General features: G+C 39.3%; 1 protein-coding gene across 1 annotated transcript; it reads right to left on the minus strand.

Annotated features, from left to right (window-relative positions):
• Window positions 1–1,918: 1,918 nt before the first annotated feature.
• Window positions 1,919–19,721, minus strand: LOC308406361 (diacylglycerol O-acyltransferase 1-like). The gene is made up of 17 exons (XM_080897330.1): window positions 19,186–19,721; window positions 17,995–18,085; window positions 16,132–16,172; window positions 15,701–15,786; window positions 10,713–10,765; window positions 10,107–10,212; window positions 7,338–7,466; window positions 7,015–7,083; window positions 6,778–6,881; window positions 6,414–6,452; window positions 6,277–6,318; window positions 5,732–5,776; window positions 5,274–5,386; window positions 4,817–4,882; window positions 4,331–4,418; window positions 3,457–3,519; window positions 1,919–2,990 (listed from the first exon to the last, which is right to left on the minus strand). The coding sequence occupies exons 1-17, from the start codon at window positions 19,425–19,427 to the stop codon at window positions 2,841–2,843; spliced, it is 1,527 nt and encodes a 508-aa protein (XP_080753456.1). The 5' UTR covers window positions 19,428–19,721; the 3' UTR covers window positions 1,919–2,840.
• Window positions 19,722–72,089: the final 52,368 nt, after the last annotated feature.

The following is a 72,089-nucleotide window of genomic DNA, read 5'->3' on the forward strand; positions in this document are numbered from 1 at the left end:
TTATGTTACAAAGTATTGAGTTGTATTTTTGTTATTGACCAAATACTTATTTTCCACCCTGATTTACGAATAAATTCTTTACAAATCCTACCATGTGAATTCATGGATTTTTTTTTTTTCACATTCTGTCTCTCACAGTTGAAGTGTACCTCTGGTGCAAATTACTGACCTCTGTCATCATTTTAGGTGGGGGAACTTGCACAATCGGTGGCTGACTGAATACTTTTTTGCCCCACTGTATGCCTTCTAATTTGGTAAATGTTAAATTACTGTCTCCTAATCTAATTATTACAAACCTTCAAATTGTACACTAACAGGTGAAAGAGAAATTAGTCACCAACTCGGAGATTGTCTTTTCTCATAGACTTAAATATCTGCCTAGTCTACAGAAATCTAAGGAGATAAGGCAATACAGTTCCACAGTAAATTAGTACAGCTCTGAAACATCGTCTTCCAAAAGCTGCTTCAAGTTCAGATATTTGCAAAAATTTCCACCATTGTGGAAAGTTTAACAGCGAGAAGCTGAGTGAAAGTTATAATTGATCTTAAATGATCTACTTTAAGTTGGGCCTCTAAAATATACACTCACTTTGTTACATACAACCATTCAACTGAAGATGAATGCAAGTATGTATGAGTCAACACACAGCAGCACATTTAGGCTTGACATAGTTAAAACAACCTTAACAAAACTGAAAGCAGATGGGCTACAGCAGCAGCAGATCACAGGCAAGGCAAGGCAAGGCAAGTTTATTTGTATAGCACAATTCAACAACAAGGTGATTCAAAGTGCTTTACAGAGACATTAGAAACAAGAACAAATAAAAAGCATGATTTAAAATTGATTAAAACAAGCAAATAAACTAACTAACTAATTAACAAACAAACAAACAAACAAACAAACAACAGTATATAAAATCAAAACAGATAAAATCAGAACAGTAGATAAAATCAGTAGTTTAATGTAAGTTTTGAAATTTAAGCTTAAAGTGTGGATTTGGTGCTTTATTCAAATGCAGCTGAGAACAGGTGAGTCTTCAACCTGGATTTAAATAAACTGAGTGTTTCAGCTGATCTGACACTAGGTATCACTCCAGTCACCTAAAAATAGGAAACTGAGGCTGTAATTCAAGTCTGGATTTCCGATTTCCATGTGGATGACAGTCAGAATTTGGGCTTTAACAATATGAAAGCATGGATCCCTCATATTTTGTATTAAAGGTTCAGGCTGCTGGTGGTGTAATGACATGGGATAAATTTTCTCTGCACACTTTGGACGCCTTAGTACAAGGCAAGCACCATTTAAATACCACAGCCTACCTAAGCATTGTTGACTATACAACCAAATTATGAGAACAGTGCACACAGATACCGAAGGCTGCTTTTAGCAGGTAACGCACCCTTGACACAAAGCTCCTGTCACCTCAGACTGTTTTTTAAAAATTACAATCAGTTCACTCATTTGGCCTCCAGTTAGCAACAGAGCACCTCTGGATTGTGGAGGAACAGGAGATTCACATCATTGATGTGCAGCTGACAAATCTGTGTCAAAAATCTCTGAGCACCTTGTTGAGTATTTGCCACAAAGAATGAAAGCAGCTCTGAGTGCAAAAAGGAGTCCAAACCAATGCTATCAAGGCTTTTCGAGTGTAAACAGGATGTGCAAAAGAAATTTTTTACAAAGTTAAAATCTCAACTTCCCTTTCTAGCAATATATTTACATATGGCCGCACGGAGGAAAGAAAATACATGAAGGCTATGAGAACGCTGCACTTGTCTTCTTGTTTTCTGTATATTTCACTTTCAATACCAAATATTGTCTATTTACTTTTAATCTTTTTTTTTTACTTTTAAACTAAAATGAGAAAGACCATGTTCATGCCAAAATGGGAAAAAAATCTAAATAACACACACTTCATAAGACTTAAATTAAAACTTTATTTTCAGACACAAAATGTAGTTTGAATTATCATTAGACGTTACTTGGCACTAGTCTGGTGTTTAATACAGCACATTCTGTAATTGTTTTTACCACATTAGTCGTTTTTGTTGTCATACAAAATTTTAAAAAAGTCAGCACAAAAAAAAGTGGTGCCGCAATTGATACATGGCAGCTTCTCAGTTAAAAAACACCCCAAACATACACACACAGACTTTATAACCAATAACCACAATTTGAAAGAGAAAGTTACATTAATAAAATCCTAGAAGTATACATTCTTCTTATGATCCTCCCCTCACAGTAAAACCAAACAGTTTAAGGCCCCTTCGGTCACAAAGTGAAAAATGATTGGATCATAGATCTCTTTCCTAACCAACAACAACCCTTTGAATCATGGTGTCATATTAGCATTTCATAATGTTCAAGCACAGTGTCTCCACTGTGATTCACATGCTAAAGATAAGTAAACCCTTTATGGAAATAGAGTAAAGAAGACCCTGTGTCTGCTGTTCTCACAGTACCAATAACGACAAACTCACCATAAACATGAATCCCCAAACTAACCATCAGGTTTTTACAAGGCACTGAAATAAAAAAATCCCCTGAGTATGATGCTGTATGCTACATCACCTTTCTCCTTATGTTACAGTAGTGTTTCAAGATGGACATTTAACTATTTCTGCTTTTCCCCCCACTGTATTCTCAGCTTTTCCAACAGGAAGACACAAAAGTCAGTGTGTCTAATGTAAACACACTACAACCACAACACAGTCGATGTGACCCGCTCATCCTGACATGTAGGAGTAGCGGACAATATGTGTTACCAGTGCTTTAGTTTAGTGGTATTTACACTTGAGTAAGAAAGATGTGTTGCAAGTTGTGTGAATATACATGTGTATTAGTCTCCCTCCTGTCTGTAGTGAATGACATAGTAGTCGTGGACGTACATGAGGACAGCAAACGGCTGACCGATAATGATGGAAATCCAAACTGCAGCGTTGCCGTAGTTACCACGCAGGAAACAGCCAACGAACCAGGCTAACGGAAGCTGGTGAGCGAATAAAACATCATTAAAAAAAGCCCACAAGGAGTAATCATGACATATCACTAATGACAGCCCTAATTAATCTAACTTTAATTTATTTAACTTCTTATTTCTTTTTGTTTGTAAATATTAAACCCAGAGAGACAGCCCATGATAGCCGATTATCATTGGTACATCAAACATCCCCCGCTACATTAATAAGGCTATTTATTAAGTTAATTATTTCGGGGTCAAACACTGACAACACCGCAAGATGTCCATCAACAGTTCAAAGAAATATCATAAAAACGTCTGTATTTTGACCCTCTGTATGACTTAGTTATATACAATGATGACATCTGGTCTCCATATAGCTTTGTTTTTCTTTTAGCATTTTTAAACACTGAGCAGGAATTCGCACCCATGTTACATTAAAAATTTCAGTACACGGCAGTTTGTGTCAACTGTAGCTGTATATTTATTGTCTTACCTGTGCCATCATGCCCATAAAAGCCCATAACCTGAACATCCTGAGGGGAACACTCACTAAGTACTGGCAGATAGGGAAACACACAGGGAAAGAAATCAGATCAGAATCATCAATATTCAGCTATAATTTCTAGAAATATGCTTGACAACTTGCACCACACTGATAAAGAGGTACAACACTGTGTACATTGTATTTTTTCCAGGTCAACGTGCGGCCATGTAAGAAAGAATGTTTTTCACAGCACTGTATGCAATCCTGTGAAAAACAAAACACACCCAATGATTCATAACTTGAAGCAGATAATTTCTGTATGACTTTATCAGTCATGGAGGCATTTTGAGCCACACTTATTTACAACATTGTTTCAGTTCATTGAGGTCTGGACTTTGACACCTTCATTCATTTCTTTTTCAGCCATTCTGTTGTAGATTTGCTGCTGTGCTTGGGACCATTGTCCTGTTGCATGACCCAGACACTGGTCACGGTCAGGTCACTGAATGCAAGCGCTCATGTCCTGTGGCTGCAAAACAAGCCCAAATCATCACCCCTCCACCACTGTGCTTTATATTTAGTATGAAGAGTTTGTGCTGATATGCTGTGTTCTTGTTCTGGTCACTTTGGTCTCATCTGTCTAAACAAAATTGTTCCAAAAGTTTTGTGGTCTGAACCACAAAACTTCTGTAATGTCCTGAACATCAGTAAATGCTCCGGATGAGCGAAGAGGAAAAATTTCTGCTCTCATAGAGGTGCTAACACTTCTTTACTAGTTAACCAATCAGTGCATTTGATTAGCAGCACCTGGTTGCTACTTTTTTCCCTTTTTGAATGACAGTGAAAGCTCAGCAGAAAAAGCAGTTCTGGTCTCTATTCTTACCTCATGGAAAAAGGCTGACAAGAAGAAGACAGCTGATTGGCTGAACATTTTGCTGAATCCTCTCCTCAGAAGCGGCTTGTAAAAGTGGCTGCAAGACACAGAAGAACAGATATAAAAATGTGTGAATACCTACATTCAAATCAGAGAGATTATTCTGAGAACAAATTATATTTTTTCAGTAAACTAGAATTTGTTTACCGTGTGTACTACAGTAGACCTGCTGTAATTCTGTCTCTCTAAGAGAAAATACACTTTAGAAAGCACCGCGTTCACTTCATCTTGTTTAATAGAAATGTATTTGCTCCTGTTGCTGTATTTACCACCGCTGCTTATTCAATTATAGCCAGATGAATCCACTTCCTAAATACATCAGTGTGCCTTGTTAAGCGCATCCCGCTGCATCAAATTCACCGCCGTCTCCTGTGCCGAGTCCTATAATTTAATTCCTCCCTTCTAATGTCCTACTGTGTGAATAATTCACTTTACCGTAGACACCACTTGTGCACTGGGATGTTCCAGTTCTGCCAGAAATATGTCACCGACTCCGAATTCCTATAAAAAAAATAAAATAATAATAAAAAGCCATCAAACAGTGTGCTGGATTACAGCCTCTAAATAATGAATTTAAAGCAGCTTGATTAATATTGATAGACATAAGGAAATCTGTTTTCATGAGAAAGGAGGAAATAAAAGCAATTATTCCACAGTCCACTGACTGACACCTATTTACAAATATTAGAAATACACAAACTGATTCATAAGTTTACTGCTTTAATTATACAAATGGCATTGATATAAACCAAATACATTCATGAGAATGCACATAAATCCGCTCTCTTATGCACACATGCAGTTATTAGCGCATGGAGCTACTCTGAAAAAGTGTTTGAGCACAGTCCACCACACCTCATAAAAATCACAAACAACACAGACAAAAACTTACCACCAGTCTTTGTAAAACTGTCTGTCACCAAAGCGCAGCAGCTCAGCTGTGAAGTTCAAAGATGAGTGGAAGAACCAATAGAAAAACATCAGCCAAAGCAAGTGATTAGGAACCTGGAAAGACAAGTTCAAGTCTCGTGAACAAGAACAACACATGACCCTCACCCAACATGCTGCTGCATGCTCAGTATACGCAGTAACTGTTTACAGCTTAAATATAAATTGGCATATGCGCGCACACTACATGCATGTATTTGCTTTAATGATGACTGAGAAGTTGCACTACAGTTGTAGCATGATCTCTGGTCATAAATAAACTGTAGCTTTGTACTGCAAGTCCAAAACACTGACAAGTACAAGAACTGGAAATTAACAGTTCTGATCTCTTGCTTCACATTTTTATCAAAACTGGAGCTCTGTTTTGATGTCACGGTGCTTAATGTTATAGTGTTTACGCACAGCCAGTCGCAGGAGTCTCTCAGTCATCCTGGACAGATCCATGTCCTACAGGAGAGAAAACACGAGGCGTGAATTGACAAACACACAGTAAAGGTCGTTACACACCAAGCACATTCCTAAAAAGTGAGAAGAAATTCATGCATTTTTAAATCCGAACTTGTTGCATAACTTCAATTTCATGCAATTATCACGAGAATGCAGCAGCAAGGAGGATTTCCTCCACTGAGCCGACTGATCTGGAACGTTGTCTGAGGTAAAAATAATAATATATTATAGTTTACTATTTACATGTTTTTGTAAATTCAACACTTGTGGGAGCTTTGAGCCTAGAGCGCACTTGTTGCCAAATGCTGTGGTCTGATTGGTCAGATCTGAGCGGAAAATTGAGCTTGGTTGCAAATAAGGTTGAAAATTTGCAAAATTATGCAGCTGGTGTGAACGTTACAGAATTTATTTTTAAGGCACAAAATACTTGAACAGATTTTACACATCTGGTTTAAAACCACTTCACCCTTGTAGCGTCTGTCTCATTTTGCCTGACTTACCTCTAGTGGTTTCATTGAGCTCTGAATGATGGGAATCATCCACTGACAGAAAGAGAAAAAAATACTCAAGCTACTTTAAGACATGAGCTGCAATGTACACATTTTAAACGGTGATGTTTAGGTTTATCCGACTGTACCTGCTGAGTGAGTCCAACTAACAGCTGGGTGAAAAAAAGCTGAGGAGAAAGGCACAAATTGATAGAGTGACATTATTTCAGTGATATAAATGGCCTTTTTTCAGTTCCACTCTTAAAGGATGCACCTGTTTGTGTGACATGTTGGGATTGTGCCCTGTGTTGTTGATCAAACTTGTACATACACTGCATCGTATCCATAACCCAATATTTCTGCAGAAATATGCCACCTTTATACTGTGATCTAGCACTTAAGCACTTTTAGGTGATACTTCTAATCGTCTGAGTGTGTGTCTGTGCTTACTTTGAACACACAGCTACACTAAAGGTGTTTAATGGGTGATGCTGACATGAGATATTTCCTCACCATCTCAAAGAGTCTCCTTAGCAGGAAGCTCATGCGAATGTTTGGAGAGCGGGGGAAGTTGAGCTCATAGCACAGAGTTGGCGCAAAGATGAAGTAGTACATGTCTACAGAGGTGGAGAGAAAGTCAGTGTGTTAACCAGAACATGTGACACAGTAAAACAGAAACAGTGGTGCATCACAGAAACACGATCAACTCACATCCCAGCAAACAGTAATGATAATAAAAGCTCTGAGTACCTCGGAGGGTGAGGTTGCCAGGATAGCACACTTTGCGTTCACCTTCATAGAAACGCTGTTCTGACGGGCCTGTACCAGACATAAATAAAATTTACACCATTTATGTAAGTTTCATCAGAAAGCTGTGATGTCAACTATCTGCCAGTAGATGTCACCATAACAGCACGAGCGATATACTGAAACCTCTTTCTGGGTAGAAACTAAATCACATTAAAAGCCATTTCGAGTATAAAAACAAAATGATAATGTATATTGCTTACTTTCTTATGATGTCAGTGAGTGTAAAATATAAATCTAAATAAGCATGCGTATGTGTGACTTACAAGACAGTGACCTGGACAGTTTCTTTGCCTTCATAGTGCTCAGCTCTCTGCACCACAAGTTGACATCCTTATAGGAGTACAGTTTAAGTAAGATAATGGTGTAAGTACCAAGTACGAATAAACCACCAACTGTCATGGGGAGAGGGAGAAAAAGAGGTAAGGATTAGCACTGTGGATAAACTAATGCAGAAACATGTAATTAGCTCATATGTGATCTAAGAAGAAGATGAGGAGGAAGATATGAGGGGATGCTAACAGTAAGGAAAAATTAGCGAAGAAGAATGGATGAGGACATAAAAACTAAAAGAACAATGCGAGGAAAAAAAAATTATGGGATGTACGTTAGAAGCAGAGCCAGGGACAGGATGGAAAACAGAGCAGAGAGGTAGGAGAGTGAAAAAGGAAAGGAGACAGACAATGAGAGGCTGTCATTTGATCTGGAACAAACAGCTGAATAAATCATCTCAACACAAAGTATAAAAGCAGTCTAACTATGCCAAGGACATTATTACATAGTCACCATGTTGTTGTTGTTTTTTTGAGAGAATGTGCACTCAGAAACCCGTGCCAAAGTTTGTGCTAATTGGCCAATGAGGAAAAGCTGATTTGAAAGGAGATCAATAAACATATTTAGTAAATTGCAAGCGCACGCTTACACCAGCTTGCCTACCAGGGCTTTATCAATAGTCACCATATGCTTGATAGAAAGGGATCAAGCCGGACAGAGAACAAACACGCACACGTATACGTGCACAAACACTCAGAAACGCACAAACAAAAACTGCCTGTTGTGCCAGCAGGGTGAGGAGGAGGTCAGCACACCTGGCAGCAAACCATACCAGATCTTATCCATTAACCATCTGTCTCTCTGGCTCAGTGTGGCTCCTAAACTGCTAGATTTTCTTCAAGACAGTGACTCAAGAGATAGGAATCGTTAAAAAAAAAAAAAAATAATAAGCACACAGAGGCGAGCCTGAGTGGGGAAAAACATGCCAAAACCAGCCCCCTCTCAGATGTGGTGTCGCCTAACGCTGTACTACACTATGCAAAGAAAGTTTTGACAGCTTTATGCATGCAGTTTCTGAGTCGTCGTTTGATAAGCTGAGTAAGAGCGTGCTTTAGAATATTAGAGGGTGGTTTACACCTGCTTATAAAAATACACAATGTATGTGGCACTGCACTTTACACCATCTATGTGGACGTCTGAATATCTGTGTGATTTTTATTTTTCAGTTTTTCAAATTCGCACTGTTATCAGAAACACTGCTGTAAGGACACTCAAACCCAGGTGCACACACTTAAAGCCATGATGCATTAAAGGACCAATCCAAAGCTTTGGAAATAATGAAATGATGTCAGCAGATAACAGTAAAGTTTAGTAGTATGTTACCAAATTTGATTGAATATCTATAAATGTGTTCTTTTTCTCCGTCTGTCACACAGACACACAAAATTAGCTGTGTTTTGTAACAGGACGTTGCATTTACATGATAATTGACAATGTGACTATGAAAACATCCCTAATATATGCCCCCAAAACCTAATATCAGTACGCACACATATTCGTACATACACACACCTGCCCTCTGTCAATTGTCCTTCCTGTGCGAACAGCAGTGCAGAGAAAACAGACAGACAGATGGACCGACTCCTTTACTTCTACACCTCCCAGTGAGAGAACAGATGAGATGAGGGAGGAGAAGAGGAGAGAAAAAAATAACCCAAAAGGGGAAACAATGACTTTCTGGGATAAAATAAACCAGCCTTACATAGGAAACTCCCAACATGGATGTCCTTTGATTGATTTAAAGTCAGAGGTGTGCTTACTAAAGCTTGAAGAGTAAAGGACTGGTGCTGTGCCAAAACAACTGAACTAAATACATTTATCAAGTCCATGACATAAAACACTCCTACCGTGGAACATTTGTGGATTAAGTGACAAATGTGACCTTGTCGGTGAAATATTTGTCAAGTTCGTTACGTGTTCCAGCTAAAACTCTACACCCCGGTACAGGCTAAGATTTTACCGTAGTATAAACCAGTCAGTCGGCGGAAACAGTGAAATTTGGATAACCACCACCACCATCAAGAAATTTGCGATGACACAGCAAATTATTGTCATCAAGCAATAACATTTCAGTAGATGCAATAATCTATTGTTTTTATACAGAGTAATGCACATTAATGTGATTGTTTCATGGTAAAAGAAAAAAAAAAAAAAAGGTGCTTAAAGAGTATTTCTCATTAAATTTATGAGGACTTCTGTCTACTTGTCTTTCCTGTAAAAATACGACGTGCTGTATTCCCAGTTCATCATGGGTCAATCATGTGAACCTTGAATGATGAAGACAGAAGGTAGTGAACCTTGAATAACCCTGCACAGCAAGCCACACCCCTTTCCATTCCTTTCCTATCCTTTCTTCTCCTTTCCTCCCCTCTCCTCTCCTCAGAGCCAGCTGGAAACAATCCAGTCATGACCAACTGGTCCATTACCACTAACCGACTCCAATTATGACTCTGTATCAGAGATGCCTTTTACTGCACTGCCGAACTGGCTCCGTGTTTCTGTGAAGGGCAAGGAAGTGGATGTTCTCTTAATCTTTATTACCCTTAAATTATTTTCTACATTGTAAACTACGAGTGAACGGATAATGTTTTGGCTGCATAAGAGATGAGACCATTTTAGTAAATTATTTGTCGCAGTAATGTACAGTTGTTAGGAACAAGATTGCAGGGAGGACAGTTGAATAATAGGGAAACACATTTTACCTGAGGTCATGGAGGGAACCAATAGGACCACTGCTGCAGGGAACGTTAGCAGAACGGCCATGTTAATGAAATGGACCAGAAATCCCACAAGTTCACTGAATGAACCCTGTGTCCAAAAAACAAACAAACATAGGAACAGCAGGAGTTTTTATCTTAACAATGTATCCATTTCTACAAAACTGCCTCCGTTTTGGTCGCATGCTTTTAGCCTTGGGTATTTACTGGTGACCTAATTCTAAAACACTGCCAATTATTACAGAAACTAAATGTTTTAACCATTTTTTACTTCTCACCCCACCACAGATCACATTTTAAGTTATTCTGGCCTAGTTAAGTTAAAAAACAACAAAAAACTGTTCCAATTCGTGCCAAACAGGCAGAGCATAACTGAATGTGGCCCAAATGTAGATGGTGAAACTAATTTCTCATTTTACCATTTCACATTTGCAGATGCAACTGGGGAGGGTCAGCTCCACAGTCAGCTTTAGAGAACAGTTTTAGGAAAATAATCCCACCCGAGACTTGGGAAAGTGCTCTGAATTCAGCAGTCCGGTTAAAATTCACACTGCTCTCACGTTTTAGTGCAAGCAGGGTTTCTCTCCTCACCTTCGACAGCTGCCTTTCGGTATAGAGAGCCACCAGAATGAACACATTGGACACTGTCGGACAAAATGAACCATGTCAGTGCTGATGCTCAGTGATCATTTTTTCAGCCTGTATTTACACTAGGGAGCTCATGAACTGAAGACATTTTGGCTCCGAAAACACTGGTATTCAGCAGAACTCCATCATTTTAGTCAGTGACTTCTACGTTTTAAAAGCAGTGCTGAGAGAATATACCAATTTCATGTTTTGACTGAAAATTTCCTGAAACCTGAGCAACATGGTGTCTCTCACACACAGACACACACAGACTTTCACATGATTAAATAGCAACACCTGATGAAAGAAATGAACCGGCAATAACAGAGCATATGTGTTTCACAGCATATACCAACTGCTAGACAGCTGAGTGACTAGACCAGTCGATGTGTGTGGAAAAGCTCTCTCTCACACACACACACACACACACACACACACACACACACACACACACACACACACACACACACACACACACACACACACACAAAGAATCACATCATTTTTTATTCTTTATCTTTTGTTTCCTGCACAGTATATCCATCTCCATATTCAGTGTCTGCTGCTCTTTTGACAACTTGTATGATGTGGAGGTTATCAAATAAATGAGTGTACTTTAAACTGTTTACTTGAATATGTAAGATCAAAAAGGCCATGGAGCAAATGACTGTGACAGAAAAATCCCAAGTGAATCAATCAAGTAACATAATCAAGAAGATTCTTTAGTGAAGCTTTAGAAAATAAAATAAAATAAAAAAGAAGATATTCTACAGTATGATTTCATATCAACACTTCAGAAAGACAGGTCTAATTTTGGGATGTATGGTACTGTGCAAAAGTCTTGAGCAACACCTCATTTCTTTTTTACTTTGCTTCCAAGGAACTAGACTTCTTGTAATTTTTAAAGTGGTGTTGAGCAATAGTTCTCAAGGCTTTCTGAGAGTCTTTGAAAGTTTTCCTTTGGATACTGTCTGCTTTTTCACTCCTTTTCAGTCCATCAGAGGAAGGTTATTCTTTTTTTGTTTATACCGTAAAAAAGCACCTAACTCAAGGGCTAAACCAGTGTTGTTTCAACATAGAAAAATTAGAAAAATTATATCTTTAGGCCTTTTATTACTTGCAGCCTCTCACAAAAATCACACCATTTGTTCCAATTTTATTAGGTGAAACTATGCAAAATTACAAGGATAACATGGTTTAACAGGCATAACATAATATTTTTGCAGCAACGAGGTGATTCCCAAAGAGCTACCAACCAAAACCTTGGATGATATACAGTGTTTCATATCACTTACATCAGATGAAAATCTACTTCTGTCTCTGCATCTACCTGTATCAATATCTGTTTCAGTATCTAAAAGTTATGTTAAGAAATGGGGGAAAAAAAACATCCAGCAAAGACTTGACAGAGGACCTGCGAGGTACATCTGGACCTTCAGATAATCCATCTGTTTGTTGAAGCCTCAGAAATGGTTTCAGTGGGAGGGTGACCATCAAGAAGACATTTTTAAGGAGGGAAATGGGGAGAAATGGCTGAGGTATGACAAATTACACAAGAACTGGACTGAAAATTGGTGACAATGGGGTTTACGGAGCGATGAGTCCAAATGTAAATTTTCTGGTTCAAATTGTTGTCAGTATGTACAGATCAGGACCAAGGTACATCACTGACTGTCTATAGCAGGGGTAGGCAACTCCAGGCCTCAAGTGCCAGTGTCCTGCAGGTTTTAGATCGCACCCTGGGTTAACACACCTGAATCAAATGATTAGTTCATTACCAGGCCTCTGGAGAACTTCAAGAAATGCTGAGGAGTCATTTAGCCCTTTAAATCGGCTGTGATGGATCATGGACACATCTAAAACGTCCAGGACACCGGAACTCGAGGCCTGGAGTTGCCTACCCCTGGTCTATAGTCATAATACAGAGGAGGCTCTGTCATGGTTTGGGGCTGCATTTCAGCCAGTGGTGGAGACAATGATCCAAAACACAAAATGAAACAATATCAATCATGGACTGGCCTCCTCAGAGCTCAGACCTCAACATTACTGAAGCAGTGTGGGATCATCTTGACAGAAAACTGAATAAAGGGCAGCCAACATCCACAGACGAGCTCTGAATGGACTTCAACAAATCTGGAGAACTATTCCTGAAGACTACTTAAAGAAATGACAAGAAATCTTGTCTAAGAGAGTTCAGGCAGTGATGAAGATCACGTTGGTCATGCTAAAATATTGACTTTCAAGCTTGTTAGAATTGTATAAACTCTGTTTTTGGGGGGGTTCATCATGTGATCATCAACAGTGTCACCCTTGATAACTGCCATTACGAATCAATGTCTTTAGTCATTCAGTCACATGGTTGTTTTCGAGTTCGTGGTATACACGGCACATCAAAGACAGGAAGGAGGAAATGCGCTGCAGGCACAGCAGAGTCTATACAGTAAGATTACTGTGCACAAACGAAAGCAATTAATCAGCCTGTAGGCATCACTTCATCAGACCTCACAATACACTCCCATTATACTCATCTTTAAATGCACCTATAGGAAGGAAAAAGAAAAGTATGGAGTCAGGAAACCTGTCTTCTAACTAGGCTGCGTTTAACATAAGGACAACTCACGCTTTCAGCAAATATGCAAAGGAGAGTGTCGCAAAGGATAACACAGCAAATTTTACAAAGTACTGTGAGTGTATCAAGATCATTGGTGCTAAATTATAAAAAAGTTAAACAATTTAATACATTTAAATAAGGATCTTTATTGCTAGGACAGTTTTCTTTGACAATTTTATTATTGCCATCGTTGTCGTTGTATAATAATAAGAACAATTCACAGAATAAGAGACTTTTAAATGCAAAGAAGAGAAACCAGACAAAAGAACATCTGAGAAGAGCCCAAATCTTATTCCCTACTGCTTTTTCTTTTGCAAAGCATCTGTTGAGCCTCTTTGCCAAATACCAACTACTGTATTGTGCCCAAACTGCATGAAACTGGAACAAACAACTCAATTTAGCACCTGTTAGACACACAAACCTTTTATCTGGTGCCTTCAGGTATATATTGTAGAAGCAATGCACTTACTACAGCAAAGTAAAATAACATTTATCACTCACAATAGAGTTTTCTTAATGTCTAACTTTCTTTCCAAAGTTTGCCCATTTTGCTGGTAGGCTTCATGAAGTGTAGACTGTGTTTGTGTGTGTGGGAGTGTGCGTAAGTTACTGCAGTGACTCTCTGAATGCCCTCGGGGGATAGGCTGCTTTACAGTCCATGCCACTGTAAACAGACTCCCATCCTCACCTGCCTCTTACCTATTGTCTGTGCAGTCATTTGCCTTAACTCCATCCATTTCTCTCCTCCTCCCTCCCTTTCCCTTCTCCGGTCCCGAGTTGATGCAGCACTTTACTCCACCACTCTCCTGCTCTTTCTACCCCGTCTCTCTCTGCCTGTTCTTGTCCTGTTTTCCAACCATCTATACAAATTTACTTACTTAACTTGGCTTCCATTAAATTCTTCCTCCTTACTTCTCTTCTTCATCCCTCTCTCTTACTCCCTCCTCCTCTCTGCAGGAGAACACCAGTGTGCAGTATATAGGGCAGGTGAGTGTCCCTCTAGAGACACTGAAAGCTGCACTACTGCAGACCTTCACTGCAATATACTATAAAAGTAAGTACTCGGAAAACAAAAAAACTGCATGTGTTCGTCTTATAGCAGGGTAGGCCTTAAAGGAAGTGGCTCTATAATCAGTTTTAAATGTTTTTTCCACCTAGTTTTCTGAAACGTTCTTGCTAGGTCGTTCGCAAATCGCAACGAATTACTGAAACATAAAAGAAAATACAGTACATAAGGCAAAAACAGAGTCTGTATAATTCTAACAAGCTTGAAAGTCAATATTTTGTTTATTCTTTATCATTTTTATTCCTCTCTTAAACAAGAGTCCTTTCAATTTCTTTAAGCAGTCATTCAGGAATAGTTCTCCAGGCTTCTTGAGGACATTCAAAGCTCTTGAACGTTAGCTGCCTTTTGTTTTAAAATTGTTCCGTTGTGTGTTTGACTGCTCTGGCAGTGGGTTTGGAATCATTCTCATGGTGAAAACAATGAAGCTGTTGCCAATCAGACACTTTCACGATGGTACTGCATGGTGGATGATAATCTGGTGGTACGGTACTCTTCTGTATACAGAAATCCATCAAGATCCCCAACACCACTGACTGAATTCAGCCCCAAACAATCACAGAGCCTCTACTGTGTTTTACAGATGGCTGCAGACACTCGCTGTTGTACCTCTCTCCTTACCTTCTCCACACATAGTGATAATAATTTAAGCCAATCCATTAGTTCGTTGCCACTGATTTTCTATCCAGTTCTTGTGCAATGTGGCGTGCCACAGCCTTGTCTCCCAGTTTCTCCTCCTTATGACTGACTTCTTGGCAGACACCCTTCCCGTGAGACCTTTTCTAATAAGCAGTAGATCAATAAACTTAAGGTCCAGATGGATCTATCAGTTTCTGTTTTTGTCCTATAGCTTAAGGGCAAGACTTTCAAACATTGTTCATTTACTGTAGGTAACTTTTTTTGCATGACCTGACATTTACACTTACATATCACACTTTTGTCCCCCACTTGTTTTGGTGATAGGATGTTATTACGTTTCTAAGGATTTTATTTTAAAACTGGTTCTTTGCTAAATTAAAACTTTCCCCAGAACATGTTCAGGTACAAGGAGTGGACTGAAAATGAGTGAAAAAAGTCACCAACCTTCATACAACCTGGAATACTACTGCTTAAGATCACTTAAAATTGGTCATCCTGGTCTTGGTTATACAAGCATTTCGTGCACGTTTTGTAGCTGAGATTTTTATGTTTTTTTAAACCCAGAAATAATATAATCAGTGTAAAATAATATTGAATCATTTCCATTATTTTGAAGTGTTACACAGAAAATATACCTACCAATCACTAGGCAAGCTGCTGGCCAGCTGTAGGGATCATTCAGAAACAAGGAAACCACCTGAACAGGATCGACCAAAACACCGTACCTAAAAAAACAAAACAAAGAACGATGGCCAAAAGAAAAGCCAGGATCCAAATTAAGACAGGTGTGTTTTTACAGATCTGAGCTTCAATGTAAGTAACAACTGATGCAGCAGAAAACTGAGCGCTGGCTCAGTTTTCTGCTTCATATATAATATTTTCCACAGCGGTTATTTTAACTTCTGAGAGGAAAAAACCCCACAAGTGTAACAAATGACATTATGACGAGATGAGTTACATGAACCTCGTGTCACATTTAAAACACCACCCTCATTAATGTTAAGAATGGCACATTGGGTAAAAGTAGTCCATGAAGCCTTTTGAAATAATAGCTAATAAAACATTCTCACCGTAAGAGGTTTTCTAAGAAGAGGCGCGCGTTGCTCAGTACCTGTAACAAAAAGACAGACAATGATAAATATTTCTTGCACAACAATCCTCCTTACACTGTTCTCCACATGTACATTTATTTCATGGTTCTCATTTTAAAGCCTTCAGCTTTAATTGAATTGCCTCATCGTTCTGTATCACTCTCTCCTCCATGGTCATCTCCTTCTCTTGCTCCCCTCTTTTGCACTCCTTGCTGTATCCTGTCCGTTTGCTCTCCTCAGCTAAATGGATTGTAATATCTTATTACCAAACACAAAATCTCTGGGTCTGTCAGAATGAAGGAAAAACCTCCTATAATGAACACAATGATTTGTTGGATTAGCGGGGTTCACCACCTGAATCTCCTCGTTTCCTGCTATAATTGGCCCATTCTCCCAAGCACGGGCGAGAAAGAACTGCAAAATGTGCTAAGCTTGACACTAACAGGTCAGTTATTTTATGGTGGATGTACACTATTCGACATCTCTAGAAAATACACATTAGCTAGTTAGCTCATCTGTTCACACTTCATCACAATGCAGTTAGCGTTGCAACGCAAAATAACAAATGTGATCTTCATCTTGTGAACAGTTTCAATGAAGAACTGTTTGAGGTTTCACTAAAAATCTGACCAATACTCTTGGAGAAGCAGCCATTCTTGTGAATGGGGAATAGATGAACAACAGATTCCTGACTATGGCTAAAGCTCATAGGGTTTTTTTTATTGATGAGTGAAAAATTATCTGCCTGAACTATTTAACTTGAACAAAATACTTTAGAGTCTTGTGTGTCTGTGTGTGTGTCTGTGGTAAAGCTGCTGAGCCCCGCCTGAGAGGAAACTCTGCACAAAGAGGAAATGAGTGGACAGAAGCAGCACAACAGTAATGACAGCAAAACGTGACTCTGCATATTTTTTTCCTCTTCACTTGGATGAAATGCAGTGAAAACTCTGCATTTTATCAGGATGAATGTTGGCTGAAACGCTGGTGACATTTTTATACAATCACCATTAGTACAAACAAGGGTCAGCAGAAGTGTCGGAGGTCATGCCCATATATCAGAAGATAAGTTAATCAGGGTCTTAATCCGGACAATTGTTTTGTTTACTATTTAATGCAATATTGAATTATCTCAGTGTATTAGTCTATGACAGTGGATGGTCTGTATCACAAAAGTCCATTACTATCTATACTAATTGCTAAACTGATATTAAGTCATATGCAATAAAATAAGATTTATCTTACTGAAAAAAATCAATAATCAAAAAGTCTAATTACAGGAAGTGTGGTTAGACAGATTGTTCTACTAATAGCTTGGAGGTGTCCACTTGACAGGCCTGTACTGCGAAGCAGGATATCATTGTATACAGGTCAGTTGGGGGCTAACACTGGGTTTTTGTATTATGAAGGTGGTTCCCATCTTACTGGGGTACATCACCGTGGTAACTTATGCTGCAACCCTAACACCATCGGGGCTGCAGCTGAAAGCAAGCTGATAACCAGTTTTCTTTCGACTGCTTATCCTGCCTTCCATTTACTTCCATGTACATTGTAATCATAAAAATCATAATTTCATACAATACATCTGTCAAAAACACAAAAACTGACAATTACACCCACACTAAGAGCTGCTGGAATTAAAATTAAAGAAAAAACATGAGTGGGAAATAGAGATGGGAAAGACGCTTGGCTTTATGTCACTGGATACATGTTGGCCATGTTTGGAAATTCATTGAAATATCAACAAAAATATCATCTTATGTGCTCAAACAACAAAACAAGATTGTCAAATGCTTTTTTTTTAGGATTTTCATGGGAACACGTTTCCTTTTGTCTGTGTCTTACCAGCATTACCACACACCAGTTGAGGACTCCTCTGTAGTTTTTATAACCACTGGCTGAACTCAGCAGGGACTCCTGTGTCTTGTGACAGTTACTGAAATAAATCAGATGGATACAGTAAATGAGTGAGACAATTAAAAATGAATGTATTTATGTTGCATTGATTTTCATTCGAACTCTAGCTGCAACAATAGGACAAAGTTAAATACACAGTGAGATGCGCTAGGAGCTCTGTGAAGGTTTTTATAGTCCTGCAACAAACATGTCCTGTGTAAAACTAAGTAAAACCCAATCAACAGCTTGTAGAACCACCTTTAGAAACAAGAGCTTTAAGTAATCACTTCCTGTCTGTTTTTATTATTATCTCACATCACTGTGGGGAAATTTTGTCCCACTCTTCTTTACAGCACTGCTTCAATTGCTTGAGGTTTGTAGACATTCATATGTGCACAGATCTCTTTTACCGATGGCTGTAGACACTCACTGTTGTGCATCTCTCCTGACCTCCTCTGTACATACTGGTGATAATTTGAATTTCAAATTTGGACTCATCACTTAATTGAAACTGTTGCCACTGATTTTCAATGGAGTTCTTGTGTAGTTTGGCATTCCTCAGACTTTTATCCTCCCTGTTTCCCTATATTAAAAACTGCTTTTTGACTACACCCTTCCACCCAGGCCATTTCTGATGAGGCTTCAGCAATCAGCAATATAAACGAATATGCGAAACTTTTGCAAACCAAACAGTGTTATATCGGCTGTTTGTGTTACATAACTGGTCTGAGAAGATTAAGTTAATTCACGCCTATTCATAGGGTTCCCCTTTACACAGCCTCCCACGAAACAACCCACATTGTGCATTTTATTTATTGGAGACACATATACCCGATCTTAAAGTTCCTGGAACTCGGCCCAGCAGCACTAAAGAAGAGCGGGAGTGTAAGTATGAATGAATGAGTGACAACTGTGGAAAAATAAACAGGCTCTGGTCCAGATCGTCCCCCCACGACCCTGAACCAAGTCGTTACCGACAATGAATAACAAGGACACGTATCTAGCATTAAGAAACGCTAGATACAACATTAGCCGTTAGCTACGGGCAGCATGTTGTCATATCTTTCCTGAAGGAAAAACAAAAAACTCTTCCCACTTTCCTCAAACTGGGCAACACTTCAGTAAGTTTATCCAGCTCACCTCAACATGCCACTTATATCATTCCTGCGTTTCTTCTTATCGTTCTTCGTTTTATTCCGGCTTATTTCCAGTGAATGGTCATGTTTGTTATGTTCATTTTCAAAGCTAATGTCTGCGGCCACCAAGCTCTGACGATCCCCTTCAAACCTCCTGTTCATCGGCTGGAGAGTCGCAGCTCTCGCCACTGCGAGAGTCGCTCTTCTCCTGTGGGTTAATGCTTCGGCTGGCTTGTAGTCACCCATGATGACAGAGAGACAGCGATGGTATAGAAAAACCAAGTAATAACTCACAGAAGTCCACTTCAACCGTTCACTGCGGATAATAGCATGCTTGTAGCAACGGTGACACCCAGGCGTAGTAGTACAGAGAAGGGGAAGTAAAAGGGTTGCAAAACAATCCGCCCAAAGCTCAGATTTCAGTACAGTTCACACACACACACAGAGGTAGGAGTGTATTCATAACGCTGATGGTGAAAGCACTGTAACTTGTTTGACTGTTGCACACTGTGTGGCAGGTGAGTCAGAGTCTACTCTGAGGGCTTAGGCGGTTCATGGAAGAGGCGTAATGAGCTATTATCCGGGTCCCAAACAGCATGTAAGCATGTTAGAGACAACACAGCGCAGAAATGCGGGGTTTGAGCAATAATAAAGACATGTGATGCATACTAAACGCCAGCAAGACGGAAGACCAGCAGAATAACAAGTTGACAAAATAGTCCATCAGTTCATTCCCATTCACCACTCTCGAGGCTTTATTATTAGAAGATGTTAATTAGAGGATCAGTGTAATTTTCTTGTAGTTCATGTTGGGCAATTAAAAGTTGAGTTCCAAAATAATTAAGTATCAGCTAAAGATGTAAATGAACTTTTATTGCAAGTTTAAGTGCCAAACACGCGGCTGAGGTTGATTAATTTCAAGCCAGGGGTGTCATGTTTTGATGGGCATTTGGATTAAGAGTAGACTAAGCAAGTGTCTAGAAATTCATTTTGAGAAGGGGCTGGCGAGGTGGGACAATAGCATCCACATCTATCTATCTATCTATCTATCTATCTATCTATCTATCTATCTATCTATCTATCTATCTATCTATCTATCTATCTATCTATCTATCTATCTATCTATCTATCTTTAATTATAGTTATTTAGTCTTCTGTTTATTATGGTGATTTTTTGCTTTCTGCTAGCTATGTCTTGCTTGATCCCGTTCTATCCCCATGTTGGTCTGTGCCCTCTTTTAAGTGTATTCAGTTTCTTGCCAGATGTTTCCACTTTGCCCTATTCCTTTTTGTTTAGACAACCGTTTGATTGTCTGTATTCCTTGTTGCGTTGTCCCCTCATACCCGTTGTGTATGTGGTAGCTCTGACCTGGCTCTGTGTTTATTTTTGTGTCTTTGTAAATTAGCAGTAATAAAAGTCAAATGCTTTCATGTCCTGTCTCCTGCATCCTGTACTATGAGTCCAAATCCTTCCTTCAGCACAGCGATACATGCTAAGAGTTAGACTGTATGATGAACAGAAAACAGAGAATCAGCACTGGTTCTGGTAAATGGACTGGTTCTTATATAGTGCTTTTCTACTCTACTTGAGCACTCACTTTATACAACATGCCTCATAAACCGATCCATATGAGTACTTTTTTCTACACCTGAGTGCTTTCTAACTAACATTTACACACATTCATACTCCAAAGCTGTGCCTGTATGGTGTCCATCTGTGTGATGAACTAAACTACTTCTGCCAAGGACAGACCCATGTGAAGGCTGAATGCTGAGTTTACCGCTAAAATCATCAATGTCAATGGGGAACTACAACAGTAAAATTAAACAATACTTCAGCGCAGTTGTTTCTGTGGTAAACTAGGATTGAGTAACTTCAAAGAAACACAGCTTGCAACATGTACAAGCTCAGCTGTGAAACCAGAGTGCACAAGACCCCTAATGCAACTTTTAAGAACCAAAGAAAGAGCGAGTGAAAATCAAAGGCATTAACCAATTTAATTGGACCGTGGAGAACAGTTCATTTAACCATGTCTGTGCCATATGGGTGAAAAAAGTGCTGTGATTGACTATAAAATGAAGAAGCACTGAATAAGTGCAGCCATGCTTTCTTTTATTAAATACAGTGGCTAGATGATTCCTTTGGGTGTCCAAGGCCTATCCATAGGCATGCCATTGTTTCAAGCTGTGGTTGTTAAAGTGATGAATATCTCTTTTCAGTGATGTGGCACTGATGCCTAATCTAGAACCGGTTTCACGCATTCCCACTGGGAAAAAAATGCCAAAAGGCTGCAACTTGCCACCGACACCACAAAATAGCTGGGCCAGAAGTTGTAGCCACTTATATCAGGGTGCAAGTGATCAAGTGCTTCTGTCCACACTGATTTTTTTATGTCATGGAAACTGCACCAACTTTTCTTGTACCCTGTAAGTTACTGTACTCTTGATGTAAAAGACTGTTTGAAAGCTTTTTTTTTAATGAGAATGCCCTTTCTGTCTGTTCTAGTTCAGTGTGTTTATCCATACTAAGGTGAGAGCTGATCAGTGGCATTGATTCGGCTTTATCAGTCCTTAAGGTTGTCTTTTAGAGTAATGAGCCCGCCTGCAGTTGGCGGGATAAGAGACCTTGGGGAAAGATCAATAAGAAACTTATGACTAATTGTTTTAACTCTCAAACTCCTGGACGAATTTGTCATAGACCTTTTTTTTTTCCCTTGGAGTGACTGTAAAAATATCAAAAGCTGCCCTGTTTGTGGATTATAAGCACAAATCCCCATTGCTTCCACTGAGTGTCTTTCCTAATGACTTGTAATAATCTTCCACGGGGAATGCTCTTTCTAAGGGGACATCTCAACAGTCTTAGAAAGTCCACAGCCTTTTCTATCAGCCTGTCATATAAACCAGTAGAGGGAGTCCAAGGCTTTAATCCCGTCTCTGTACTGTGGTGAGTCAGAAGCTTATTTGAGGGTTCCAGTTTAAGGCTGAGATTTGTGAAAACGTACATGTTAAACTCAGCACTAAAATATCAATTTTATGCTGTGTTAGTGAGTCAAACAGTATTTGTTTATTCAAAATGCATGAATGATTGTAAGAGAGATGATTTTTTTCCCCTTCTTGAAACATCACAAGGAGGGCTTTGTAAGCATGGTGAGAAATATGGAACTTGTTTAGCTTGGACCCAATGCCCTCTCTTTCCTGTAGTGCACTGAAGCCACTCTGTTGCGTGCAAGTTGACTAATGCTACACAGATCAAGTTATTTTTGATAACAGCCAGCCATTTAAAATTTAGAGAATAAGAGGTTTTATCCATGAATTATTCATGGTTTCTGTAGGGCCCTGAAAAACTCAGAGCCGAGAGAGGCAGGTAGAAACACAACAAATTTCTCCTCTCAATGACTCTCTTCTTGTTCTTGTCTTGCTATAGAAGCATGATTATTTTTAATCTCTTATCTATCTGAATATGAAAAATAAACCCATGTGCAACATTTTGGACTCCAAAAAAAACCAAGCAAGGGCTTTAATGTGCTTCTGGGAGTTGGGGCTCTTTGCAGATTTTTCGTCAACATGAACTTCACTCCTTCATGGGCATTGCACAGGGGAATTATACTGAATCAGAAAAAAGCATTTTCTAAATTGTTGCAAGCAAGTTGGAGGCACACTATAATCTAAAGTGTTGTTTGTTGCTGCTTCAACGTTTCCTTAACTGGACAAGGTAGAATGAGCCTTTCCAAGACCATTAAAGTGCCCCAAAGTAGAAATAGCAGGAAAATGGAGTCCACATGCTCTTGGTTATATCTACCTAGACATGCTCTCTCTTGCATCACATCCATCAAATGTTTACATCAAGCTCTTTAACCATTCTGGTGCTTGCTTAAAGGTACATGGAAAAGGAAGAGTGAAACACTGTGTGACTTGGAGGGGAAAAAAGAAACGGTATAAGGTGATAGGTATGGAGATAGATGATAAATTTAGAGACAAGGGAACAAGAGAGAAAGGAGATGGGTGGATATAAAGAGAGAGAGGAATTTCACTTACTACATACTGTATCTCTCGTTCTCTCTCTCCCTTCATCTGGAGAGGCAGAGCGAGCAAAAGATAGTGTTTGCCCTTGCAGGTTGTAATGAAGCTGTGGAAGGATAGATGACTCACTTTAACACAGGCAGAAGAGAAATACACAATCCAACATCACTCAGCTGACCTGAGAGTGTTTGTGTGTGGGTGCATTTAATATGAGATCCTGTGTATTTGTGGTGGTGATGGTAGGAGTGTGGCCAGATTGTGTGCGTGTGTGTGACAATAGAGACTAATGCTGATTGCATGGGAGACTGAATGGAGTGATAAAGGTGTCATTAGATAGACAGACAAAGATAGAGAGTGGATGTGTTCCACGGTTGGAGTGTGCACATAGCCCTTGTGTGTGTGAGTTGTTTTTTTTTTTTTTTTTACCATGCAGTATAACTCTGTGTGCCGATACAACACGGGCATTTTTCTGCGTGTAAGTTCAGTGTTTTTTGCAAGTGCCAGCATAAGCATGCACCTGCAAGTGTGTTTCTGTATGAACGCGCTTGTGTGTCTGTACGAGCGACTGCATCATAGAGAGACAGATAGAGGCGTCACCACGCAGTTAGAGGGCTTGGCGCCACGTCAGCACTTCTGCAGTTCAGCCAAGGACTCGTGCACACTTTGTCCATCCGTCTCCACAATTCTGATGGAGGGAAAGGGAGAGGGGGAGAGAGAGGAAGAGGGAAAAGATGAATGCACTGTCTAATAGATGGCTGGAATCGGGAAGAGAATATGAAATGGGTGGATGAAGGAATGACTGATTCCAAACTTTGTTTGCTCAAATACCTTGCAATAGATCCGCTTGTACCACTGCCAAACAAGCCGCGCCCTTTTCTGACCCAATCATAGTCCAGCTTAATTTTTTTAGCCATTGAAGGATGCTGAGTTACTGAGTACTTAGTTCACCTTTTCCTGTAGAAAAATGAACCCTTCTTGCTGACAGAGTCTTTGCTTTTTGGGGTTTTCTATAGTTTCATAACCTTGCTATGATAGTCAGAACCACAGAGTAAGAGCTCTTGTTCTTTAAAGAAGCCTTCTTCATAGAGTCACAACACACTAACAGTTGTTTCGTCTTTAGATAGCTACTGTATTTTATTCTTAGTACATACTAGCTTATGTTACTATTACTGCAGAAACATGAAATCTCCTACCTGAGAACTGTGACCCTGACTCTTTGGATGTTTATTCAGTTCACTTCAATTTTATTTAAATAGCGGCAAATCACAACAAGGGGCTTTATATTGTAAGATAAAGACCCTGCAATAATACATTTGTGTGAGTTATTGGTAGTGGATGGGATGCAATCCTGATCAGTCTTAGGTGTAACAGGGATTTAAACTGTGTGAAATATCATAACTAATCATAACTGCAAATCCCTCTGAAACGCGGGACAGTAACCTATGCCGTAACCTGATGTGTGCCTTCCTGGATGTAGGCCATATTGTGTAGTTACTCAACCTAGCTTTTTTGCATCTTTACTTTTTTACATCATTATTTAATATTCATTATATTGATGTCCACGATGGATTTTCTATTATTCAACTGTCCTTTGTTACTTATCCCCCCCTCCTTGCTAAAGATGTCCTTTTCCTGTGCGCTTATTCCCACAGAGACAAGAGAAATATAGCAGAGCAATCAACAATATTTGAGGAGCAGATACATGAACATGGATTACATTTTTATTCCACAAAAAGCACACAAAAATGACAGTAAAGTGTAAACTGCACCCAGGCCACAACCAGCTACCATGCAGCGACTGCACAGACAGCATGTGAGTACAAAGCTCGCAGTGAAGTACCCAGAGTGATGTTAAAGCTGAGTGTCTGCCAAGCCCAACCGAGCAGCCAAAGCTTGATTTTCAGCAGGTAACAAAAGCAGAGATGGGCAGTCAGCTAGTAGCGGTTTCTACAGTTAAGTGGTCTTTTGGCTTTCTATTAATGCTGAAGCTAAAATAAGAGTTTTGTGTTGATAGGAAATTGTATCAGTGTGCAGTACTGTAGCCTGAGGTTTATGTTGTTATCTGGTAATTAAGTAACAGTGCATCTTAGACCTTAGTGCAGAGTAATGCAAAGGTAATGTGAGGAATTATTTTCTACAGGGAGCAAATAAGTAAAATAACGCATTATGTTTAAAAAAAAAACGTTACAAGCAATGTGTAATGCATTACTTTTCTCAAAATATATTTAATTTTTACCTTTTACCATAATCAGCAGTGCATTTTGATGTTTTGATGAGTACCTGTGTATTTTTGTCTGCAAACACATGCTTCATGTTGACATAGTTGTCACTTTTACTCTGAATCAAGGCCTGTCAGATGCCACGTTCATTCAGCCTTCTGTGTTATGGAAAAAGATTTCAAAATATTGAATCTAAACTCAAAGATAATTATATCATGTGGAAGGTTACCGTCAGAGCAGTTTTCTCCTGTTGTGATATGCATCAAAAACACAAGCAGCAGGAAGAGTTTAATGCCGCCTAACACGGTTTGACTTGCCTATTAAAGGGCACAAGTGGGAGTTAGATTGCGAGAAAAAGCTGAGAGGCACAAGACAGTTTGTTTTCATAAGCATCCATTTTATCTGTGCGTGTGAATGTGAAGCAGACCATGTTTAACAGTTGGCCCGGGGAAATGTCATTCACCACTTGCTACATGAGGTGATGTAAAAGGGAAGTTATTTTAGATGGGACTGATGGAACAGCATTTTATCTGTTTTCTTTGTAGCCTCAGTGTTTGCCCTACTGTGAAACAGGTAATTTTGTTGTTCTTGCCTTAAAAAATATCTTTAGATCAGAACTCATTGGAAGGGCATTAAAGCCTGTTGGGAGCAGCTGGGAGCAATCTTTGGTGAGTTGCAGTTATCAGCAAATTATTCATAGCCTATAATTCATTTACAGAAACACAATATCAAATGTTGGCACCAAAAAAACTGGCTTTTCTTGAATAGGTGCTACTTTTGAATGCCAGAAAAGGTTGGGGACAGACGCATGTTTACAATGGTGTTGCATCACATCTTTTAACAAAATTCTGTCAGCTTTTAAGAACTGAGGAGACCAATTGCTGTAGGTTTGAAATCAAAGTTTTTTTCTCCTGCTGGATTTATCTCTACTCCATATCAAAGTTTAGCTGCTCGATAGTTCAGTCTTGACATATTTTTCATTCAGTAGTGTCTCAAATGTTTTCAGTAGGTGACAGGTCTGTTGTCATCTATTGTATTAATTTGAATTGGTGGAAGTGGCGTCAACCCATGTTGAAACAGTCGTCAGAAATGTTACTGAGAGCTTTTTAGTGTCTCCTGCCACAGAATCGTGCCTGTTTTTATTGCAGTGCCACTCGAGGGCCCAAAGGTGCCCAGTGAGTGCACTGAATTTTTTTTACAGTCGGGGACAGATTGCAAGTTGTTACAGAGACCCCTTTAGACCACTAGGTGATTGGTGGAAGGCAGACTGTCTCCAAACAGGTGTGACTGATTCTGGCTGACTGCAGTCACATTCAGATTGATTGGGAAAGGTTTGCAAATAACTGCTGTCTACTTTTTAAACGCAGGCAGAACGTCAACATGTTGCAATCAATCTGAGTCAGTCTGCAACGATGAACGCAGCTCATCTACGATGCATCTCTTTGGAATAGGGGACTCAACTCAGCTGCTTTCCAACTGGCACTTTTCTGACTATATTGGTTATGTCAGTGTTTCCCAACCTTTTGGAGCCACAGCACATATTTCACATTTGAAAAATCGCACCACCAAACAGAAATGTCACAAAAAGCATATTGATAATTTGCTTTTTGTGATGCATCAGGCATAGCAGAATTGGCGCAGTTTGTCCCCAGTATACCTTTTTTGCATTTTTCCGATCACTACTCATGCTAGGGGTTTCATCCGCGTTGGCATTTTCTTCAGGACCCAGATCAGATTGACAACTTTTTCTTTTCAACAATTTATCTATTGCTATTACGCGCTGCGCTGTCTCACAGCTTGACTATTATGTAATTTTTTCTTCATCTTCTTTTGTTTTACTGACAGTTGGCAACCCATTTAATTAGAGAAGGTAGCTGCACTGCCCTCTAATGGAAGAGAATGTAATTGAGAGTACTAATCAGGTGGAACCAGATAATCTTCCGCGGCACACCTGATCATTTCTCGCGGCACATAGTGGTTGGGAAACACTGGGTTATATATTAATACAAAAGCAAGGATACCGCGTGCCTATGTCATGTTGCAACTGCAAATTTCTCTTTTAGATTTATATGTTTTGGCCAGATCCTGAATGTATGTTAGTAGTTAATGCAAATTTCTGTGTATGTAGATTGCAACAGTGATTCATCACAAACAGTTTGCATGCAATTATCAGCTTGATGCCACTCATTCACAACTCATAGCAGACTGACTCCATCTTATTGCTGTTTTGTAGCCCATCTTGATGCAACAAAGTTGCCTTGACTCACAGTCCCTGTGTTCACAATTCACAAGATCACAATTTCATTTCTCACAGTGACAGTAACTTTGGTCATGCCGTGGTCTCTAACCACTGTTTTCCCCAGCACTGTGCATAGTAGGTGATGGAATTCACGTCTTCTTTTGAAGTTTGCTTAGTTGTGTTACTGAACTGTTGCCAGTTAACCTAATTAGCTGTAAGGTGTTCCAGGGTTTCACACAGCATCCCAAGCTTTATCAAAAAGTTTTCTAATAAGGAAAATGCCATTTGTATATCAGTAGGATAAGAGAGCTCCAACACTCCAGCCAGCTTGTATGTGCAGTCTTTGTTTCGCATGGCCGTTAAAATATCCCTCCAGTTGGTCTGATTTTTTGTCACCCCTCTTGTTGCGTGTCAGCAGTAGCTGTTTTATGACTGGAAATGAATAATATTCATCTCACACATGCTACCCAGAAATATGTCAGCATGATGATTTGTTGGAGGTGACACTCTCTGCACTCATTAATTCTTACTCATGAATTTTCAATACAGCATGACATTATGGTATCATAATAAAGTAGGCACAAAAGTCTAAACAGCAAGCAACAGATTTGATTAATTTATGTCATTTTTTTCGATTTTACTTTTAACTGTAGAAGTTTTTAAAACATGCACATCACAAAAGTGTGTTTTTTTTAATCTGTCGCTGTGATCAACACTCTTTTCTGGAAAAATATTCACCAAATTAGATTTAGTATCCATGAATAAAAATACAGTAAGTAAGTATTCTGCAGGTAGACGCAAGCAAATGAATCGTTTTTAATGCAGCTAGACAGCTGGAAAAAAAAGTTTGAGGTGATGAAAACAGATTTGAATTCAAAATGTCAAGATACCCATTTGAGGTTTCAAGAATTTTCATTCAGGGTGGAAAACCAGCTTAAGTCTGTGTGCATATACTCCAGCTCACAGAGACATTTGAGGAATGTATGCACGAATATATTTAACGTGATTTGATAAATGCATGGAAAACTGTGTTAATTTTAGATGCCCCTTTTTAATAGTGTATGAACTTAATTTATATTAAAATGTAAGTTCAGCTTTGAGCTAGTTTAACATTTGCTTCAGAGCTTCTTAGAAACTATCAGGGAACAAACAACACTCCAACGAATTTGTCAACTTGAGATAATTGTCAATGGAAAAGTCATTAGCAACACCAAATTCCACACAACATATTAATTTGTTTGTTTAGGAAAGCAGTAGGAAAACTCCAAATAGCTTCAGCTTAAATAATTTCCCCGAATCTTCATGTTTAAATGTGCTCAGTGTAAAAAATGAGATGTTCATGCTAAATTGAGCCTCTGTAAAGGTATAGCAGTATAACATAGCACCCTTTAGCTCCAGAGCTCTCTCTGATCTCCTGTTACTTCTAAACAGGGCAGTAATACAACTGTTTTCTTACCTTAGAGCGTGCACAAGGGTAAACGGTTGAAATGGGAAAGATGGAGATTTGAAGGGTTACAAGAAGAGAGGCGAGGTGTCCTTTAGTCACGGGGTTATGAAGCATTTTATCACAGCTTTTTTCTGACTCTGCAGCTCCTCTGACATTATCAACTTCGCACTTTGTGACAGCAAAACTCTGTGAAAAAACAGCAACACTGCAGTCTTCAAACAAATGCCTCAAACATTAATACATCCCCAAGCATTTTGTAGCCAAATTATCTTTTTATGCAAATCTGGGATCAATTCTCTTTTGATGAGGGGAAAAGCACCGGTTCAGTCTGGCGGTCTGCTGTTGTTTACATTGTGTTCTAGTTTTTAACAGCTTCATAATCAAAGGCTTTTCTCTTCCTGCACCGTGTTGAACTCTGAGCTGTGATAGAGGAATAAATTGAAGTGCTGAGATTTCAGCATACAATTTTGTTTTATCTCCTGCTCATTATCTTACACACAGATCTACACATGCAGACACAGAGTATGGATGCAGAAGGACATAAAGAGCACAACACAAATGCTGTCTAGAAACACAGTTTTAAACATGTGCATCCTTTCCTTAAGACACTCTAAAGCATTTTGTTCAAGCAGTTCTGATGCAATTTTCCCCAATGTGATGATTTCTCCACACTCAGCTCTTCTGTTATTACACACTTTTAACTGCAGACTCCAATTAATTAATCTAGATCTTCAGTTGTTGTCTGCCCTCTTGCCGGCTGGTGATAAATCACATAACCATCCAGTATTCTCCTCTGATGCAGTAAAGGAGGTGGATATTTTGTGACTCTTTCATTATCCATACAGTGAGTAAGCGGTCACGGAGTTAATAAATGGGTTTAGGGCAGCTTTATCTTCCAATAAAGAAGAGCGTAGTGGGTTGTTACTGTGGCTCTAACTGCATTTATTCATTATAGTAACAAACTCTACCTCAAAAAAAATGTCTGCCTACTAAAATTTAATGATTAGTTAATCCCCAGATTGTGTGGTTGTTTAATTTACCCTTAAATTTCTCAAATAACTGTACCAAATGTTTATTTAGTTGTTTTTCTTTTTTGCTGAATTGTTTGTATTTAGATTAGATGAAACTTTATTAATCCTGCAGGGTTCCTGCAGGATTAATAAAGTATGGGGATACTTAATAAAGTATGGGGATTTAGTCACAGATGTCCCTTTTTACTCTTCTCAGTAAAAAGGGACATCTGTGACTGATCATCATTGAACAGAAGTCTGAAAATGACATGAAGATGAAGATGTTTCATCTGAGGACCACGTCTAGGGAGGCATCCACACTAGGACTTCAATATTTGGACTTTCTATCTGCTGTTTTAGAACTGAAGAAGTTTTTTGGATGAAATATCTTTATGAAACAAAAAGAAGTGCACTCAAGAAATGCATAACACACGCTATCAGCTCCCCAACCAATCGGGGCAGATGGCCACCCCCGCCTGAGCCTGGTTCTGCGGCAGGTTTCTTCCTGTTAAAAGGGAGTTTTTCCTTTCCACTGTCACCAAAATGAGCTACATAAACAAAAGTCAACTGTATTAAAACTGAACATTGTCCAAACAGCTCCAATAAACACAAACTCTATTTATGTGTTGTGTTAATAGGGAAAATTCTCATTGCAATAAAAATAATTTAAATAGTCAAGCAATTATCAGACCAGACTTAAACTGGTTCAAAGTTATTATTAGCAATTTTTTCAATAGAATCATTCTAATAAAAAGGCAAAATAGTTCAAATCTTTTCACTGTTGCATATTTTATTTTAATTAATTGTATGTTTTTAAACTTGTTTACAGTTTTACTAAACCGATTCATATTCCACAAATTCAAATCAGCAAATGTCTGGCAACCACATTAAGCTAGTAGCCATATACTACTAACAAGTGAGACAGTGCAAAAAAAGTCAATGTGTACACACAGGAATTGTATATCATATTATATGATATAATACTAATTGTCTACACTATTAACAGCGTGCCATGTAGTTCCATACTTCTCCATATCAGGAACAACAAATGCATCCAGTTTAAGCATGTGATGATTCTGCTGTGTTTGTGTTAATGAAGGCAGAAGATGGTGTTTATTTGGAGCTGCTTAATTAGCAGCAACCGTAATGAAGCCACATGGGACACAGTGTTGGTATCTGGACAGCCAGGATATGATGATTATTTAGACTGGATTTGTCCAAGAAGCCGTTCTTTTGAGTCTCCATACAAGCAAATACACAATACAGAGAAGCACACGGCCTCACACACACACACACAGATACACAAGCTTTCTTCTGCTGCCAGAAAAGGTGCGTGCATGAAATCTTCTATGTGTGTTTTATGTGCGTGTTTGTTTATCCCTTTATATTCAAATGTGTGTCTGTATTGTGTATGTATTTATCTGCACTGTATGTGTGTGTGCACGTGTGCGTGCATGTGTGTTTCAGCTATTTGAAGAAGAGCTACCAGGGACATTGCAGGGATTAGCCTGATTAAGACGGGTTAGTTGATTGTAGTGACAGTATAGCTAACTGTTTTATATCTGCAGGAATTTAATTTCTTTCTGACTTTCATTAGCTTGTGTGGCATTAAATATAACCCAGTTACAAAAGGAAATATAAACCGAATAAAGTAATTATGGTAATATACATTAGATTTTTTTTTTTAAATAATAGCCATTGAAAAATTTATGTAAGACCTCAGTCATTTAAATTTGTCCTGGGAGGTGCAGGAAATTAATATGTAAATGGAAGAATCACACTTTATGTCAATGTGGGTGTTCAGAATAATGAGGACTCAAACTGGCATAGGTGCATGTATTATTGCAGAAGAAAAGGAAAGGAGACGAGCAACAGTGAAAATGCAGCTGTATGTTTGCAAGCCCTGTTTTATAGAGAGAAAACATGGAGATTTTCAGTGTGCATTCATGGCTTTCTTTTCTTCTTTGTGTGCTTTTGTGTTTGTAAGCCCAAATAGTTTTGTATATGCGTGCGTTGTCCCAGGGACAATGCTAGTTGTTTGTGTTTTAACGATGCTGGGCAGTAGTTGAGCAGAAACAGCAATAAGACTGACAAAAGTCATGTATTCCTCATCACTCCAGTCATTTCCTCTTTTACTCAGTTCTCTTCCCGTCTCCTCTTCATCCTCCCACTGTCCCCTTCCATTATTGCTTCTCATTTCTCTTATCTCTAACACCTCCCTTCTAAGCCTCACCGATAGAAGCGACAACAATGCTACATGCCCAGTTGTTAAAGGTCTACATCGATGCCTTATTTATAGGTTTGAAAGCATTTTCTTACCTTTTCATTTGTCTCTGTGATTTTTTTTAACCTCTAAGTCATTTACGTTGCAACCACTAATATGTAAGTATATATTAAACCGACAGTTATCCTCTTTAAGGCTCCACTTTCTTTTTCATGTCTGTTTCATTATAGTCTTAAACTACCTGCAGGATAAAACTGCATCGCATTCAAGCTCTATATTGAAAATAATAGCTTGAGTAACATGTTTTAAAGTTCCCTTCAAAGTGTTCAGGTGAACAACGGGGACTCATGAAAACAGCACCCCATCGCTATACATCTCTGTCTGCATAGGGATGATGATTCTCTGCCAGAGTTTATGAGGACAATTTCTTAAAGTGATTTACAGCCCTCTAAAGCACTGCTGTAAAAATCCACAAATCATCAGGGTTTGATTTTATTACAGTCAACGCAGTGCAAACAAAAGTTCACTTCATCACCTGAGGGTGGAGGTATTGAGCTCTACAATGCCTTCTCTCCATCTGTCTCTGCAACCTGAAGAAACTGCGCTACAAGGTTAACATCTGTAGGAGTCAGGAAGAGAGGGAAGGCGGCAGAGGAAAAGTGCAATGAGGAAAAGAGGATGGAGGATAAAAAAATTGGGGAGAATATCAGAAAAGAGCAGAGAAATAGAAAAGAAGGCGAAGATACAATGATATCGGTAGAAAATATCAGGAAAAAAAGCTGAGTAAATGCTAATTATATAGAAGAAATAAAATACATAAAAAGTATACATATGCGTTTAAAAAATATGCTGACAATGAAATGGTTGGAAAGAGCTAGAGAGTGAAAAAAGGAAGGACCAGGAAGACTGATGATGGGGATAGAAAAGAGAGCCACAGAAATAAGAGATCAATACTTTACTGCTGGGTGCTGAAACGGTGGTGGCAACTGTCTCCCTGAGTTTCCTTCTTTGCTAGACACACACACTCACACATACATTCACAGACACACACACACTGAGTTGTGTATCCATGAATTGAGAGTACCTTCCACTGGCTGACATCAGTTTCCTGGGGATTTATCCTCACCTTTACCATAACATCTTCTAATTGTAACCTTAACCTAACCTTGTAACACGTGTCTAATGATTTGCTTTCTCTCCCTGTAAGGAAGCCATCATCCCATAATGCGATTGTGTCCCCACAATATGAGTAATACCTGGACCACACACACAGATGCAGACTCAGACTCAGCTCCCACAACCCATTCCCAATAGACGTATGCTGAAGCCAACATACGCAGGCACACAGAAGCTAACTTCAAGCCTGAGTGGCAGAGTGTCTCTAACAGTTAGAATGATAGAAATGCAGGGCGTCTCCTGAATTGTAAGGAATATCTGTTAAGAGTGCTGTTTTAACTGTAGTGAACGAGCATGAAACAGTGTCCTTTACATGCAGCATATGCCAGGACTGGTCAAACGTTATTATATTATACATATATAATATACATTATACATATATTTCTTGAAAAGTGAGCAAAGTCCATGTGGTGAGGTGAAATGAGATGGGAATTTTTTTTCATAAGATAGGCCTTAAAGGAGTAAGTATACATATATATGTAAGTATACATATTCCCTCTGAATGTTCTGATTGAGAATTCAATCCTCATCCTCATCACTTCTCTCCTCTGTCAGTCTCTTTACCAGGAAATATGCTGGTGGTAATGCCCTGGGCAAGAAATGTTTGCAATATTCTTCAAAAAGCACTTTTCTATATGTATTATCCATTTATAAGTGTTTGGGGAGAAACAGTCCAGTCTGAAACTCATAATACAATTTGTGTTGCCAAAGCTGCAAGGTCTCTACATACGATACTGTACTGTATGTCACATTTTCCTCACTGAATTCCTCCTGCATGGGTAGAGTGTCAGTGTAGAGCTTTGTGGCAGCTTATCACAGCAATCTCCACTTACCACCCACCCTTGCAGATTTTTCTTGACGTGACATTGTTGAAGCGTTTCTCCACTTCTTTAGTTTTTGTTCCTACACACAACAATATACTGTTCTTGGATTTATCAGAGGGTCAGACTCCTGTGTACATATTTGAACCATGTCTGCTTTTTTTGACACTCGAGTACCAAAGATAACTGTTCTTAATAAGTGATGCGGTACCATCTTGCAGTTCTGTCCAAAGAGGAATGTCGATGTGTTGATCCACATCTGCTGTCATTGTAGGGACTAATACACTGATCCAATTTTAAAGGTCCTGGTAGGCCATCTGTGCTGCTGACTCCTAGCTCATCAGCAATTAGGCGAGAGAGTGTTTAAGCTGAGGGAGAGTAGAGCTACTGTGCCAAAGTTGCCAATCTCTTGACAGCGTCTGAACTATGTGTTTGTGGCCTCCTAGTTTTTAGGTAGAAGCATTTATTGCATTAACCTTTTGACTCACTCTTCTGTTTGTGACCAACTTTTTCTTTGAAGTTATAACATTGGCTTTTCTGTGTCTTTAAGCTTTTTGATAAAAAGAAAAAAAAACTTCATTCCCAATTTTGCCTCCCAGTCTACTTTTTCACACAGACACTTTTATTGTTACCTCCTCACATCCTCTGAACTTACTTGGGAATGTAACACTAATCCTATCAAAAAGTCAATCCTACCAGTTAATTGTGTCCCTTCAGTGTGGCTTTGGCGGCGTTATTGATCTTAGACCAGTTTGGAGTTAATCAGAGCCCATTATAGTATCTTAGTTCATCCAATTATTATTTCTTACGAAAAAATGTTTGCTATGAAGAGGGGTTAAAAGAGAAATTAAAATTAATTCTTCACCGTTTATAAGCACACGCTATTCTTGCTATTCCAGTGTGTGGAAAAAAAGCTCTTTAGCAAGAATTCCACAAATATTTTATATCATTAGTTTGTGGAATAACACAAGGCTGCAGTTGTTTTTCCAAGTTAGAGATGTATGGAGATGTCCACATCCTTTTCAAGTAAAAGGTGCTTAAAGCCAAGACGACACAAGAATCAAAACAACCGTATCACTGCACACTGAGAACTGAGTACCGTATTTTTCAGACCATTGTGCGCACTGAATTATTAGACGCACTGTCGATTAACTGGTCTGTTTTCATTAGGGCTGGGTATCGTCACTGATTTCTAGAATCGATTCAATTCCGATTCACAAGGTCCCGAATCGATTCGATCCACGATTCGATTTAATTCGATTCGATTCGATTTGAATCTGGGAAATTTTGACAGTCAGAAATATTATAATTCAGATCAGTACATTTACATATTTTTGTATCTATTAAAAGGAAGCTGACACACGCAAGACTTTATCAAAGGTGTGAGCATCACAGCAGAGGCCTTTGTGTCAAAGTAGCTGAAGATAAAACACAGAAAAACATGAAGGTGATTTTTCCTGGCCTGGGATTTTATAAAAATAATCTGCAGTACATCAAAAACGAAAGAAAACCATTAATCAACACATGAACATTACCTCTGAAGTTACAGCGGTTTTATTAGAGACACGGCTAAGCGTTTTGCATTTTACTTACTTTTAACACCCAAAGAGCCACTTGGACCGGGTTTCCACGCAAAAGAAAACACTGGGAGCCGCAAATACTTTTTGACATCTAAAATGAAGAAAACACTGTATATATTGTTTTTTTTATCTTTATGCTTTGTGTGAACAACTAAAGTAAGTAAGTAAAGTTTATTTATTAAGCGCTTTTCACAGACAGGCAGTCACAAAGCGCAGTATACAAAGATTAAAATAAACAATACAATCAATAGACATTATACACAATGTAAAAGATTTCACTGTGTGTTATACTTGTATAACTATGCATGTGACAAATAATAAAGAACCTAGAACCTAGAACCTAGATGTAAATAATGTAAAGAATATAAAATACGTAGATCAACAAAAGGTTTGTTTGAACAGAAAAGTTTTTAACTGCTTTTTAAAAGAATCCACAGAGCAACTAAGGTGTGTTGCTTGTGAAATCCATGAAGTGCTACAGAGAAAATTGCATTTTATTTATGTAATTAACACATTTTGAACTCTTAAAGAAATATAACAAAAGGAAAGACACCCAGCTGAACTAAAATGATCCATGTAGCAAACAAAAACTGTTGTGAGCCGCCACCCTTATATCGCCTTTGGGCTTTTGGAGCCTTGACCTGACTTTTAAAAAATAATTGGAAAAAAACCCACTATGCTGCTAAAAAAATATATAGATATTTTGCAAAATTCTGCCTAAATATGTATTTTACCTAGTTAATGTGTGTGGCGGGGCGTGGTCTGCAGCGCCGCTGCATAATCACGCCTCGCCGCCTTAAAGTCTGTGCTCTCTCTACTGTTGTGTTGTCGGGCTGTGAGCTGAAAAGCTCAACAACTTTTAACTAACTAACAATTAGCTAACTGCAGCCATAACACTTGACAGGATTGAATAGTATCTCACTGCTGTATTTAGAGCTCATGTTATTTACTCATAATCACTACAGAAAACTGTGGCATCATGAGGTTTTTGTAGCTAAGCTAGCAAGCATTTTAATCGATAAGTGATTTGATTTGAGGAGTTTGGGTTGCTAAATGTCAGAGAAAATGTTTCTGAGTGCTTGAAGAGCCTAACAGAGTGTACATTTATTACCAGTGCTGATATATGATAAAAACTATATTTCACGTTTTAAGTAAAAAAAAAAGGACAAAATACTAGTTGGAGATGTTGCCAGTTAATTTGTATTAGAGCACTGTACTACTACCACTACTACTGCTTCTGCTACTACCCCTGCAGTGTTATATATGTGTGACAATGGCTTCTACTTTCCTGTGTCATGTAAATCATAACAGTGGGACTGCTTTAACAACATTAGGATCCCAAAACTGAAGATAAACACATTTCAGCTGTGACTGTATTGCTGTGATTGATTGTATTACTTATTGTACCTGTGATTTCCCCACCGTGTTGTGTCAGAATGTTTGCTGTGAAAAACAACTTTGTGATTCTCTTTTTGGGGCTTTTATGTTTGCTGTTGCTTTACTACTGGCCTTCATTGAAAATGTCATTGCTTCATCTGACTTTACAAACCGTGTAGTCTTTCTTCTACTTACTATAAGATACACAAGAACATGAGTGGTCAAACCACTCTATTGATTTGCTGGCAAGGGGGGCCTTGACAGTTCTTGCAGACTAGTTGATCATGGTCTCAACCAAACTGCCCCAAACTCATGCAACACAACATGAAATGTGTAAGACATGAAGTTATGTTCAGACCCTCAGAGATAGCCCTCTCTGAATCACGTATCTTGCAAACTTCAAAATTTTATTGCCTCTGAATTGGAGAAGGAGCCAGTGTTAATGGTTACAGCTGTTACAGGATTCATAACACAAAGTCTGGGAAGCACAAAACCAGTCTGTTTTGTTACAGGCTTGTACTGCTCCCCTTTGCATCCAAACCTTGATGGGCAAGGAGATATACAGCTGGTTGCTGCATACTGAAAATCAGTGATATAAAAGATTTTACTGAAGAAAAACATACAAGAAAGACACTAAGTGGTGCAAACAAGGCTTAAATGAATGCAGGATACAGTTTTATTTGTTCCCTTGATAGTTTCAAGTTAGAGTACATCACCATTTTGAGCGTTTGTCAGTTTAATCATAACAGTGAAGGAATGTAATCTGTCAAAGACAGTGTAAAAAATGTAAAAAAAAAAAAAAAAAATTATTCCCATATCTGCAATATTATCTCTCACAGCTGTCATGATAAACTTTAATAAGATGTACATCACCGCCTCCGGGCCAGTGCAAAAATGTTATGTTACATATCGCACTTGTAGTTTCTTGGGCTTGCTGAATGGTAAACCTTCACCGCTGTCTTCTTTTTAATACAGCCTTGTGTAATATCTGGTGTATCTCAGCTTATGTGAGCATCTAGGCTGAGAGCATCTGTGCATGGTTTTATATGAACCGGCATTGTTTTGGTGTTTTTGGTCAGGCAAAACAGGAAAATGAGCTGAAAAAGTAGCTTAAGGCAAAATGGGATGTTGATTCGGGGAGCCATCTGATTCAATGTTCATGTAAAAAATATTGCTTAATGTAGCTTTAATGATCTTGGCTGCAACAATAGTAGACTCCATTTTTCACTTATTTCCTGAACTGAACAAGCTGTTGAGCTCCTGCATTAATTTTCAGTATGTATTTGTTCCTCATCTCCCCACTGCACGTCTATTATTTTGCTCCCTTTTCTCTTTAAACATAACGACCCTTGAGAAAGGCTTGCTACCCTCCCCGAGACAACATTTTCTGCTGCAGCCTTATCAATTAAAAAAGACAAAATAACGTACACCACCCGCAGTTATTTGCTGTTTCGTAATTCCACGCCATTTATCAATACAAGCTTCTTGCGGGGTGCATTTACATAAACCTGTACAGCGCTGCTTTATCATTTAATTGGTCCCAAGTGAGAGAGACACCTTAACATGCAAATAATACCGAAACTGTGAATTAGAAGCAGGGAACACGGAGAAGCTATTGAATGCACAAGTGGCTTCAAGTCAGCAGGAAGCCAGAAGTCTGCTATGTGAGAAAAGGTGTGTGTGTCTGTGTGTCCGTGTGTTTTTTTCCTCGTGGTGTTGATGATTCCTGCCAAATTCGTACAAATGTTTCATCAGCTGGAGACAGCTTGACAACAAAGAGCAGAAACAACAGTCACGATGAAAAGGAGCAACATGCTAAAGTTAAATAAATACTTGGCTTTACGTTTAATTTGCAGTTAATTTGCAACTAGCTAAAACAGATAGCTCTTCTGATTGTTATATATATATATTTACAGTTACCTTCCCACCAGCCAGAGCTTCTGAATGTGATAGTGTGATGATGATACTAAAAAATAACCTCAAGTTTTTCAGAACTTGAACAGAAATAAGACACATATGCTGTCTAAAAACCTGTTGTTATATCACAGAAAGCAAACTTCACAACGTTTCATATGCAGCCTAAGGTCATGATCACCTTTTGCTACATGCTTTCACTGCAGTGCGCCTAATGACTGTATTTCCGCTCCGTGCAACCTGTGACTTGCTATCCCTGAAATGACAGTGACTGGTAGGGTCTAGGTTGGATGACTTTGTTGTTTACTCTCGAGGGAAAAGTCCATTTATCATACTGAGAGTCGAAGCTGTGAGTGGGAGTAGTTTGATGACACGAGCTGCTGCACCGTAGAGAACTGCTGCTGTATGTGTGCTGCTGACAAGATGTGCAAAATATGTCTAAAATTAACGATTTTGCTGAAATAAATTTGTGGATTTATTTTTTAAGTTGGCGGTATGTGTCACATGAATGCCAGGATGTAAGGTCTCCCAGCATGATGATCAATATTAAATGAATATTCCCTGTCCAGTTAGCTTGGTGTTTCTGGAAGTTGCTGGCTATTGCCAGGTGAAATCTGTCACCTTCAATTTGCATGAAAGTTGCACACTTTTCTGCGAACTCTTGCTAACTAGCAGTAGTGAACTTCAAAAAGTGCAATGGAGACTGTTAATGGTGGATGTTCATATTTGAAATAAAAGTTGTGCCACACCACTGCAACCAATACTTTTTTAAAAGGCACAACTGTTACTTATTTACTTCTTTGGTTGGCTTTCCTAATAGCACCCTCAAACCAAAGGTTCAGGGAAGACATGTTTTTCACTAGCGACCAGTGGTCGGAATTGCATCACTAGCTGGTCACTAGGTCTGCATGACTGAGGCTTGCTGAGCAACCTCCAGCAACCACTCGAAACCTTGCCAGGCTTTACGCATTTCTCCTAACAACCTGTGGTTACCAAGTGGTTTCAAGCCGGCCTCCAGTCCTGTGTGACTGTGTCCGGCTTTTCCTGTTGAAGTTTTATTCCTGCATTTTTTGTTTCTCAAGCATTTTTCAGACATTTAGCATAGAAAGCAAAATAAAAAGTGTCAGAGAGAGGAAACAACATTGTGCGACATTTTTCTTATTCTTCTTTGTCACATTTTGTTGCTCAGATTAGCTGTAGATATGTCAAATTGTATCCAGGAACATTTTGCGTTGTATCTCTTAATAATGCCCCTTGGAAATTGAAACTGAACGGGGAACACTGGTCTATTGATGCCTCGGTATTATTTAGCATATGTAGGATAAGGAAGGACTTTATTTATCCGAGAACTTTAGGGAAAGCCAGTTTCTGAGGTATAATGAAATACTTGTAGTTCAGGAATTAGTAATTATAGCTAATAGATTCTGCATTGGCTTTTTAGTCCTAACAAAACAAGTTAGAATACCTCAGCTGATGGCAGCTGCCTTGCAAACAGAGGCTAAACTAGGCAGCAACTTAGTTTTACAGAGTGAAAAACGCTGTGGGTTAAGAGCCTGTGAAGAGTGATTTACAATGGTAAGGGTTTAACAGTAACTCTGATTACATGTGTGGACAAGGACGTGCTGACTAAGTTCTTTGGTGCTCTGGCTGATTGGTCCCTTTGGACAAACGGATTCACTGAGTGGCCTACAGCATGCAGCGGGCAGCATGCAGGAAGTCCTCATAAAGAGAGCGGGTGTTCAATCTTCAAGCTCCCCAGACAACTGCATCCTGACTTCTGCTGAGCCTCATCTATTTCTACAGGCGTTGCTTTCTCTTCCTGTCTCTTTTTGTTCTTGTTTGTTTTACTGTTTAGGCTCACTCTTCTCTCTTTTCCACCCTCTGTCTTTCTCCTCTTAAATTGTCTTTTTGTATTTATTTCTGCCTCCATAACATTCTCTCTTCTTCTCTCTAACGCTGTCTCGGACCTCACACTGTCTTATATCTTCTTTTCCTTATCTCCCTGCAGTCTCCGTCTGCACTGCTGTCCCTTCTCTTTTCCTCACTGCTCTCTTTCTTTTCCCTAAAGCAACTCTCACAAAATTGTCTTCTGTATTAAATGAGACAGCAGAGATTGACTAGCTGTATTAGAGTGAGAGAGAGACCCTGGAACGAGGTTGTAAAAATTAGTCCTCCATGGGGAAATACCCACAGCTGTATTAAGATCTCCCTGTCTTTTAAACGGCTCCCATTCTCCAGCTAATTGTTTTGAAGCCAGGCCTGCAGATCCCCAGCGAGATCTGGCATTACTCATTGAATTAGCCTGGAGTTACAGAAATATCTCTTTTATCAATCTTGGAGAGAGAAATATGTCCCTCCTCCCCCCTTTTCTCCCTCAATCTGTTTGCAGCGCCTCTGAATTTCTCCCTTCTTTTCCTGTCTCATGAAAGCATTTCTGCTTAATTCATTTCACTGAGCAACGGGAAAAAAGGACAATGTGACAGTGATTGTGAGGATTCACATCATGTCACATTTCTTAATCCACTGAACATTATGCATTGCTCCTAATACTGCAGGATCAAAATATGCTTACTCAGAACATATTATATCAGGAGGTAAAGACCCTAAATGGCAGATACCTTCCCTCCTTTCAGACAGTTTGTTATCTGTACCTGACAATTTATTAACGGGGGTATAGCTTCCCACTGAGGCTGGGGTTTGAAGGAGACTTTGACTGAAGTTAAAGCCCAAGCACTGCAAGCAATATACTGAAATGTGTCATTTGTAGCTGCTAATCTGAGGCCTGTACGATGCACTGCAGGTGGCAGATTTGAAGGGCCACCAGCTGCTGTATTTTAACACAATACCAGGTACCACCACAGAAAACTTTAAATAGACAGACTTTTGTAACTATTTTTGCATACTGATTTGACTGTTTTGACGTCAGTCATAAAATGTCTCGCAAACTACACATGTGATTTGTCCTTTTTCCAATGTTCAAGGACATTTCCCTGCTTTTACTTAGTTAAGACCAGGCCTCCTTGCTAGAATAGGTTGCAGCCTTTCTTGTGACGTGTGACTCATTGGGGATAGATGCAACCAGCTGTGGCCGGTATCATCCTTTGGAGAAAGTAATTTTTGAAATCATATTTTTCAAACACTAAGCTTTTTTCCTTGAGGACAGCGCAGACTGGGGACAAAGCGGCCGTGCTAGCTTAGTTTGCAGCCATCAGTTAGCATGTGACCTAGCTCAAAGAGCTGTCTGTAGTGTGTAATATAGTTATAGTTTGCCAAATAAAAAGCTACTACATTGCTTTACAGACACAACAGATGTACTTACTTTATAAAAAAAAATGACAGGACACCTGCATGGATCCTTGTAATCACAGTCTGATGACAAAATTCACAGCAGTGGACCTGTCATACTTACAGACACATAAACTGTAACAGTCTTGTAAAAGTACATTTGAGATTAGAATAAGTGTTCGTACATGACACCAAAAGTTTTCTGTTTTTACAGGTTAACATTTACACAACAGTGGCTACATGTTTATGCTGACACAGCCTACATGGTAAATGGGCCTGATTGTCATATAGCACTTTAAACAACATGCCACAGTCAGCCATTCACACCACCACTTTCTTCTATGCTTTTAAGTACTTTCTAACTAACATTCACACAACTTGGTGTTAGTATCTTGCCCAAGGATATTTGGCATGCAGACTGGGGGAGGCAGGGGTGGAACCACTACCTTCTGGTAGTGATCAGTAGATGACCTGCTCGAGATCCTGAGCTTCAGCCACCCAAAAAAAAGAACAACTGCTTCGCGCCAGCCAGGAGTCAAACCTAGAATCTTCTGATCCGTAGTCAGACGCTTTATCCATTGCGCCACTGGCCCCATGCCTCACATCTAAACAAACATTTGTCCAGCCAACCATTACAGAATTATTTTTGTTTAGACAGCTATGATTTGCCATTTGGGGGAATACTTACTTAATTACCCCTGTGAATTTATAAGTTGGCTCACTTCACTTTCGAGAAATGAGCAGTCCAGTCTAGTACAGGTCTGTCTCACGTTTGCCACTGGACAATAAATAATACAGAGAGGGCTTGGGGGAAAGTGCTGTGGTCAGATGAAACCAAAAACAAGCTCTTTTGCAACAACTCAACCTGACATGTTTAAAGGAATTGAAATGCTGATTATGACCCAAAGATCACCATCTCAGCACAGAGGTGGAAACATTATGCTTTGGGTTGCTCAATCCTGGAGGAAGCTGAACCTTCAAGTTTCCAAGCGGCAATGAAGAAACCTAAAAAATTTAAAGAGAGCATGTCATTCACTCAATGACATGCAGATCAGTTTATAACTTTTCTGTTCTTCCCCCCCCTGAATCTCTCTCCATTAAGAAGCTACTATTAAAAAGTTAATTTCTTTGAAAGTGAGCAAACTTATTAATCCAGCAGTGGATCAAACTATTATTTACCCAATTGTACATTCCCTCCTGTCATAGGTAAAGAGAGGGTTGGCATTATTGACCAATGCTTAGCTTCCTGTTCCTTAAGTGGCTGCATAACATCTTAGAGCCAGTTGTTGTATTTTAATAAAATATGAACAATTACTCTAACTGGTATTTACTAGTCAGGGCAGCAATGTTTAATAATCGATTCAACTTACTGTGCAAGCCCCAAAGGTTTGCTAATTAAGTGGTTGCCATTCATTTGCTGCTGTAGGTGCATGTTTATTTTATTCATTTAATTATTCAAACGTGTAATTTTGAGGAGTATCAAAAAATGGTTTGTGCTCCAGGACTGCGAATAATAACAGTTTGTGGTGCACCGCAAGGAAATAAACGACTGTAGTAACAAACATTTAAAATAGGAACATATATCACTGTATCTGAAGAAGTGGTAGCAACCAGCAGGCAGACTATTGGTTGAGCAAGTGTCCATGCTATGGTGCTACTGTTAGGCTACTGAATTGGCCAAAGTTCATCCTAACCCCACACTTTGGATTTCCTGCCTCATATATGTATATGATATAAGCTATGTAGTTTTCCTATAACCATAGTAACCAGCCATTAAAACCACGACTGTCCATGATTTTAGCTACTGTGGAGTTTTTATTTATTTTCCACATAACATCTATTACTTTGACGCTGATGTATTTTCTGTTCACTCTTTAGGTGAAGGATCTTTAAAAACTTACAGCCTTTCACCACTCTGTCTTACTCCAACCAGCCATTAACCGTTAATTAGCATGCACAACATGAGCACTAATCAAGATTTCATTATGTAGGTATATTACCAAAGGTATTTCTCAACTCCAACCTATTTACACATATGCTGTTTACACCAATACAATATGTGCTTCTAATTTAAAAAAGGCTTAACAGACACTCTCTTAATGGTAATGTATGAGATCACCCTGACACAGAGAACATGGATGTCTTGAAGGACGTTTAAGTACGGAGTTTAGTACCAATGCAACCATTTAATAACAATTTGCTCAAATAGGACTTTTCTCATCTATTTTGAAAACCATTAGCCCTGGGTTTTAATGCTGTGCATGTAAAACCAAAAACCTGAGGACGGAAGACTAGTCTCATTCAACCTCACTGTAAAATTAGAATTGGGGGCCTCGTTGAAGACCCTTGTGAAAACAACCACCAACAACCTTGAATACTGGTAGTGTATGGAGAAGTCAAACAAAGGTGAGTATTTACATCAGTAAGTGGCTCTGGTGCCAAGAAAACAGCAGAAATGAAGTAAATTGTTGCTTTCTGAACACAAGTCAATTTCAGCAACTTGCCAACAACCTTGACAAGTTGGTATATTTATATCGTAAGTCAAAGGCAGTGTTTACAATGTGACTCTAAGCCAAGGGGACTTTGGAGTAAAGTGTTGCCATCCGTTTATATGTAAGTCAAATTAAGCCAAGTTAGTTTGACTGATATGGATATTACTGGGCTGGATATTACCATAGAAGCAGGTTTTTCCATATTCATGCTGATTATTTTGGTCTCTTCACACAAAGCAAGATAAAATACTGCCTGCTGAACAGTTAGGAACCAATCATCAGCTTTGATGTGAAGCCTGGCAGACAGCGAGGGTGAGAGCAGCGAGAGAGGAGGAAGCACAGCGAGTTTAGGCAATAAAGAGTCGAGAGGAAAAAAGCGGTACACAGATGAAGGGAAATAGAAAGTCACAGAAACATGTGTGCATACTTGAGAGGGCCCCAGTCACAGAGTAAGACAGAGCATCCGTTTTGGTCAAGATGAGATGGTTGAATGTGTGTGGACGGCATCCAGGAAGTATCTAGAGTGAATTGGAAGAGCTTTCCATCCTTTGAGAGCGTCTCTTTTAATCATGGCCGTTGGGGCTGTGGGAACCGTCACCACCACAGAGAGGACACTGTTAATTAGACAGCATGTTACTGCACATCCCTGTAGAGTCAACACCCTACATGGCAAGATTATACTCGGTTTCTGTCTCACACACACAAACAAATCTAACAGCGGTGCTTGCGGTCTCCGACCTCTTTGTAGATGCATAAACATGCAAATGTACAAATTGGACAGAGCTGGTTTCGTGCACGCACACAAAGAGGGGGTTGGCTCATTTTCTCAACTGGTTTCAATGCAACAAATGTTTCCTGTTCAAGAATTTTTGGGGGTATTTTCTATTGCCACATTGCATAATATTTCATTTTGGCAAAATAAACCAGCATTTGAGACAGCAGCTATGTGACCTTATTTTAATGTCTTTTCTTGCTGTTGAAAACACACCAGCCTCTACTACACCTGCTCACACAAATGTCTAATTAGTCAGTCACATAACAGCAGCTCACTGCACCAAGTCAAGAAATGTGCTAAAGATCAAGCCAATTGTTAGAATGGTAAAGAAAAGCAATTTACGTGACTTTGAGTGTGACATGGTTGATGGCTCCAGATAAGCGAGTCTATTTCAGAAACTGCTGATCTCCTGGGAGTTTGCAACACAGCCATCTCTAGGGTTTACAGGGAATGGAAATATTACACTAATGGCAGAGGTCAGAGGAGAATGACCAGACTGCTTTGAGCTGACAGGAAGGAAGCTGACAGTAACTAAAATAACCACTTGTTACAACCAAGGTATGAAGAATCGGATCTCTGAATGCAAAAAACGTGGAACATTGTCCCAGATCATCAGCAGAAGACCACTCCTACAGTGAGATCCCTGCACTCAAATGTCCTCCGAAGTCACCAGATCTCAATCCAATAGAGCACCTTTGACACATAGTGGTATTATTTTAAAAAATCAAATCAAATCAAATTCCTAAATGCTTCTACTTGATTGGAAGCTGTAGGGAATAAACTCATATTCAGCCTTATCTAGCTAGTATTTCACTTTATTACATTGGTAATAAAGTGAAATACTGAGGTTGGAACTCTACTCATACTATTTCTGCTCTGACTTTGTATTGACATCTGGAAACTCTTAAGGGTCATACAAAGTCTTTACCCAAGGAAGTTGAAATTTGTTTCTACTGTTACTGTGTTATTGTTTTTTGGATTATTATATATTGCTTAATTTGAGCAGTCACAAACTTGCAGGGTCTCAGCTCCCTGTCAGAGCACATACCCGCTGACATACATTTCTTGAAGTCCTTTGCTCACGTGTTATATGTTATACTCAATGGAGTAGCAACAATAGACAATAGTAACAGCTGTCAGTGACTGCTCCATTCAGCATCTCTCTCTGTCCACTCTGCAGTGTAGCTTTTTGCCATCTGTGTGTGAATTATGAGGCACTTTGAATTAAAAAAAGAAAATTCTAAGAAGAAATGATCTGCAAAACAACAGGTGTCAAAAATTATGATCGTAGAAATGAAAAACATCTTTGCAGTTTGTTGAAGCTGACAAACATTATGACCTCTCCGTGGTGTTAACTGCAAAATGTGATTTATGTAAGGTGTTCATTTTCCTAAACACACAAAAAAACACATAAACGTCTGATTTTTCTTCCCCTCCTTGTTTCGTCTCTATTTCAGCAAGTTGATCTTTTCCATACTCTGCATCTGTTTTTCTCTCTCGCCTCCATCTTCTCGTGAGGTACACACATACTCCTCCTCTCTCAGCTGCTGTGATGAAGCCATCACTGTCTGTCTGCATCCTAAATCAGCTGTCTGAACACTGCTTAGCTAAGGCTCAGTGAATTACATTCATCTACTGCAGTAATTCACATCGTTACTTTTGTCTTTCTATCTCACCATCTTTCCATGTGTATGTGTGTGTGTGTTCTCTTCCATTACTTTGCCTCGAAACGTCTTTTGCAGCAGAACAGTTTATTTATAGGGCCAATTAAATCTGGAGGAGACTCAGTGGGCTTTGGTGGAAAACATCTAAAAAAGCAGAATACTTTTACATGTCTTAATCTTGGAGGTCTGCTAGAGATATAAACTGCTTGTCATGTCGGGTAGATAGGTTGTATTTTTGATCTTGGAGAAATAAGAAAAAGAGAGAAAGAAAAATTGAAGAAGGCAAAGACAACCTGAGATGGTGATGGAGTGAATCTTTTCTTAATTTTGCAAAAGTCTGGAGTCCCTGGAGAGCAGACAGAAGGTAAATGACATCTGCTGGAAAGAAAAAAATGAGAGGAGGAGAGGAGTGAGATTATCCAGCGAAAAATAGAGAGAGACAGAAGAGAGGGCTTAAAAAAATACTAAGTACACAGCTCGACTGCTCTTACACAGCCAAAATCTCCTTTTATCTTAATGTGGCTTAAATCTTTGCAGCAGAGGACATGATGTCAGTTCAGGTTAGACGTTCAAGAAGCATCTTTTCTATCCTATGAATCTGAGAAGACTGACACCTGTTTGCCAAGCATACAGTACTAACGCACAAATCAAGATGATGAGCATCTCAGGCAATAAAAGGAAGCTCAGGCTTTTCAGAGAATTATCACTGACTGCGCCTTTATGAACCTGAAACAGCTGTTCATGCTGTGCATTACCATAAAGGCCACATCAGCAAAAACAAGCTTTTCTCCTCTTAGATTAACCAACCACTCAAGTAACAAAGTATTGGACAAGAAAAACTGCAAAAAGTGCTTAAAACATTTTTAGTGAAAGGTAATAAATGTTCTGATTCAGCATCGTCGAAAAAAATCAAAATAACAACAGAAAATCCAGAAATGCCAACACTTCAGCCAGGTTTAATTCAGGGTGCAGATTTTTGTGATGTGGTCAGTCCGGGTGCTTTTGTTATACCTGCAACCATGGCACCATGTACTGCTACACCTTTAAATCTTATAAGTCTATGTTAGCCAGGTGAAGCGCATCGTCATCACGATCCTTGTCATTAATAATTGAGAGGTTCTTCCAACAACTGCTCACACATACGTCTCTGTTTTCAGAATGAAGGGCAATGATGGAAGCCTACTAAAAACATTATAGTAATTGCTTACTTTAGAGTAAACCACATAATAGTAGCTTTATACCAATGTATTATGAAAAAGTTTTTCAATATTAATTCTATGGACAGATCTATATGATTATCTTTGGGGTGCTTAAGTCCACACAAGAAGTGGAACAAGTGAAATAATCCCTCACAAGGTAAAGTGTGCTGGTCTAGACTTAAACTTTTCTCACCTTCATGTGATTGAAGTTCTAGTGACAGTACAAGTTACTTGACATGGTAATTAATACATTAGAGGGTTGCCTGGGCAACCTGACCAACCATCAGTGACAAAACGATGCGTTAGGACAGCCCTTCAGGTAGGCCTGATTTAGTTAACGTCTTTCTTTCAAAATTCTTTGCAAAATGTTTTAAATTGTAATTCTTTGTGTTGTCTACCAACCCAACTTGCTGCCACCATGTCCCTGACACATTAACTGCTAGTCTGTCAATGTGTACGTTTCATAAATAGTAAAGAAGTATCATGTTTTTTGGAGCCAATTATGAAATACCACCGATGGACAGCAAACTGTGGTGCAGTGCTACACATGCTACTGCTACACAGCATCATTTACTTATCTGCTGTTGTGAAGTTTTACAAAGTTTAGAGTATTTTGATTACATTGTCTTCGTAATTTCCTATAATCTGTTTACAAAGACATTTATTAGAAAGACACTTATCTCTAGTTTTATTTATGGTTTCTTAATTATAATTTGCTAAAGTTAAGATGTGCATCCTATTGTTTGCAGAGTTCACACTTTACCAAAAGAAATAACAGCAACTTGTCTTATTAGACATTTTGTCCTGTTTTGCAGAATAATACAGATTTTTCCATTAGAACCCCTTTTTCTTTTAAAAAGGTGCGGTAGTCATCCTTAAACAGTTTAGTTTTTCTTGTATTGTCTTGATGCAGGTTTTTCTTGTAGTCTTTAGCCAGGGAATATTATTGTTGGAATAAATGTCCAATTTCTACTTCTATTCCCACCGTGCACAACCTGGAATAGTCTTTCAGGTTGTGCTTGCCATCAGTACATCAGTGTTGTTTAGGGACAGAGCTGAAGAGAAACTATTGCCCTCAAAGCCAACAGCAGCTCCAGAGCCAGACCCTGACAACATGACTGATGCTAGCTGGCAGCTGGCTACACACTCCTACTGTTAGAGAGACATGAAGATAGAGAGAGACAGCAGGAAGAGATGAATGATTTGGGTCAGTGTCAGAACAGGATTGATTTGGATCAGAACCAAAACCACTGATGGCTTATTGAGACAGAGAGATTGATGGAGCGACAGAGAAAGAATGAGTAATGGATTTTAGATACAGAATGTCAAGCTGCCAGTTGGCTTCTATTGGGTGAAGGAGGTCATTGGAGGGGGAGAGGGAATGTATAGCATGATACACATACACATCCTTCCTCTATCCTTGGATGCTAGTCATATTTAGACCTGATGCTATTTAAGCACCACAATATACTGCATAATTAATTCGCTTTTATTGCTTGCCATGATTAGGATATTGCATTGTGTGCACAATAGAGAATGGCAGAAAGGTTTTGCGAGATGGTATGTAAGAACATATTATCACGTGCACTCCAACTGCTGGTCCTACACATACATGGTAGGTGTCTCATCCCACTGATCCACAGGGTATCCCTGCTATTGTTTGACTATTGTCTATTCTGCATTGTTCTCTGTAGTGGCCAAATGCCCAGGGCCACTGAACACAACACTGGACACAATGGACAGACACAGAGAGGAGCTGGGTCTTGGCAAAAAGGAGCTGCCCACAGTCTCACAAACACACACACACATAAACACATGGTATGCAAATGCACATGTACGCCTGCAAGTACTGTGCATGAGCACGCTTTCATGGGTACAAACACACACATACATACACACTCACAGATGCTCCAAGGCACAAAGCTGGCATAACAATGCCAAGGCAGAGAGGGCCAGACTCATATACAAGCCCCTATAGGGTTTGAGGGAATACACACACACACACACACACACACACACACACACACACACACACACACACACACACACACACACACACACACACACACACACACACACACACACACACATCCCAGAGGCAGAGGGGGACAGTGCAGTCAGAGGATCACTATATAAAAGACAGACACAAGAGAGAGAATGAAAAAAAAGATTTTGATGTGGGAAAAAAGAGGAAGAATGATATCAGCTCCATTGAGAGCAAGCAGCGATGTCTGATGGGACAGTATTCTTCCAATATGTTGACTACTGTTGCTCAGAAAGTGTCAGGACAGAAAACACTGGTGTCAAGTGAATTAAGTCATGAAAGAAAGGAAAGTTGTACCCTCGTGGGACATGTCTGAGTGTCCTGTCTGATAGGAAGCTGTAAAAGAAGGCAAGCTGTACAAAAAACATTTCTTAGTGCTACCAGTTTCTGACACTGGAGGTGTGCCTGAATGCCCGCCTCCATTTTTTGCAGGAGAATCAACAGTGGCACCCACAGTTGTGTCCATTCAGGTGCTGTAAGAGCTTATTGCATATATCAAAGTCAAATTACATTTTAAAGATAAACAACTGCCCTCCCTCGCATAGATGAGCTAGACATGAATAAATGTGAAAGGCAGGTGAATGAGTAATACTGGCCAACAGCCTCAGCAGGTGATCTCACTATGTAAAATAACTTTTGTCACGACAGCTGGCGTATACAAACATGTCTGACACTGGTTGGTCTGTTGGTCTGGCATAATTCAAGGTGGCACCAACCCCCTTTTTTGGTGAGATCTTGTCTGTCCTTTGAGGCTTAAAAATGTGCAGAGATCAGCGTGTACAGCTCTGTGACTGTGTCCCTACACATGTCTGATGAGTGGAAATACAAGAGATATCACTTAATAAACCTCTTTTTTTGCGTTCTTGAAGAATACCATACGTCTCTGCTCACGTCCAAAATGAGTAATGAATAATTAAAGTAAATGCAAGGCTGAACTGAACAGTGTGACTGATGTGTAATTGCATGGCATCTGTAACACAAAGTGTGCGACTTGCGCTTGTTTTTGTGCGACAGAGGAAGTACTCACATGTGTAGTCAGGTGTGCACTCGTCAAGGAAACTGGCAGTGCTAAGATAGATGCTCACACAAGGGAAACACAGAGAGATGCATTAAAGATGTGTTGTGGATATGCAACAAATATGAAACGCCAATTTTCACCAGGCTGGATCGCTGTTCCCCATCATCAATCATCAGAAAGGACACCGGGAAATTTATTAGCCGAGATACAGACTGAGGCATTAAAGTAAGAGTCTGAACAGAAAGCAAAGCTTTTGGCTTCACTTTATCATGTAGTTGTAACCGTATGATTTATTTCCTAAAACAAGGTGTCATTGAGGGTTTTACTTTATATTCTGTCATATGCTGTATACACTGTTTGTTGTGTGTCAGGGAAACCCTGAGAGGCAAAAAGCTGAGACAACAGACAACTCTAAGTGCCAGGCCCAGATTTATTTCTTTTACCTTGGCTCTGTATGATATCTGATGATGCGAGAGCTGACATCATTTCTTATATATACCAAACATGGTTATGTCATAAGGTCCACCCACCTGCTGGTCCTTGTGTTTATTTGGGGCAGTCAGTCTAAAGGATGTTGGCTTAATGGGAGTCACAAGGACCTAAAACAGCTTTTTTCCAGTGTTACAAAGTACAAAGTAACCAAGTACTGTTATCACATTTTTTGTTGTCACAGTTATGTTATTATTTTGGTCAGATAGAAAAAGAAATACGCTGCCTGTTTTTTCTTGTGTGTGCTAAATCAGCTGACTTCATTTGAGGGAGGAGGAAATTCTTGCAGCAGACTACAACTCTTGAGGAATGGACACATAAGCATTGCTGTTAATTTTATTTTATTGCATTATAGTGCTAACAGAACATCGGCTCTTTGCAGACATCTGCACAGACAGCATGCTAACACAAAACTAGAGAAGAACCCAGTGAAGCTGAGTGTATGCCGACCCCAGCATAACAGCCAGACCCTGATCTTTTTCAACAAGCAGTGATGAGTAGTCAGGGTTGTAGCATTGTCGACTCCATTGCATGTTTCTACAGTGGAATCACTGCGGTGATCACTCTGAAGTCTCTTCCTGCTGGTTCTTTTTTCTTTGTGATGTTAGCTTTGTGTTTAAACTTTAACACTAAAAGAAAGTGTGTGTGTGTGTGTGTGTGTGTGTGTGTGTGTGTGTGTGTGTGTGTGTGTGTGTGTGTGTGTGTGTGTGTGTGTGTGTGTGTGTGTGTCCCTATGTAGGATAAGGATTCATGTTGGTATGTGGGACTGTAACCAGACAATTCATTTATATGACAGTTCGTTTCAGGCTTATGTAACAAGTATTGCAATGGTAATCTAAACAGTATTGTAATTAACTACTCTCTCCAGGAAGTAATTACATAACATAATAAATCACTTAAAGAAAAGAAGAACAACGTAATGTGTAATACATTACTTTTATTGAGTAAAGACCCCAACACTGCTTAGACCTAGGATGAACTGAAGGGCTGCACTAACACCAGTATAATATAAATAAGCGTTATTTTATGCTCAGGCAAAGGGACTCTGGTGAAGTCTAGAAATGGAAATGGAAATATGAAGTTGTAAGTGGAAGAGGCTGCCTTTATACTATTGAGTAAGGTTTGCAGTGAAACCTTTTAATGGTTCACTGGATGAATGGTGATTGTGTTAAGGAGTGCCCAAGCTAAGTTCGTAAAGTTATTATTACATACCTGTCGGTCCATTTTCTTCCACTTATTTTTACGGTTTATGAAGAGCTTGGACCCAAAATGCAGACCCCGAGACCTGAACCATTATTCAGGTCAGGAAGCAAATCCAGGTAGCTGAAAAAACGCAGGGCTCAAGAGTAATCCAAACCTGAAAACAAGTCGCAGATTAACAAAGCAAAATTGAAGATAATGCACTTGAAATGAGAGACTATCAAAATAAAGCAGGAAGCCTAAATACTGAGATGGAGATTAAGACACACACTTGACAGACCAAAGTAAAGATAAGGAAAAATTGGACTAAACATGGGAGACCTAACAGAAACACAGACTAGCCATGAAGAATATAGGAGGAAAAGAAAATCAACAGAAGAATGAAAACTACTGAAAACAGACAATATCAAACTGAAGACTAAAAACACTGGGTACAAAACCCAGGATCATGACACGTATCCAATTCAGGGTTGTGGGGAGGATGAAAGCCTATCCCAGCTTTCATAGGGGGAGAGGTAGGTACACCCTGGACAGGTTTCCAATTGTTTGCATGGTAAAGTAAACTGTATTAAAATAAATAGACAATTTAACAAATCTCTGAAGCCTCAAATTCAGAGTAATGGTAAATGGACTGATTCTTATATAGGGCTTTTCTACTCTCTCAGAACACTCAAAGCACTGTATACAACGTGCCTCATTCATACAAGCACTTCCTTCTATACTTAAGTGCAATCTAAGCATTCACACACATTCACATTCCGATGGACGCATCGGAGAACAACTTGGGGTTAGTATCTTGCCCAAGGATACTTAGCATGCAGACTGGGGAAGCCAAGGATCGAACCACCAACCTTCCAGTCAGTAGCTGATCTGCTCTACCACCTGAGCTACAGCCACCCCGAAGTCAAATCTAATATTTAGGGGAGAGCTCTGTTCAAGTGTTATAATATTTATTTAATTATTTAGATACACATTTTGAGTAGCTTCAGAAAGTGGTTTGAGTTCCAGGGCTAAAAATGAATGTTTTCAGTAGCATAATTAACAGTGTGCTACAGTACAGAGAATATCCCTCTTGATGTCGTCCTACAGTTTGCACACTCCCCTGCCTGACATTCATTATTACTATCTAATAACTGCGGGAACCAGCCATGCAAACGATAATGTACCTACGAGGATAACCACTTCCTGTGGTTATTTATTTATTTTTTTCCTGCTACGAAGCAAACTCTCAAAGCTGCCTCGACTATTTTCAGACTAACGTCTAGTCGACCCAATGCACTCCCGTATTTTTCCAAATAAGGATTAGAACGGCTTCAAATATAAACCCAGGGATGTTGAATAGAGAAACTAAAGCGCAATTCACCTCCAACATTTGATGCTGGCCTTCACCAGACCACCGGCCATCTGTGTGCTTATGAACATTTCTTGCTCCCAGTCCATCATCTATCTGCTCAGAGAAGCTGAGAATTTGAGAGACTTTTCCCAAAGATAAAACTAACATACTGAAAGACAACAAGCTTGAGGCCAGGGCTTCAAAAGATAGTGTCAGAGAAGAAATGTGTGTGCGAGTGTCAGTACCTTATGTATTTGTTTAAACCACCAGACAACACAGTAAAAAAGGACACAAGAAGACATACTTTCTGTCACTTAAAGGAAATGTGCATGCATTTGTGCAATTCCTTTTAGGGTAGCATCTCTCAGTGGAATAGTGAAACATCATTAGTATATTCTCATGTTTTATTATTCTTTTTTTTTCTTTGCATATGAAACACAAACTTGTCTGCATTTTTTCCAAAGAGTCCAGAGTGAACGTCTGCGTGATCGTCTTTTGTTGCGTCTTTTTCTACCTGTCTGCATTGCTGCTCGCTGGTCTTTCTGCCTCTGAATCTGTCCGTCTGTCTCTCTCCTCCTCTTTTTTCCTCTGCCTGTCTGCCTGTTAGCGACAGCAGCTGTGCAGGGATACATCTAGCAGGAAATTCTCTCTCTTGAATAGCTGTCTTCGTGCCTGACAGCAGAGAAGCTGAGAGCTGAAGAATCAGGAAGCAGCTTTTATCTTGTCTGTCTCCTGCCTTTTGCTCCCAACTCCCAACTCTGCTTCTGAGAGAAGAAGGGGGTGTGGGGGGTACAGAGCGATAAAAGCAGGACAGACTGGGGAAATGATATTACACAGTGAGAAATGAAGGAAAGAGAAAGCGAGACAGAAAGCTGATGCTGGAGTCTCTCTAAGAAAATGCTCTTTCTTCCTCCCTCTGTCTTTCTCTCACTCTCTGTTTTTCTGGCTGTTTTGATGTATTCAGACAAACCCACAGTGCTTCGATGGTGAAACAGACGTGCAGACACAACACAACAGATGAAGAGTGTCAGCTGGTGGTTAGAGGCTCGCACATGCTGCTTGTGTCTTTCTTTCTTCTTTCTTCTTCTTACACTCTCCCTCCTTGCCGACTTTGCCATTGGAGCGAACAAGGATCAATCATCTCCGAAACACTTGATTGGCAATGGCAAATTAGCACATGTGTACACTGGACTCTTTAACGCAGAGCATCTCCAGACCTTATTCAGGCTGTAAAGAAACCTCTTCTCAAGTGGTCTTACAACACTTGACTTATTATTTAATCATGCTGTAGTAGTGTGGCGCGGAAACACATTAAGTCGAGCTTCTGTTGTATTGCAAATGGTTGCATGAGTGCATTTATCCTGGACAGTCATAGTTTATAGCGGGACATTACTTATTCAATGCATTTACAGTGGGCACGATGCTCGGGAGACCACATAAGCTGTTTTTCAAAACAGGATGTTTTGCCATTTTGAAAATTTGAATAATCACTCAATTCGACAGCGATTAACAGCTACAGTGTTGGCCAAAGATGACATTTGGTCATTGGCACAAGTCTCACAAAATGTCATTGCAGCTTGACTGAAAGCATGGATCCATGTAGCCCCATATTAGATTTAGGCAGTATTTGTAGTACGGTTCTAGTAGGCCTTATTCACTGAAAGGGAAATTCACTTCATGGATGTCTAGATAACAAATCTGCAGCGTCTGCTTGATGCTCGATTATGTCAGAATTGAAAATCTTTGAAAAATGTTTTCCACACTGGCAACATGCATCTAATAAAGTGGCCACTGAGTGTAGTTGAAGTGCATGGATCCATGATTTTCTATTGGAAAAAAACCCCAAACATTCTCCTCTGTCGCTCTCTGACTTTGTCAAATATTCTATATTTTTGCTTGTTTAAAACAAATAGAATAGAATAGAATAATCCTTTAATTGTCCCACAAGGGGAAATTTGGTTGTAACAGCAGCCAAAAAGACACATATACAAACAAACAGTACACAGGACATGGAAAAGAAACATACATAATTTTTCTTACATATTTACATTAAGGACAGTGGTTACTATATACAGAGAGTACTGTACAGTTATTAAATTAAATAAAAATCAAACCTGCCGTCTTCTGTTTGGCATCAGATTTAAACAATTAACACTTTGTATGATTCCATTCACAAATGTTTACTGTGTACTACAAGATGCTGCTTGTTGTGGGTATTTGTTGCTACATTTATGGGCTGTTCAGAATGACATATACTGTAGTTATGTAGAGCAAAGTGGCTTCATAATGCCAAGCTCAGATTTAGAGCCTCTGTAATCTACAGTCAGCACCTCTGTCAGACACTTAATGGTTTTACTACACTCTGGTATAGCTGCAAATGGCTGCATTATTATATTCGCTACACACACACACACACACACACACACACACACACACACACACACACACACACACACACACACACACACACACACACACACACACACACACACAGATATGCACGTATGCAAGAACACACTCACACATGCACAGACTCAGTACAATAATGACCTTGACTAAGTAGCTCTCCAAATTCTAAGTGACTTTTAGAGCTCTTTGCTTCACTGCGTTTGCCTCTGCCACATTCTCTCTCCACACAATATCTCCCCGTACAATATCTTTCACAGTGGCTTGTGTGTGTTGTTTTATGCAAACACAAGTTTTATTCAAGCATTGCTTGGACAAAACAGAAAGCAGGTGAGATCTCATGGTGTATCCTCTAAAGAAGCTGCTCACAGGCAAAAATGTTTGACTCACTAACAATAAATTTGAAAAATAGCAGATTTTTTTTTAATTTGCTTGATAACTGAAAGGCTGCTGGCTTCATTCTTCAATCCCCTATGGGGTTTGGGTTAGCCAGGGCTTCCAGCAGAAAACTGTGCTAAATCAAAGACGTGGAGCTAAACACTGTAGCAACCCCGTGCAACAAGGGATCAGCTGAAAATAGCTTTTATTTAATCATTAGAAATTAAAAGGTGCTGAGCCATGTAAAAAAAATAATAGAATACGCACAGTATGCATGCAGAAAGAGCTGGGCTATATAGACACTCCTGTAACACTGCTTCTAGTTTTAAGTGTTAAATCTGTGAGAGAAAAAAAACTGTGAACATGAGTCTGAAATATGTTTTTTGCCTCTATAATTTCCATCCTTTTGCTATACCCAGGTCACCAAAAATAGTATAAATATTTGCCAAGTAGCTCAGTGCTTAACTGCAAAAGAATAAACAATACACAATAAAATAAAAACAATTTATTGTTCTTATGTGATAAGATTTTCTGAGCTCAACCTGTAATTAAGTTGCATTTGAAAATAGAACTTTGAAAATAGGTGTTTTTTTCAGCAACTTTTAGCATGTAAGGTGTTGTATCAACAATGCAGATATATCTGACCTGTGATTGGTCAGGCTCTATTTTGTGGATTATGACATACACACCTTATGGACCAAAATACAGGGACATCTACATAATACACCAATGACCTTAACCATGGAAAACCGTGCCATGAAGCTCCTGGCAGACAGTATTTGTGCTAAAGTGAATGAGGTTTGGAACTCTGCAGTTATGGAGTCAGTAGAGCGCTGGCGACGTTTATGCATACTTCAGGACTCGATGACCCTGATCAGTACCTTTTTTCCTAAGCACTTCCACTTTGCAGTTATTAATGCCACTTAAGGTGATCATGGAACATCAAGGAGGGGGAGAAATGTCACAAATCAACTTGTGACATTGTATTAAATTGCAATGCTTGAATCTTTAGAATGACCCATTCTTTCACAAATGTTTCCAAAGACACACTGCATGATGAGGTGATCGATTTTTTTTAAACCTGTGGGACTGAAAGCACCCAAATTAAAAGATTAAGAGGCATGGCTCAATTTTCTTGTCCATATAGTGTCTTTGCTACAAGAGTAAAAGCACAAAAGTGTAGGGTTGTGTTTTGAGGCAGGGGCACATGTGTCGGTGTGTCCATCTGTGCATGCGCATGTGTGCATCAGCATGTACTCTTTGTGCATCTGTTCATTTACTGTGCCTCCCTATGTCATTGTATGGGTGTGTGATTATGTCTTTTGCATGTATGTATGTGTATGTGTGTGAGTGTGTGTGTAGGTGTGTGTGTACATGCGTGCCTACATCAGGGTCACCGGTAATTTGAAGTGTGAACGCTTGGGTTCTCCGCAGCTTGATGATTTCCTCTGTCAGCAAACTGTGAGCTGGAAAATAGACTCATATTATGATGAGATTAATTTTAACGGTCAAGGATTCCAGATCTTTCCAACAAAGTCACTGAAGATTAGGGGGTTCAATGCTGCTTTTCTCTGTTCTCTGCTGTGCTAAATTTCCTTGTCCTCGCTTCTCCTCATCTCTCCTCTCCTCAGATTAACTTCAGGAGACAAATAACCCCCCCTAAAAAAAGTGCAGGCCAGCTTTATTAAGTGTCAGCACCAGTTCAGAACCTTCTTTTGGCATTAGATGAAAGAGGGGTATTTAAATGAATTATACACACTGATTTTTGAAGGTTTGTGGCAGGCAATTTACTGTAAATCATCATAAAATGTAAAAAAAGAAGAAGCATGTCTTATTTTGCACCTGATGTGGTTGTGATAGTTGTTGCTATTTTATTTGGCATGCCAGTGGGAGATGTTAGCAGAATGCATGTGTAATTACTGTGGGTAGATGGCTCATTGTGAGCACAGTGCCAGTGTTGGCTCTGTTCAGTAGCTTCTCACAGTAAATGTTTAGAGCTGAGGCCCATATATTTCTGGTTCTCAATCTGCTATTTTAATGTAACTTAAAATTCTAGTAGAAATGAATGTGTAGTGCAAAAACAAGGGGATAATAGTTGCCCAATACCACAGCTGAATCTTACAATTTGTAATTTGTGTGTGTTGGACAGATGTTGTTCAGCTTGTTGTCAAGTATAAATAAAAACAGAATAAAAAGATTTGCAAATCTTATAAACCAACATTTTATTTACAGTACAATGCAGAAAACAGCTCCAACGTTTGACATTTTGCTGTTTCATGAAAAATGTTGCTTCATTTTGAATTTGATGACAGCATCACATCTCAAAACAGTTGGGATGGGAGCAACTAGGTTGCAAAGACTGGAAAAGTAAGTGGTGCTTGAAAGAAACAGCTGGAGGAACATTTTGCTACTTGATTGGATTGGAAACAGGTCAGTAACATGATTTAATATAAAAAGAGCATCTTAGAGAGGCAGAGTTTCTCAGAAGTAGAGATGAAAAGAGGTTCACCAATCTGCACAAGACTGCGTCTACAAATTGCAGATTTCAGAATAATGTTCCTCAATGTAAAACATCTACAGTACACACTATCATCAAAAGATTCAGAGAATCTGGAGAAACCTCTGTGCACAAGGGAAAAGGCCAAAATTCAATATTGCAATAATCAGTATTCTGGCCCTCAGGTTGCACCGCATTAAAACCGGCATGATTCTGTCCTCACAATCATTTCATGGGCTCAACACAGTTCACCGTGACCTCACCATGAGTTTACAATGAGTAGGTTAAAGCTATATCATGCTAAGAGGAAGCCATAAGTAAACATTTATTTATTTAGACAGGTTTTAGAGCAGCATATGCTTGTAGCCAAATAATATGTTTTTCAGGTAAACCATATACTGCATCTATTACAACAACACGGCTTCATAGTAGAAGAGTCAGGGTGCTAAAACTGATCCGGCCAGCCCAGGGGTTTTTTTTACCAACTGAAAACATTCAGAGTATCATGAAAAAAAAAAATGCCAAAGAAGAACCAGAACTGTTGAGCCGCTATCCTGTAACAGACAAGAACAGGACAGCATTCCTCACCGAAAAGACCAACAGCTGGTCTTCTCAGTTTCCAGATGTTTGCAGACTGCTGTTCAAAATGACCTTATTGCTTCTCTTTAAACATGGGACATGTTTTCTATTTCTACTGCAAGTAAAATATGGCTTTATAAGATTTGCAAATCATTGCAATTTGTGAAATTTACAGTTTATAAATTATGCCAACTTTTTGGAATTGGACATTGTGGAGATCAGGGAAATCATTTTACTGCTATTGGTAATAATCATCATCATTACCATTGCACTAATAATATAATCTACAGTATTGATATTGCATTCAGATGTTTAAACAGTGTGTGTGTTTCAGAAAGCCACAGGCTAACAGGAAATTGCAGGTTTGCAGAGTGTGCCTTTTGCAGAACCAAAACCGAAAGCAGTCTAAGTGCAGGTTATTCTGAGGATGAGGATGTACAGGGAGTGCAGAATTATTAGGCAAGTTGTATTTTTGAGGAATAATTTTATTATTGAACAACAACCATGTTCTCAATGAACCAAAAAAACTCATTAATATCAAAGCTGAATGTTTCTGGAAGTAGTTTTTAGTTTGTTTTTAGTTTTAGCTATTTTAGGGGGATATCTGTGTGTGCAGGTGACTATTACTGTGCATAATTATTAGGCAACTTAACAAAAAACAAATATATACCCATTTCAATTATTCATTTTTACCAGTGAAACCAGTATAACATCTCCACATTCACAAATATACATTTCTGACATTCAAAAACAAAACAAAAACAAATCAGTGACCAATATAGCCACCTTTCTTTGCAAGGACACTCAAAAGCCTGCCATCCATGGATTCTGTCAGTGTTTTGATCTGTTCACCATCAACATTGCGTGCAGCAGCAACCACAGCCTCCCAGACACTGTTCAGAGAGGTGTACTGTTTTCCCTCCTTGTAAATCTCACATTTGATGATGGACCACAGGTTCTCAATGGGGTTCAGATCAGGTGAACAAGGAGGCCATGTCATTAGTTTTTCTTCTTTTATACCCTTTCTTGCCAGCCACGCTGTGGAGTACTTGGACGCGTGTGATGGAGCATTGTCCTGCATGAAAATCATGTTTTTCTTGAAGGATGCAGACTTCTTCCTGTACCACTGCTTGAAGAAGGTGTCTTCCAGGAACTGGCAGTAGGACTGGGAGTTGAGCTTGACTCCATCCTCAACCCGAAAGGCCCCACAAGCTCATCTTTGATGATACCAGCCCAAACCAGTACTCCACCTCCACCTTGCTGGCGTCTGAGTCGGACTGGAGCTCTCTGCCCTTTACCAATCCAGCCACGGGCCCATCCATCTGGCCCATCAAGACTCACTCTCATTACATCAGTCCATAAAACCTTAGAAAAATCAGTCTCAAGATATTTCTTGGCCCAGTCTTGACGTTTCAGCTTGTGTGTCTTGTTCAGTGGTGGTCGTCTTTCAGCCTTTCTTACCTTGGCCATGTCTCTGAGTATTGCACACCTTGTGCTTTTGGGCACTCCAGTGATGTTGCAGCTCTGAAATATGGCCAAACTGGTGGCAAGTGGCATGTTGGCAGCTGCACGCTTGACTTTTCTCAGTTCATGGGCAGTTATTTTGCGCCTTGGTTTTTCCACACGCTTCTTGCGACCCTGTTGACTATTTTGAATGAAACTCTTGATTGTTCGATGATCACGCTTCAGAAGCTTTGCAACTGCTGCATCCCTCTGCAAGATATCTCACTATTTTGGACTTTTCTGAGCCTGTCAAGTCCTTCTTTTGACCCATTTTGCCAAATGAAAGGACGTTGCCTAATAATTATGCACACCTGATATAGGGTGTTGATGTCATTAGACCACACCCCTTCTCATTACAGAGATGCACATCACCTAATATGCTTAATTGGTAGTAGGCTTTCGAGCCTATACAGCTTGGAGTAAGACAACATGCATGAAGAGGATGATGTGGACAAAATACTCATTTGCCTAATAATTCTGCACTCCCTGTATGGATGAGCCTCTGTTCTGATGAAAAGGTTGACAGGAAACATCTGCCATGAAGATAGAGACAATGTTCCTTTTCAAACTGTGTTAAAAGTCATTGTGGTTTTGAATTGACGTATGCATATATTGTATCTGATGACGCATGAGGGGGCGTCATTAAATTCAAACCCTGATGTTATAAAAAATCTGTTTACGCTTTGATTGGTCGGAGATCAGCCCTGTCTGCCCCCACGCGTGTATTTCATTAAAATCAATTGTTTGACCAAGCTCTTGTTGGACCATGGTTATTTGTACTCTCCTTCCTCAATAATTGAACCTTAACAACATGTACATAGACTCGAAGTTTATGGAAACAGAATGGACTGCCATTTAAATTGTGCTTTTCTAGTCTTGCTTACCACTCAAAGTGCTTTAGACTGCGGTCACATTTTATCATACCTTTATATATGAATAAAACACTGTATACCTTAAGCCCTTTATCTACCTTTATACAGTGGTAAAGCCACCTTAGCTATCAGATTTATCCAGAGAGCAGCTGCCCCTAACCTCCAAGACCCCTCTCCATCAATTCTAATGGAAGACTGCACCCTAATATCAGAACATATTGATTTTCCTTGCCTGGTAAATCTGGTCCTAAACGTTTAATGTTTCATGCTGACAGAGTGGTGTATTCTAACTGGTACAAAGAAGCTCCTTTCATCCTTTCAGCTCTGCAACATTAACAAAGTAGCTCATGACTTTTGTGGTGTATTTATCATCGTTTACAGTAAATTTCAATTATGTGTGAGAAAAAAGCTTTCTGACAGTTATTCCATAAGAATCCAAAACTGCAACTGATTTTAACGATCTCTCTTTATGCTGGTCACCTGAGGGCTCAGAGAGCTGGCTCTTGATTTTGCAACGTCTAAGCCTGGAGGTGGGTCAGGTCCAGAGTGCTACCAGGAGCACGCTTTAATATTCAAAACATTGTGCGGCATGATTATTCCCTAATGTGGACTTTTATGAAGTTCCTGAGGCATCTGTAAGAGACGATTCAGCAGAAATAACCTGAACTGTGGCACGTACTGGTGAGCCAGTGTGTGCTGGCACACAGTGCGCTGAAAATGCAGGAGTGTTTTTGGCCACACCTCCCTGCAAGTTCCTCCATTTTCTGAAAGTGTTGCTCTTTTGACACACTGATGATCCTTTGCAGGGGGACATATGCAGGGAAAGAACAGGACTTCCATTGAACAATTTAATAATATTTTGGAAGTTATCTAGAGAAGACAAGACGATGACCATGAAGAGTAGATTCAAACTAGATATGATCCTTGATTTAATGGGCCAGTGACCACACCTTGTGTAGCTGAAATATAATGTAGCGAGATACAGGTAACTGCTTTAAAATGGCATCATATTCTGTTTTTTGTTTAAATGGGATTTCTTTGTAATATCAACTTTACATGTGCTGCTTTTGTATTGAACCATGTCCACCAGAAGTGGACATATTGCACATGTGGGGGTTCCCAGCCAGAGCTGCATGGACCCCACACTGGTAAGACGCACTACATGTAAATTCTAATTCTTATTATTTTTGGAAATGTATTTTTGTATGAATATGAGGTTGTTAACTGTGATTTCAATAAAGACAGATCACTAGAAGGAACCGAACGTAACTTATTAATGTACAGAATTTGATTTAAGGTATTTGGCAGTTTGACCTCGATGGCCCAGCACAGCAGAATGGAGTCCCAGGGGTGATAGGGACTGTGGCAGGACTCCCCTGGAGTCTACATGCTGGTGGTGGAGATAAAGATGGAGGCTTGAATGGAGCCTGAGTGATGAGAGGCAGCGATGGGGAGGAGGTGGGTTGTACGTTGCACGAAGGCAACTGCAAGGAAGAATGACAGATTCACAGTGAGATTTAAAGTATGGGGCATAAAGGTTGGTTGGCCTGAAGAAGGCTGGCAGAAAGCTGATTGGACTAAACCCGTGATGTCACAAATAGCTTGACAGCGTGGGAAAGTGGAAGTGATGTAAAGATTAGATTAGCCACCAATACCTGGGAAGCAGACAGATGAGTGACTACAGACTCCCTTGTTGAACTTGTACATAAGCTTCATTTATCTTAGTTGGGATTTAAATATTTTAAGTAATTATCAGATTCATTTGTTTTTTGTGTCTGCCTTTAATCATACTTGTTGTCTTTTTAACCTGCTTTTGAATTTGATTTTGAAACGGTATTTATAGGGAACCACACCAAAGCTTTGATCATTTTTATGTTTTTTATATTGTTGCATGGACCCCACACTGGGATGGGAAGAGAGGCCTACTGCCGCGCATCCACCGATTTTGCTCCTGCATTTTTGTCTTTTGGAAAATAAACCCATCTTTGCAATACCAACCAGTTGGTATCTAGAAGTGGTTTTAATATACTGAAATGGAGAAATTAATCCAGACTCTGATTGGTCATTAAATATAGTTTTAACTCTATAATCTAAAGGAGAAATACTTTGTTTTTAGCAATCTTAGTGATAGTAATTTGACCGCAATCTGTGTGGGACTGAGAAGTTTAGGTCATTCAACTCAAACACCTTTAATTGTGGAACCTAACATATCTGCTCGTACAACTAAAGCTCTGAATTTTTTTTATCATCTGCTCTAACAAACAGGATATATCCAAGTAACTTATTGGGATATGGATAGAGCTAGCATGTTCATCCTATTGTGAGAGAAGAGGGGGGGGGGGGGGGGGGGGGTGGTATTTGTCTTCCCTTTGCTGATATTCTGGATAAAGCAGATTAAAGACATCTCAGAAAATCTGAGAGAACAATCTGTCAAGATTTAACAAAAAACACCATCGCCGAAAAGGAGAACTTCAAACAGAATCAAAACTGTAGACGGTGGTGGAGAGATGCAAACACATCACCCCAGGCTGTGCCTGTCTCTCTACCTGCTTGTCCCTCTCTCTCCCTCTCTCTCTGTCTTCTGACTGTCTGTCAATCTGTCCACCTTTCACTCTACCTGCTTTACAGGAGCATCCGCCCTGCATCACCAATGCTGCAGCAACTGCAGTCAGTTTTCATGTTGTTCATCCTGCAAATTGGAGATCAGCTGTCACACTGGCATTAAAAACTTGTTTCTCATTCAGATACTCCAACACAACAATTCCCATATCGCAGCAGCATGCAACACAAATAAAAATATCTTTAAACAGTTGTTTGACATTGGATCACATATAAGGTTTGATTATCATCAGTGTATCTGCTAAGTGTGTGTGTGTGTGTGTGTGTGTGTGTGCGTGCATATGTGTGTTTGTGTAACTGACAGTTAGCTGGCGGACAAGCTGTCACAGCTCTCTGCTCTGCCATTCCCTATGGACTGATTATTATAGAGCTGTTATGTCTCTCTCACTCTCACTCTCACTCTGTGTCTCTCTCTCAAACACACACACACACACACACACACACACACACACACACACACACACACACACACACACACACACACACACACACACACACACACACACACACATCATTGTGAATGTGATACTGAGTGCTGTGTAATACTGTACATCACACTCTGAGCTCTCATCACAGCCATTTTAATTAGAACTGTGGAGAAATGTGTGTTTGTGTGTGTGTTTATGTGGCCTACTCAAACTTGTACTAATCAAGTTTGTTGCTGACAATAGGGAAGACAACTTTTATATGGGCATCTGTTGGGGACATGCTTGTACAAAGTCTACATTTTGGCCTTATACTACATTTCTAACAAGTTTAGAGCAGAGCCCCATTCTGGAGTATAAGGCCAGACACTTCGTAAACTATCAACAAACAGCAAAAAGCATTATTTTTTTAACAGATGATAATGGTTCTATTGCTTACTCAGGGGATCCTTTTACAAGAACCTAATGACAAAGTATTGTTTTTTTTGTCACTGCCTATTGACACTTGACATCAAACATACCCATAATTAATTTTATAACCTGCAGCTATTGTTGCTATGCTGTGACACTGCTAAAACATTTTGTTGGAGGGAGTTGAGCGAGAATAGTAACTAAGCACTGAATCTTGATTGGTTGTATCCCCGGGCAGTTCACCTCTGAAATTTCAGCTTTTTAGAGGTGACCACGGTGAGTAGCTGTGAATTAATGTGAATAGGCCTCCTGCAGTATATGCAAAGGATATAGTGCTAACAAGCTGCAGGAACAGAACCAGCCTGAGTTTTAGACTTGCTTTAAGTAAATGTTAAATGCGTTAAATAATTTACAGTCACCAAATGATGATGGCTGTAAAATTAAGATTAACAAATGAAATATAGCTATAGGTAGCATAGCTAACGTCAAACTCTCACCGGCCTCTGATAAATGTCAAGTTTACTAGAACTGAGTTGGACCTGATTTTGCCTTGAGAACTGCATTAACTCTTCATGGCATAGGTTCAACAAGGTGAAAACATTCCTCAGAGAGTTGGGTCCAGCTTGACATGATAGCTTCACACAGTTGCTGCAGATTTGTACAGATCTGTACACCCATCTTGCAAATCTCTCATTTCACAACATCCCAAATGTGCTCAATTGGACTGAGATCTGGAGGCTAGTTTGAGACTATTTAAATTTTGTGACATGGTGTGTTATTTTGTTGAAACGATCAGGCGATGGGTCATAAACATTTATGATTAGTATAGCTATAAGTATGAGTATGATTTAAATGATAGTTGGTGCTATCATGAAAGTGCCAAGAACATATCCCCTACACCGTTACACCAGCAGCAGCCTGACTGTTTAAACAAGGCAGGATGGATCCATGCTTTCATGTTGTTTACCCCAAATTCTGACTCTGCCATGTGAATGCCACATCAGAAACTGAGACCCATCAGACCAGGCAGCATTTTCCAGTCTTCTCTCGTGCAATTTTGGTGAGCTCATCTGAATTGTAGCATCAGTTTCCTGTTCTTAGCTGACAGGAGTGGAATCTGGTGTGATTTTCTGCTGCTGTTGCCCCTCTGTTTTAAAGTTTAACATTCACAGTTTAGCATTCAGAAATACTTTCTTGAATACTGCAGTTGTAATAAGTGGTTATTTGAGTTACTGTCAGCTTCCTAGCAGCTCAAAGCAGTCTCACCGTTCTATTTGAGGCTCTATATAAATAAAACTGCATTGAAAAGGGAAAATAAATGGGCAGTCGGTGTGTTATACCATAAATGCCAACATATTCTTGGTCTTAAGAGAAATACTTAGAAGCACAAACTAGTTGGCCAAGTAAATTTTGGCTACCTAACTGTACTACACTCCCAGCAGTGACCAGTTAAAAAGTTACTCCATTGAAACTGTACAGTTTGAGAATATTGTCCAACACTTTGTCAGTGCAAAATGTTAAGTGTAGCAGAAATACATTCGAAGTAAAATCAGCTGTAGCTGTTTTTGATAGCAGGTACCAACAGGTGTTGTACTCAGCAAATCGGCAAAAGTTGTCATTTTTAAAACATCCCAGGGTCCTCGGTTAACTGTAAAAATATGCAGATATGAAACATATTAATAGAATCCTGTTTCTTGGCTGCGTGTACTGGTTCTTTGCCCTACTAAGCTGCTTTGCGTAAGTTTTTGTTTAATCTTTGAATTTCTTAAATTCACTATTTATTTTTTGTTTAGTAGAGTATTTCTCGGATCCTCTATGAATGTTTGCCTTTCAACATTAACAACCAAAAAGCTAAGCAAATGAGGATTAGGAGAAATCAACCGAGCTATAACCTGAAGTTTTCTTACAGATCACTTATACAAATAATTTTGTTTCACATAGTTTATGATAAAATAGTACCTTTTACCTTTTCTTTGCAAAACATCTCTTGGCAGGGGTAATGTTTGAAATGTAGTGTAACAGATTTCTATTTAGACACCTTACATCTTTCGCTGCCTCGTTCAGTCTCCAGCATCAGAAGCCAGAGCACAGCCTTGCATGTTGCGCTATGTGTCTGTAATTCCCACTGACAACTGTGTTAATGGATGACAATAGCAGAGAGCAGAGTGCCATATGTCTGAGCCTGGGGCAGCACGGAGAATGGCAGGGCATACAAAGACGAACAGGGGGGACCAAAAAAGAGGGGCTTAGATGGGAGCTAGAGGAGGATTGAGGGGTTCACAGGAGAAAAGGATGTGAAATGGGGAATCCCATGAAAAAGGGAAAAAGAGGAGAAAAAATGGAAGGAGTAAATGCAAAAATGGAAGGGAAGCAATCAGACAGGATGCATAGAAGAAGAGGCTGTAGTAAGTAAAGACAGAAGATTCAGATAAAGAACAACTGATGAGGAGGAATTTAAACAAAGAGAGAGGAAGAAATTACAGTACTTCAGGAACAGGAAGAATGGAAAAACTTACCCTGTCCTGTTTTCATGTGTTTCACATTCTTATCCTTACTATTTCCCCCGTGTCCTCTTAATCTGATTCTTAATATCAATGATTAAACTGGGAATTAGTTCAGTTCTGGCTGCAGGATTAAGACCTACCATAGAACCAAGTCCGCCAGAGTTATCCTTATATTTTCACATGCTGTAGTGCCATTTTTGAGAGAATTTCAAGTTGCTATACATCAATACAACCGTTATAGTATGCATTAAGTCCATAATAACTACATAAATTTCAAAAAAGTGCAATAAACTACAAAAAATTTAAAATCGTTTTTGTTTTGTTTTTTTACTAGTTAGAGAGATTTAAGAGGTTTATCCCTCAAAACTGTAAATACAAAAAAGTTGCACAAAATAGTTTCTAACAACAGGAAATTTATTTTGAGTGTCTTCATAGTTTTATTTTTGAGATACAACAATTTTTATCTCCTGCTGGAAAAACGAAAATAAATGGCCTGTAATTGTATAGCGCTTTACCAGTCCCTAAGGACCCCAAGGCGCTTTACACATCCACCCATTCACACACAGGTGATGGCAAGCTACATTGTAGCCACAGCCACCCTTGGACACACTGACAGAGGCGAGGCTGCCAGACACTGGTGCCACCGGGCCCTCTGACCACCACCAGTAGGCAACAGGTGAAGTGTCTTGCCCAAGGACACAACGAGCGAGACTATCCAAGCCGGGGCTCAAACCGGCAACCTTCCGATTACAAGGCGAACTCCCAACTTTTGAGCCACGATCGCCCCATAAATATTATAATGCAAATTTGCAAAAAAACCCCAGCATGTGCATCAAAATAAACTATGTCCAGCAGTGCAATTTGAGTTCTAAGCATCCTAGAAACTATTCAGAAAAGCATGAAGTCAAACATGACTTCTAAAAACACCAGTATAGGCTTTCAAGGCCCCGAAGGTAAAAAACTACATTTTCTGCGAAAATGATGCCACTTCCAGTTTCGGGCAGGTAATGGCGGACATGCGATAGTTTGCGCTGACGTCTATTCCAACTTAAGAAGTGTTATGAACAGCTGATCAGATCGGCAAAGTGTGTTTTTGTTGCTGCAAGTGCTTTTTATGCTGTTTCTCCAAAGCTATTAGTGGAAGGAAACTGTGACCTAGGACAAGCTGATGGCATAAGATGTAAGTACAACTCCTCCTGTTTCATGTGCAAACAAAAGTATTGTGCTAGCTTACGTGGTTCCGGTTCTACAGGGATTTTAAAATAATTGCAAAAGGGAGTGTACCCGCTCAGACCGGTTTTAAATCATCATCATCATCATCATCAACTTTATTTATAAAGCACTTTAAAACAACCACAGCTGACACAAAGTGCTGTACATTGGAACTGTAAAATAAAATTACATGAGATATAAATAAAAAACAAATAAAAGAAGAGTGAAATCATTAATTAAATAACTACTGCATTAAAAAAGAAACTAAGTCTCACTGAGGTTAAAAGCCAAGGAATAAAAGTGGTTAAGGAGTTGATTGTTGAAGCTAATACTACTATTGTATCATTGAAGCTTCCAGACTTGAGTGCTGTTGTAGTGTTGTCATTCATGGATTCCAGTGTGAAACATTGTTACTTGTGAACATGTCCCCTTTAGATGAACAAGTGTTTCATAATAGTTTGCAGAAGGTTTGTTGGACATTCTAACTTTTGCAGTTTGTGTCATTTATTTAATAAAATAAAATGTCTTTCTCATTTTTATTCAGTTATACTTTAATGGACATTCCCTTTCAGTGGTTGCTTTCACTGTAACACATTTACCTATGAAATTATAGCAACATCCTGGCAGATAATTTTCTAGAATACATTTGCAACAACAGGTTCGTACTGTGAAGCAGTTGTGCCACCATACTGCTCTCACAGTGTTCCTACTATATTCTCATTACTGTGATGTATTAAGTGGCATGTTTAAAATAACCATCACGGCACTCCTGCTGGTGCTGATCTGATCAAAACTAAACAACCACCTACTCAGTTTTCTAAAGAAATTTTAGACCAACTTTTTATACATTTTTTAATTTATGCAGTTTACATTTGTTTTTTATGTTGACTGCCTGCTAAATGATATAGTGGGATCTGATAAAATGTGATTTGACATAGATGAGTTACAGGTAGACAGAGCAAGGCTTAAAGTTAAAGTTATTACATCTTAAATGGCAACAGTTTGCAATTTTTTTACACAAAAAAATATAGTATTTAAAGAGCGTCAAAGTACTTTATACATGACTGCATGTAATATTAAATCACGTGGTGGCATTACAAATTATAGTATCACACTAGTCTAAAATAGATTTAGATTTGAATATGTTCTTTTTCTGAATAACTGTCGATTGCAGTTTTAGTGGTGTCAGTTTGTGATGACTTCTGAGAAGAAGCTGAGTTGCCAGAGCTCCACTTGTAGTGTTCGTGAAATCTAAACTTTCTCTCTCCGTTCCATCCCTTTTCATGTCTCTCCTTTCATCTTCCCATCCTTTCCTCTTTCAACTTCCTGTGTTAGTTTAGTCCTGCAGCATCCAATTGCACACAAACTCACATATTCACATACACTTGTCTCTATCTCCTCACATACAGCTCCAAATTATGGAGTTAACCGATCCATTAACAGGAAGGAGAGAGAGAGCCAGCATGTCAAATATCAGACAGGACAGCTTGAGAGAAGTGGAGAGGACAAAAGAGGAGAGGAGGGGAGGAGAAGAGGAGAGGAGGGGACCTCTTATTGAAATGGAAATAGAACAGGCCAATTAAAGCATTTCACTGGGAGCTTGTTTGCATCTCCAGCTCAGCACTCACAGATTATATATACAGCACATTATGGAGTAATGAATATGAATAAATTGAACTCCTCAATTATCATGCCACCACTGGGTCTCAATTAATACAATGTACTTCTTAATCATAATCTAAATAAATATATTTTTCACTCACCATATAAAAGCATTCACCTTTAAATCCCATCTCATTGAGACTAAAAGCTGATACAGCACAGGCCTTGTTTATCCATTTAACCATATTTAAGTACACTACATAGGCCAGCTAATGATAATATATACTAAAAGACTTATTATTTAAAATCCACGTGGAAGCAAAGATACATGGAAGCCATAATATGAATTAATTCAAATGCATGAGGTTATTTAT

The sequence above is a fragment of the Rhamphochromis sp. 'chilingali' genome (assembly GCF_963969265.1).
Source record: "Rhamphochromis sp. 'chilingali' genome assembly, chromosome: 11".
Lineage (NCBI taxonomy): Eukaryota > Metazoa > Chordata > Actinopteri > Cichliformes > Cichlidae > Rhamphochromis > Rhamphochromis sp. 'chilingali'.

Bases quoted from the DNA above. Each gene is read 5' to 3' on its own strand.
- LOC308406361 (XM_080897330.1), bottom strand. From the start codon at position 19,427: ATGGGTGACTACAAGCCAGCCGAAGCATTAACCCACAGGAGAAGAGCG. The intron at 10,766-15,700 runs GTAGGTATATTT...TTTGTCCGACAG, and splicing joins AGCAGCTTGCCTAGTGATTG to TGTCCAATGTGTTCATTCTG. The intron at 4,883-5,273 runs GTAAGTTTTTGT...TTTTTTTTATAG, and splicing joins CAGTTTTACAAAGACTGGTG to GAATTCGGAGTCGGTGACAT.